At 30.8% G+C, this 72,089-nt stretch overlaps 1 protein-coding gene and 1 long non-coding RNA gene across 2 annotated transcripts; one reads left to right on the forward strand and one right to left on the reverse strand.

Annotated features, from left to right (window-relative positions):
- Positions 1-13,589: 13,589 nt before the first annotated feature.
- LOC139906007 (piggyBac transposable element-derived protein 4-like) lies at positions 13,590-17,035 on the forward strand. Its single transcript, XM_071890093.1, has 2 exons — positions 13,590-13,757; positions 16,337-17,035. Exons 1-2 carry the CDS (start codon positions 13,590-13,592, stop codon positions 17,033-17,035), a joined length of 867 nt encoding a protein of 288 aa, XP_071746194.1.
- Positions 17,036-26,551: 9,516 nt separating this feature from the next.
- LOC121122082 (uncharacterized) lies at positions 26,552-28,209 on the reverse strand. The gene is made up of 2 exons (XR_005865685.2): positions 28,070-28,209; positions 26,552-27,984 (listed from the first exon to the last, which is right to left on the reverse strand). It is a non-coding gene; the product is annotated as an uncharacterized lncRNA (long non-coding RNA).
- Between the last annotated feature and the right edge of the window lie 43,880 nt (positions 28,210-72,089).

Consider the following 72,089-nt stretch of genomic DNA (forward strand, 5'->3'; position numbering starts at 1 on the left):
GAGTTTCAATTTGAAAAATTAAGCAACAAAGATAATTATAAAAATATGAACAAATATTTGTTTTTGTTTTTGATGAGTTTATGGACATTCGTTTATTAGTATAGCTTCGTAGTTTCTTGCTATAAATTATGTAATTATGCAAAGGAATTAAAAAATATCAATATGTCCTACTATTTTTATATCTATCTATCAGTGCTTATCAAAATATGTATTTAATTTTACATGCAATCAACTTATTTTTATTTGTGGTATCAAAATTTCATCAATTACAATTGAGTAACTTTTCAAAATATTTTATTTATTTTAATGTGATCACTGGTTCTGAAGATATGAAGGTTTGAAACATGATAATTTGAAGGATGTTTTGGAATAGGAAAAATTAGCTACCATGACGTGTGATATTATAATGGCTCCAAACAGCTGCGAGAGAAATGGAATAAACACAAATCCCACTCTGTATCTAGAAAGGACATTACTTCAATGTTGATATTCAACTCCACTCTGAGTGCAAAAAGGACTTGCCCATATAGATCCCAATAACTCCTGAACATTACTCTTTGCCATTCATAAGCACACATACTCGTAGTTCAACTTTATACTTAGATCTCCTCTCCTTGCTCCAGAATGAAAGAATAATCAGTGTAAAAAAATACTTAAAATTTACAACTCAAAAAGGAATTGGTCATTACTACTAGCTCCGTATGGAGTGGTGTAGTAGTTTTTAATCCTCCGTTAATGAACTAGAAAATTATACACCCCGAGATTTGTAAAAATGCTTCTTATTTCTTTGAATCTACATTTTATCGCAAATACTTTTCTGTAAGTTCCTTCTCATAGGTCACTCTTTATTTGTTTTGATTATGCCTTGTTTAAAATGTACTCGTATATTTAGCAATTTTTAATCGACTTTAGTGAATTCCATGAGATATTTTGCATACATCGGTAGCTACAAAATTATAAAACTTATGCTATTATTTTATACAATAATGCAACCTCATTAAAAACTAGCAAAATTTTATCAAAAAAAAGTTTAATGTTTTCACTATAAGAAAAACAAATTATATCTTGTTGAAACTTGAAACTCATGCTGTTAAATTTATTGAATAAATATAGAATTTTGTTTTACCTATATTGGCTTTGGGTCTTAAAAAATAAACTTTATTGTAAACAAAATTAAGAATTACGAGAATACTCCACTGTATCCTTGTTTCTTAAGTCTTATATTTAATTTGATAGAATAGATTCTATAATTATGTTAAAATATAGTTGTATAAAAAAATATAGATTTATTTTTTTCTCGAAAAGGATGATTACATATGAAGGATTAATACAATGTTATTTTTCCACAATGACACACGCCTTGTACTTCAAATAGGGAATTACATGGTCAGCAGAGCCAACCACTTGGACTATGTTGACTATTACTGTACTTTAAACAAAAATTCTACTAGAAATTACAAAACTACACTGTATCTTTTTCAGTTGGAGTATCTCTTGTTACAAAAGATCTAACATGTTTAATCTTTTTTTTTTTTTTACTTTCTTTTATTTGAATTATTCATTTTGAAAAGAAAATTATAAATTTTTTACGACTACGTATGTCTATGTAGATCTAGCACAATTTCAGGTTTTTTTTTTTTTTCTTCATCATAACAATATGCAAATACGTATTTAAATACTTCATTAATTTCGTAGTTATACATACTTACATAATATACTAAGTGCTTTATATGAAATAAATCTTTAAAAGACAAGAGGATTTGAATGAAATAATAATAAAAAAGATATCCTAAGTGATGAATGACCTGAAAAAGAATTAGATGTACAATATCAAATAATCTCCAAAGAAGGACAAATAATTTAGAAAATAATATATATTATATATGAATACATAATTGTAGTGATGTGTCACGGTAAAACTCGCTAATTGGAAATCGAGCTTTATAAAGTATTAAGTATTTAAGTAACCAAAAATATCTACAAAAAAAACTCGGCTTATGAGCATACAGGCCGAATATTTCTTCGAACTCGCCAATTACTTGAGATCATATCTCTTTTCTACGCTTGCATTTTTTGTTACATAAGTACAGTTCCAAAAGAAGAAAAAATGGGTTGAGTACTGATAATTAAAAATGTGTTTAGATCTGTTTAGATGCTTAAGATATATCCCACAGGAATGTATAAAGAGTAAAAGAGAAAATGAACGTGGTGACCCCAAAAATTAGAAAGATTTTTGGGAGGAGAGCAGCTTATCTGTCATGACGTTTTATTGGACAAGTTTCAAGTAGCCGAAAAAGAAAAGAAATAGACACAATTCCCACTCCCTATATAAAACGAAAGCATATAGATTTGAATTACTTCCATCTCGAAATTCCTATCCCCCAATTATTTATTCATACACTACTATGCTTCATACAATAATAAATAGAAATTAATATTTGGTAGTTATGAACTAGCTCACTAAAATAAAATCAACATAGTATTTTTATAATTTTTGGGCGGGCATTTAACAATATTTAAGTATAAGCACCAATTTTTAAAACTTTAATTTTAATAGATGTTTTAAAAGTGTGTATTTAACTAGGCCAATTCCAACACACTTATATATATATATATGCACTCACCATATCTATCATATCACAAACCCTTCTCCGTTACTCCCCGTCCCAGCTATTGTGGGAGAGAAGAAGAAAGAACAATAGTCCTCCATATTGGAGGATATTATATTGGTGACTACCCTGCAGGCGAGCTGTGGGACTCTGAGTCCAGTGTGTTCGAAAGTAAAATGCCGTGCCCTAGACAAGCTCTAAGTCAAAGCTGCCTATGTAGGCTACTTTGGAAAATATTAACCAATTGCTGAAAAACCGAGAAACTGGAAGAATGCTAACTGGGACCCTTTCAGACGCCACACGGATAACGATAGTTCCCAACGCAAGTGGGATGGACCAATGTAAGGAATCACTCAATGAAATTATAATCAAGGCACTTGAATTTTCCTGTCCAATGTGAAAAACAACAAGAATAAGATAAAAACCATGGTAGACAAAAAATCTTGTCAGCTTGAGAAGCAAGCTTGAGCCGAAGCTAAACCACAGCTCACATAGGGAAGAGTACTTAACCACAAAAAGGGCATATCGTACAGAACTCAGAAGAGAGAAGAAAGATTCATGGAGATATTTCTGCAGTAAGGTGAAAGTCCTAAAGATATTGCAAAATTAATAAGAATCCAGAAACCAATTCCTGACTCAATTGGTATCCTAAAAACAGATAATGGATACGCAAAATCATATGCAGAATCCTTACAAGTACTCATGGAAATTCACATCCCGTACTGTAGATAAAGTTCTACTCCAATAATACCGTTGCAATCCACCAATATTGACAAAAACTGTGTGAACCGCAGGAAGGTTGGAAAATCTCTCAAATCTTTTGCCTCTCTTAAAAGTTCAGGATCAGATGGATTTAAACCAGCTTTTCTACAATAACTTGGAGAGAACTTAATCTCATCCATTTCAAAACTTTATAATGTTGTTCTAATTATTTAATACTCACCAAGGAGTTGGCGAAAAATGAAAAAGTGAGTTTTCTGCCAAAACCTGGCAAAGTGGATTACAGCACGGCAAATTCCTAAAGGCTATTCACTCTCTCAAATTTTATAATTAAAGGACTTGAGAGAATCTTATTATGAAAAACGGATGAAGTTATTCTCACACTTCACTTTCAACATGCCTACACAAAGGATCTATCAACTTACAACAATGCAGCAAATAATTAACACAGTTCTATAATGGGCGAAAACAAATAGTCTCACCTTTAACCTAGTCAAATCAAACACCATATTCTTTTTTAAAGGCCTACAAACTCAGATCTAAATAATTTCTTCGATTGGGAAAGAGTTGAATAGAAATGGAATATGACACACGGGCGGAGTATCTAGGTGTCATTTTTGATTGAGGACTCAAATAGACAGAACACCTGAAAGAAAAAGCTGCCAGATGTAGTTGTCTTTGGAAGATGGCTAAAACAATTACAGGATCAAAGAAATGGGTTAACAGCAGATAAAGATCTCTAGTTGTATGAGGCAATGATCAGACCTATCATTACCAATGGGTGTGTTATATGGGGTTATGCCATTAGAATTTGGATTAAAATACTAAATAATATCCAAAGAAAGACACTCCTTAGAATTACCCACACTCTATTATAAACGCCGACAGCAGGAATGGAGGCTGTGTTGGGCATAACTCCCCTTGATATATACATCAAAGAAAGTCAAGATGGAGAACAAAACATTCTCTAAGGTACACCAAGGATGGCATTGGTAGTCTTCCAAGGCGTCTTAATCACTTTTTTCAAAAATTACTCAGTTTGCCCAAAAAAAATTAACAAATATAGTTACTACATTAGAAATAATCGTATTTGGATTGATAATAACTCTGTTGAAAACCTAGATAAAATCATTGTTGCCAATGGATCCGAAGATAAGGCCGGTAACACCCATGCTGGACAGGCTATCACTCAAAGTGACATAAATCTACCACTCGTCGATGTCATTGAACAATGAAGCGTCGGTGTTCCAAACAGATGTTTTTGCAATCGCAAAGTCAATGGAGACTCTCATCAAGCCAGAAAACCCATCCAAAAATGTGATAATTCGATCAGATTCTCAATTAGCAATTGCTGCTATCCTTAACCCGCTTACTACCAGCGTGGAAGCCAGAAAGTGTAAAGAAATCTTGAACTAAGAGATGAATGAGAAAAATATATATCTTGATTGCTGCAAATGTCATTCTGATATTACAGGCAATGAATTTGCAGACTACTATGCAAAGAGTGATTTCTGAGAGTAAAAATCATAAGTGTGTCAGGGTGCCACCAACCAACACAAGGAAGAAAATACATGAGACATACACATCCCATAATAAAAGAACGGAAATCGATGGGTATCAAACTTGGGAGTGAAAGAATGAAAATAATGGTTCAAGGTTACTCTGGTCGCAGGATTTTTTGGCCCATCTCAGCCAATGGAAAAAGATAAGTATAGTGTGCAATGTGTGTTTCGAAGTGCCAATAAGTGCAGACCACCTCATCAATAGATGTTCCGCTCTTTCATATGAAATCTTCGTATTTTAAAATTTGTGAAATGTACAATTATGAAAAAAAAATTACTTTAAGGTCAAATAGGTTAAGGAACTGCTGTAGTAGGACATATAATCCATTTTGTGGTCGTGTTCATTGCCTAATGTTTGTATTTTTTTATTATAGTGCATGTATATGGTAAACCGCAATAAATTATTTAACTAATTATTTAGGTTCCTAATCGCTTGAATTGGGCATATTTCTTTTATAATCCAATTGAAATAAATACAGCATCGTATTAAATCTTAAGAAATTATATAGAACTTTATTTAAAATATATTTTGCAAAAATAGTGACATATCTGAAGACAAAATCAATAATGTAATGATAAATTAATATGCATTCATATTAATAAGCTTCAGTGCCACTAAAAATGTGTGGTTTATAAAAAAATAAAAAAAATATTCATGAATTGGTTGTATTAACTATTGAATTACACATATGACCACAGTTTAAATATGTTAAACTAATTTTTAACTTAATCTACGGAACATATTTACGAAAACAGTTTTTAAATGACAAATTTTCAATATTTTTTTTTAATATGAATTTTGACTGACGATTTTGTTAAAGAGTGAAAAATGTGTTGGACCGAGTATTGAGTATAACTTGTAATGACTCAAGGTTTTTTCCCCATAAAACTTTGTAATACTGAAGGAGCAAAGTTTAGTTCACGGCACATCGTTAATAACTAGCAAAAAAATAATTACTTCCTGTCTACGATGATCAATGAAAATAGTATATACGATAGTTTTAATAAAGAATATTAAAGGATAATAACTTTTTTACAACCTCATATGTCTGATTCATTTTTGGATGAGTAAAATGGTAATTTCGAAGTAACATAAGCAAAAAAAATCCCCATAAAATGATATTAAATTTATGTGATTAGCTTATATAATATATATGGTTTTGGATATACATTCAGATATGATAATTATTTTAATACAAACCTAAGAATCTCATGAAGCAAATTATAATGTATATATTTAAACCCTTCAAAAATCTGAATTAGTTGTAAAACAGTCATCAGATAGAATTAATCTAAACAATGCACTAGCTTCTTTACAAGAGGGTTCGTACAAGTCTTGTATCAATTTTACCTCTTGAAATATTCAACACACGAAGAAAAATAAGATATTGGATTTACCTTCTGGTTCTGTTCTCTACAATCTATCTATGTATAAGAGATCCATGACTCATGTTCTCTATCACACTCCTGAGCAGAGATTTTAATAATATAAATGTTGTTATGTTCAAAAAAACATAAAACTAACATGGTAACCCTGATCATTTGAAGAATGTTTGGAGAAGAACAGCTGCAATTATCTATGAGATGAAGGAAATAAACACAATCCCACTCCATATCTAGAAATGATATATGTAGGTAGGAAATACAATAATGTCGATCCTCAATTCCACTCCAATTCCAGCAAGGGCTTTCACTTAACTCTACAAAAAATTATCAGATTGACTCCTTTTCTTTCATGAACTAGTGATTACTTTATATTTATTTTATTCTCTTGACGAATAAAAGAAAAATTATGCCAGCTTTGGTTAGTAATTTTTTCTTAAATTAGTATTTACACCTGAGGCATAGTAATGTATTATATATTTATAAAAAAAATTGATAAATGTACCACATAAAAAAAACGAAAGTCTCCCAGAATATTCGTACAGGCCAGTATTTTTTTATGAATCTTACAAATAAAAAATAAATTTTATTTCGAGGCCCTAAAATATAAAAAAAAAAATAACGCACTATTATATTAAAATAATATTTTTATTGTTAATATATTTAAAATGGTCTATGCGTGACTATTTTTAATTGTTATCAAATAAAGGTGATTTGTGCATTTTTAGGGAACAGTTAAACATCTGAGTATACAATATACACGCAACTTCCATATGATCACTATGCAAGTATATCATAATAAATAAATAAAAATTCGTCCAAATAATTAAAAAGGGTAATAAAAAACAATTTTTGATTATAATCAAGTGGTCTATTTGATTAAAAAAAATTCGAATTCGAATATTAGATTACATTGTATTACTTTCGGATAAATTATTTAATCTCAAATGTCCTATATTATTGAGTATGAAGTAAATCCTTTTTATTAAACCTCGTAGAAGAAAAGTTTTTATGAAGAAACAGAAAGTATTTTATTAACTATCTTTACCATATCTTTCTGTGTTTTTAAGATGTCAGTTTTTTCTTATGTTTATTTTCATTGGTGTTAGAAAAAAGTGTCTTTTGATGAGCTTATTATCTTTAGAAAAACTTTTTAAATTATCAGATCAGTCTCTATTTATAATGTATCGGAGTAATAAAAAAATTATGTTTCTGATTGGACTTTCAAAATGGGTTAATTTTGAATGCTTTCCTGCTTATGAATTATGAATTTATTATGAGTAAAGAAATTTAAACTTGAACTATGTATTAAAAACCCAAGTTTAGTTAGTACATCCTATATCTAATTTAATGCAGGAAGACACGATTATTTTCAAACCTTAATATGAAGGTATAGTACAATTTGAAATCTGTTTCATATTTCATTTATTCAAATTGAGTTTAATGATATAAGTAGTGTGAGAGTGACGGTCGACTTTAAGAAGATACGAAATATTAGGTCGACTGAAGAGTATGAAGACTGGCACACATAATTAAATTATATGACTTTTAGTTAGAATTAACGTTCAAACAATACGTGTAAATATTTGTCACTGTTGTACTATTGGTTCGTGAGATAAAACATTGTGAGTGAATGAACATATGATATTGTTAAAAAATATATTTTTTAAAAAATCATGTTTATTCAGTCCATGTGCTATATTTAGATATTATTAAAAATAATTAATGAAATATATTATTGTCTTGATTAAATCCAAATATATATATAAGAGATGGATTCGATACCGAGTACAGAGATGGAAAAAGCAACAGCAGTATTCTTTACATTACTATATCCCAATGAGTTTTTCATCCTTGTGAGCAGCAATAAACAGACCCAGAGGACCCCTTTCATGCATTACTGACATGCTATAATCATCCGGCTTCAAACAACAACAAGAAGTCTGTTACACCCCCATATAGCCAAGAAGAATCAAAAATTCTGGAGCAACAATACCGCGGACTTCTCGCCTGACTTCAAATAGGTCTCCTCTAGCACTAAACTCAACTCCCTGGACTTATACTTTAGGGTGTCTTGGAGAAAAATGTCTACCACCGGACATCTAATCTAAATTTTGATTCGTTCGAGCTGCCATCATAACTGCGATGTATACCATGAATACGGCTTTAATCGTCAAGACCTGACAATCTCTTCGCTGGCGTGAAGGAGGGCATATAGTTAATTTTTAGTATTTAAACATTTCACAAATTGTCTTTGAGTTGTCTTTACTTGATTCCATAAAAATCCCATTATTCGTAATTTAGTATGCTACTGCATGTTTTGTGCCATTACTCTGTATACCTACATAAAACCAAGTTAAAAATAAAATCAGCTTTTTATAACTACTCATCTCTAGATATATCTTAAATACTTAATTTGCTTAAAGTACCATTATTACATCTAGTTATCACCAATAACGAGATTATGTTATATAGATTTACTTATATGTCTAACTAAGTCTTTTAATCTGCCATTCGTTACCATTACTGATACTAGAAGAATATAATTGTAGTACTTTTGATTCGTTAAAGAATTAAGCATAAAATTTACAAATATGTATTCGTTTATATTCAATGTTAAACATGTTTTTGCAAACCGGTGAAGTATTTAAAACAAATATGAGTATTCAGTTTTAAAAAAATAATACTATATTATATCTGAATATGAAGTAGTCCCACGGATTACTTTACTTATATTAACAGGACTTCAACACCAGTTCTGATAAAAAGGCTCATAGCTCATATATCTTAAGCTTCTTTTTTTTTTTAGATTTATATTGATAAGGAATTCGACCTAGTAATCTTTGGTTACTTATATTAGATTGTAAATAAAGCGGCATAGAGTGGTGCCGTTTTGCGGAAAAATAATACAAATCCCAGAAAGATAATATTATTTAATAAAAACAATAGGTATGTTACTCACATAGAGAAAGCTGTGAAACATTAATGTTGCGCTTCCAAGCTATAGACTAGTGGATCACCTTGCAGATATTTATTTAGTTTGTTCATGTTCTATTGATGCTAAATCATAATTAGAATTTTTCCTTCTCAACAGTCAATTACAAGGTCATTTAAACAGTTTTTACAAAGACTTAACAAAAATCATGACATCTTCAAACAAAATCTTTAAGACAACGATAACAAGTGCCAACGAGAGCGTTATGTCAATTAGATGACTTGATCTTAGGGTGCACCGGGAAATTTATATTCAAATGAAGATTAGATAAAAAATACATGTCATAAATGTTTTTTAACTCATTTGATTATTATTAAATAGATGAATGCCTGATGTGTAAAGCTTTGATCTGTCTAAATTGAAGTATCTGTAAGTAATTCAATAAAACGTGTTTCAAATTTTCCCGGTCCATCCTATTATTTATCAAGTAATAATGTTGAATTTATCTTTCAGAATTGATATTTTGTATTCATCATAATAGTATTCCAATACGTCTTAGTATAGTTTGAAAACAGTGAGGTTTTACATATTACATTTTAAATTTCAAATAGGAAAAAAATTGTGTTCTTGTTTGAGTTTAACTCTAAAGGAAATTATAGCCTAGGAGCTCCAAGATAATATAAAATCTCTTTAAATTTTTTACTTGATTTATATGATCAAGTTCAAACTAATTTCATGTAAATTGGAGTACGGTAACTTGCATTTAAACATGGGATAACTTGTTTAATTTTTTAAAAACTCTACAATGCATGATGTATTAATATTTATCATTTGGATTGTGCTCAAATTTAAATGTGTTCCTCGTTATCAACAAATATGGATGTACAATTACATAGTTTGAAAAAAAGTTTTTATTTAATTAGTGATATAAAACATTAAATAATGTGATCGAAACTTTTTTGTAATTGACAAGTTCTTAAAGTTTTATTTCATAACATTCGTTAAGTGAATGGGTTGGTGAATCAAAGCACTAATATAACTATTTGTGAGTCTATTATTTTCTGGGAAAAGTAAAAATACCCACAAAATATTTCTTCAATTCTGCCAACTAACTTGTTGAGTTTTATCAATCTGGGAGATTCTTACAAAAAAATTCTAAGAAATTAAAGGACATATTTGATCAGTGTCGGGCTACTTCATTAATAATTTGCATAATTTATTTGAAATAGGACATATCAATGCATACCAATTAATAAAAATTGAACAAGATAAGATGTCCTTGCAACACGTGAGAAAACCAGGTCGACCAGGTCACTTGGTTGGAGTAAATAAAAAACTGGCAGAAAAAGAAGAAAAATCAAAAGAACGCATAGTATATGATCAAAAAGATTAATGAAATATACTTCGTCATCTAATTCATCACATTTGAACAAATATTTTTCTAATGATTTTAATCTTGATTCTTCTTAATTTGAAAGTTCCAATGATCTATAGAAAATGATATAGAAAGATTTTATTACTCCAAAGTTAGTAGTTACATTAGATAGGTATCAACTAAGTATGAGAGATACAGTCTTTATTCTTGAAGCAACTATTGATTCATTAATGTTGAATATTCATGAATTTCCTATTAGTATCCAAAGGATACGGAGTGATCAAAGAAAAAATCGGGTGAACGCCATAAAAAGTAATTTTAGGGACCAAGTACCAGATAGCTTTACATTATGATAGAAAATTACCTTTTCATTTGAATATCTGGAAGATAAAAAAAGAAAGTTTGACAATTGCAATTACATATGAAAATAAATAAAAGTTATTGATGTTCCAAGGTTGATAATTAAACAGGAAAACAAAATACACGAGCTGTTTAGAAAGTAATTATAGACAGAGAACTGAAAAAAATGTGCAAGTTCACTGCTGTGATATCAAAGCTTTAAATACTGGTCGTATTAATGTACTGTTATGCTGATGGAGCAATAATTCGAAAGAAAATCGCTTTCATTTGCTAGGCGTCATCATCTTCAGGAATTGATTTTAAAAAAGTGTTTTTGATAATATCTTTCAAAAATTTAAAGAATATGAAAAAATATAGATTTCTTCAAAATTAGAGTTGTAATGATACGGCTGAGAGAGAAATTAAGTAAACGAAATATTTTCATGGTTTCATAACAGTAGCTGAGGAACAAAAGAAATTTCTGGAACGTTGTGTTCATGAACACAAGAACTGTCTATAAAATATAAACACTTTAAAGAAAATATATATAATAACATTAATTTATTGTGTTATTAAGTAAAAATAAGGAAGGGAGAAACAAACATAGGATACATAAGATATTAGAAAAAGAAACGTCTCTTACCTTTTTGCCGTAAAAATATATTTATATTTTTCATATCCATGTTTACGATTTTAAATTATTTCTCATTGATTCGAAAATTTAAGATTTCATTTTTTATTGTCTTGGTTATAGGTTTTTTAATCAATTAATTTAATATTATAATATACAATTCATTTATGAATTAATTTGAATTCTAAAGTAATTAATTATTTCGAATAAATTATAATTCGCCTTGATTGAGTAATAAACCATTGGGAGAGGTGGATCATAATAATGGAAAAAAATTATGTCGTTTCCTCATATCGTTCCCTCAATAAAATGTGTTCATCCAAATGATTTCAAGGTTCAGCTCCAAACATTAACATTGCTTTAAGTGGAATCGTTGAGTTGATCCAGTTAGAGCTAATATTATAGATAGGAGAATCTGTTAGGGGATCCAAAGCAATTATTCATGGTTGATTACGAAATGCTGATAATTTCCCATGGTGATGACTTGAAGTGAAGCAACTCGAAATATGAGGGACTCCATACGATACATGGCTAGAGTTATGATTCGGAGATAAATTTAACCGTCAATCTAATATAGGAGGGATCCATGGAATAAATGACATTATCGTGCCGAATTGAATCCGTCATATTCTTTCCCGAGACGGAGTTGGATGATTGGATAAAAATATTGGCCCTATTATTATTTATCAATATGATAGAGGGCGAGAGAGTTTTTTCTTTCTATTTTATGTACCGTAACGTCTGTTTTCATCTACAGCTATTTGAATGAGTTTATCCTCGGTATGTATCTATTTGTTATTTTATTAACTTTCAAACACTGTCGGATAATATGAATTTGTCAATTATTTAATTCATATTATCAGACAGCGATTATTTTGCAAATAATATGAATAAATGCAGCAAATAAACAAATTACTTATGTCAAAACTCATATTGCACTCGAACATGGCAATTTTGTTCTAATATAACTAAATGGAGAAGAAATATCTTCATATTATCAAATACCAGAAAATATAGAAGTGTTGAATTTTTGCTGCAAATTTTATGTGAGCCTCGAACTTTAAAGTTTGTTACTCAAAAAGTACAGCTCCAATTGATTTGAAATTTTAAAGGATTATTTAAAAATGTGTAAAGATTAAATGATAATCTCTTTTGATATCCTAGGTTGAAGAACAAATGCATTATTGCGACGTAACTCTTACGTGTCCGACAATTTGAAGCGTCCAATGATGCATAACATTTTTCTATAGAATAAAAAAGAATTTTTTTTTAGGATTTACTATTTAATTTCATCCTTTGGTATACTTACAGCCATCAAACCTCCTAGTTTGTTGAACTACCAGCGGTTTTAATATTTAAGGAACGAAGTATCAAGTATAACCACGATTGTATTTAATCTTGACTAGCAGAAAGTAACACTGAGGAGCTGTTGGTAAGTTATAAGTCCCTTTTGGACTCTGATGACAATTGAAGATCGAAAATGGATTAATTCTTGCCTATGTCCTTGTTTATTTCATTCTCTCTCCCCATCCCCGTCATTTTACCATTTTTTTTCTTTTTTTTTTTTACATACTCGAAATATAAACGATTTTCATCAATAAAAATTGGCTTATACACGTTAAAACTTGTACAGAGTGGGGTTTAACGGGGGTATTTTTGCGTTTGGAAGCTTTTCTCAAAAAATTGATTAAAGTTTCAATATGTTTCAAGTATCTGTGATAGAATTACAGCTCTTAACTATCAATTTTACCTAGGCAGTATTAATTGAAAAAGTAATTTAGAAAATTCCAACAAAAAAAAAAAGGTGAGATACACACATGTTATCTAACTCATGTGGTTAAAAGGGTGTACTTGAATTTTTTGTTCATAAACTAAAAAGAACTTGAAGGTAAACTACATTTAAATACTCTTACCTAAATTTTGATCCAAAAGTTAAATATGTTTAAGTTTACCATTATGGAAAAGGAGGAGATTGTCTTCATCTTTGTATTCTGAAGTGAACGGAGTCGTACACGAAGTGTTATCTATAGCAGATATGGAACCCAAAGTCCTTCCTCTGGAAGGACAAGTTCTGAAGAGACGAGGGGCACCCGTCATCATCAAAGAAGCAGTCGTAGAAGATCAAGACATCGACAGTAGATTAGAAGGAGCAGGGGATCAAATAGTACATAGTACTAGAGAGCAAAACCATCGGCGGAGAAGGGTAATTCAGAAAACGATGTTGATCATCTAGATCTTCTCGATACTCCATCAGTTCAAGATCAAGGTCAAGAGGAAGAAGGTCCCTGCGTGCCAAAAAATATCATTTTATAATTATTTTAATAAAAAAAATAGTATGTGAATGTGATATAATATTACATCTTCCGAAATTATTATGATTAATATTATGAAAAATATATATTTTTTAGCGTCGTTTACTAACCATATTTGACAACGATAGTAAGTTCATTGTAATAGAAAAAATAAAAAAAGTTAATTGGAAGGAGTAAAGGACTTGAAACAATTTTTGAGGCACATTTATTGTTGACATAGACATGTGTTAATTTTATTTTACGTATATTAGCCCCTTTTGACCTCAAGCAAAGAATAATTAATTTATATGTAAACTAATTTAGATGGAAAAGAAGTCTTCATACCGTATGAAACTTCAGAATTTAATTTATTTAACGAGCTTGTATAAAAACTTATATCTAGCTTTTTCCTTTGAGTTTCACAAACTTTTGTTGGGGGATTTTTTTGTGAATATTTTTGCAAGAATATAGGACCCAAAACAAACAAAATGTTTGATAAAAACTTATACAGTATGATATTTAATAGTATGGGCTACATTTAACCATTTAAAAATAAGTTATTTAATATTTGAAACTGCTGAGTTAAGAACCGAAAACTAAAATACACCCATTTGACCCCGCCCGATCCGTATGTCTGACTATGTTCTAACTAAAACGGAATGCCCCTTGGTTTTAGTTCCTTGGTTTCAGCTAATCTAATACAACATCATGACATCTAAGCTACTTTTCTCCCAAAAATTCTTCAAATTGTCAGGGTTACCATGTTGATTTTTGTATATTTCATTTATATGCCTATAATATATACTATTTACAAACCCTATCTTATATATATTGTACAAGCAAATAACACAAGTTGCAAGCACAAAATGATGTGAATAATTATAATTGATAGACTTTGCACAGGATAATACAATAATAGTTCCATTTATAAATTTAGTATTTTCTGACTATTTCAATCAAAAAATACTAAAATATAAGTATTATTTGTCACATTATTAAGTTCAATTGCCAAAAGTTTTATGTACCAAAGATACATAATAATCATGTATTTTTAATACATCAAAATTAAATGTATTTAAAAAAATTTTTTTATCAAATTTGAAACTAAAAAGATATCAACCAAAAATTAAAGTACACACATTTAACCCTACTTAATCTTATCTTCATGATTATTGATTAATCATTGATACGTATGTGTATCTATAAATAATGTTTCTCAATAAATTATGGTAATGATATCAAGTACCTCGATGCATCTTGCCCAATATTCATAATAATTTTAATAATTTCTTATTTTCCAACTAAATTTAAGAATAAATTATATTTAACTCTAATTCTCTCTTTTTACTTTCAAAGCAGCATAGTTATACGTATGATTGTGTTTTAAACTAATTATTTTCGTTTCAAATATCCTCCCCCCCCTCCTCGAGCATTAGCATCATAATATTTGCAAATATAATCAAGGTTATTTCGATTTTCAATAAATTGCTAAACATACTTATTATTGGTTATCCATTAAAACAAAGAAACATATTTTAAGTAGAAACGTAGATATTTTTTTTGTTAATTTGAAATTATTTATATTTTGGGTGTTTAAGATAGATTAAGAGTTGTATGAAAGTTGTGAATGTGAACTTATTTAATCTATAATATAAATACACTTGTTTCAATTAAAGGATTGATCATTTTAGTTAAATGTTTGTAAGTGCATTAGGAGTAAATTCTTGTTGAGATGGACTAGATTGTCAGTTTTCTATTTTTTAAAGAAAATCAACAATAATTCAATTTAAATAACTAAATTTAATCTTTGAGATCGTGCTAAAATGCATGCAAGATGCTGAGAAAATTTTTCTTGTAAGTTTAACTGCATTTTAATGCATTTTTTGATTGAGAGTTTGCATGATTCTTGATCAATTGAACTATGTTTTAGTTTTTCTTTTGAGTCGACTGCCAAATGAGTTAACAGGAGGCAAAAAGGTATCGTGTATCGTATTTGCTTGACCCCCAAAAAGACGTCACTTCCATTGTCATGGCCAATCTGAGGACCGTCCACAATATCAGCATGCTAAAAACGTTGGTAAAGGAACGTTCAGAGCTCCAGAAAGTGGAGTTATAAACCTAAAACTGATTTCAGACCGAAGTAAATGTGCTTTTCTTCATCTTCAACTTGACCCCTCTTGATTAGTGTTGGTGGGGTGTCCTCCAGGAGATGCATATGCAACCCTAGACAGAAATGTTGATGACTTGAGGTCTAACATCTCCAAGGTCAGCTATCAAATCCTATACAAGCTTCAAGCACCGTACTGAGGTTTTCATTGATTATAATGGTGGTCATATCGAATAAAACACAATTTGGCACAAACAAATAGGAAATGGAGAAATTTCTGCCCGTTTTAGCCAAGAAAACATTTTGAAGGAAGTCTCAGGCCCATCATCATTTGCAAAACGTAACCTCATTACAGATAAAACATTATCAGCTTTTGAATTCTAGATCGATAACTATTTTATTGATCACATTGTAAAATGTACAATAGTTGAGGCTCGTTCAAAACTTAAGAATGATGTATGGACAACCAGCAAACGAGAAATACTCCAACTGATTGCAATAATGTATGCGAGAGGAATCTTAGCCAAAGGGCAGCCGACAGAAGTCATTTGGTCAAGAAAATTGGGGATCAATCTCTTTAGGAATACTATCCCTCGCGACAGATATAAGGAATTATTGAGATATATCCGCTTTGATATTCGTTCCACAAGATCACAAAAACTTCAAAACGACAAGTTCGCCTTGATTTCAATGATATGGGATCGATTTGTCGAAAATTGTAAGTCATCATACAAGCCAGGTGAAAATATTACCATTGATGAGCAACTATTCCTAACAAAAGCTACATATCCATTTACCCAATATATGGTTAAAAAGCCTGATAAATTTGGTATAAAATTTTGGTTAGCAGTTGATGCATCGTCCAAATACTTGGTAAATGGATTTCCTTACTTGGGAAAAGATTCTCAAAGACCAGCAAATAAATCTTTATCAGAATATGTCGTAATGAAGCTAATGGAAGCATATTTGGGTAAAGGGAGGAATGTTACAACAGACAATTTCTTTACGTCATTGCCTCTTACAAATGAACTTCAAAAAAATAGGACGATTATTTTAGGAACTATGAATCGTGCTCGTAAATAAATACCTCCTGAACTAAAAGCTACCAAACAAGCACTATTTCAAGCTTAATCTTTGTAAATAGTGGCAAAACATTGACTTCTTATCAAGGAAAAAAAACAAAAATGTTTTAATTTTGAGCTCTGTTCACAAAAGTGTTAAAGTTTTAGATGTACAAAAAGGTTACCGGAATCAATCCAGTATTATAATGAAATTAAGTATGGAGTTGATATTCTAGATCAAATGGCAAGACTTTATTCCACCAAAATGTCCTCTCGCCGATGGTCTTTACAAGTTTTTTATAATATTTTGAATTTTGCTAGTATAAATGCTGTTATCTTGTACAGAGAAGTGACTGGTAAAAAAATAACTCGTCGCCACTTTTTGAATAATTTGATTACCGAACTTATTGGTGAAGATGATGAATCAAAGGAGGATATAGAATAAAATAATCAATTATTTCAATCACAATCAAACTATTCAACTAAAAATAGAAGCTGGTGTAAAGTCAATTGTACAAGAAAATCACGGGCTTAGCAAGCAAAACCTGTTGTAAATGTAAAAGATTCGTATGCAAGCCTTGTATTGGTACTGAAAAAACAATTGTAACATGTAAAAAATGCTAATATAATAATATGCTAAATAAATGGCTATCATTTTTGATATCCACCGTCGTTTAAGGGGGGTCGTTACTATCCGTCGTTCTAGTGTTAAAGGAAAACTATTTCATAACTAATGAAAAACCGTTTACCCACCTAAAATAGTTATTGATTATAAATTTTTCTATTATAATTTATGTTGAATAGTTTCATTCTAAGGAAATATTAAATAAAGCTTTCAATGACAATGCTAAAGATAATTGTTTACTTATTCGTGGCACATCTATATCTATAGTAAATAAATAATAGCTACCGATGATTTTTTTCAATATTATTGGTTTTTCTAATATTCGATTGATACTGCTCATTATCTTCTCTCTCTGATTTTGTAATGACATTTTCCAAATTTTGCTATATCTTCAAATACATTTATGATAAATGAAAAGCTACAAATACTTTTTCATGAACTTTTCCGTCTCTCTATTTGATGTATATTGAGGGGTATACACAAGATATTAAAGATATATATCAATGTAAACATTTAATCATTAAACATATTTCATAATTTGTTTTCAAAATTTAAAAAAAACAACGCTAAGTGATTTGATATACAATGGAATCATAATGAAAAAAGTTTATTTTGTACTTGCATAAATTTTCAAATTCCTTTCAAATAAAAAAATAAATAATTATAGGAAAGTTTTTTTGTTTTTTTTATATAAAAAAATATATTATTACTATTAGTAGTGTTCGACCTTTTTTCATATTTAATTAAACTGTATAAGATTAAAGGATATATTGTTTTAAAAAAATTAAAAAATATTTTTGTATAGTCTGGAGAGGAGTGATATTTGAATACAAATAAGTGTTATTTCTACATTCACTTTTTTTAATTATTTGTATAGTTATTAAAAGGAATTATAGTTCATCGATAATTTTAGAAAAGTTTTATAAAAAGTACATTTTTTTGTGTATAAAAAGTACTTGTAGAAAATCAATAATTCACGGGTATCTATATTTAAATGGGCAAACAGAGGGCATAGTTTTTTATAGAAAAAATTTCTATTAATTTGCAGGCTGTATGTACTGGCAAGTATGAAGGGCTAAATTATATAATATTGACGTCATCAGGGACGTCTGCATGATTTTTCTTTGGAGGACGGTATTGGGCTTTTCTGACATAATATTTTTGTTTTTAATACATGTGAATATCACAAATTACTTTTTTTTTTAAAAGAGACAAAAAGGTTTTATGCAAATTTTTATTTTTAATTAAGCTAGTGGGGGGGGGGGTCAGTTTTCTAGGGGTTTCCTTCGAATTTGATAGAAGTTATAGAGCATTTATTCAATGTTTGGACTCTTTTTGATTGAAGTTTTATAAAAAAAAACAATGTATTGTAATTGTCTTGAATTTTTAAAAAAGGAGGAGAAATTCTCTTTGGGTTTATCAAATTTACCTTTCTTATTTACATAAAAAATTTATACTATCAAGTGTTTTCATGTGACGTCAGACATTATTAGGGGCCAAAACAGTCGAAGTTGTATAACAATTATAAACCTCTTTTCTTTAATATTAAGGAAAGTAGTGAACTGTTGGATTTCAAAATGGTACCAACTAATAAATAGACTAAGACTTACTGGCAATCAAAAATCTATATATCTATTCCATAGTTTTAATATTTATATTACCTCAAAATATGTCATTATGTTATTATAGAGTCTTAGTTCGATATAGTATATATCAATTAACTATTGCAATTTAGAGAAAAATATTTTTTTCTCTAATTATCCTACTTTTCCCGTCCCTAATCGATTAAAAAAAGTACAAATCTAATCATTTTTAGGAATATTCACAACGTATCAATTTGATTTAATTCATATATTATTGAAATCAAGTAGAATTCAATTCAGTTTTTCAGTTTTTTTAAATTTCTTAAATCAATTTAATTTATTTACATCAAGATTTGCATGGAAATTTGTCGATTTTATGTAGTAAAAATAATAATAATGAGCCTGCAAGATGTCGTCTCCTTTATATATAATGCACTTTTTGACACCAATATTTTATAGCTTAAACATTATCTATTTATTTAATAAGAAATACGAAAAAATATCCGATTCAAGGTCATTGCAAATATGATGTCAATAATTACTCGGCATTAAATATATATAAGAGAAACATTTAATCTAAAAATATTTGAGATACAAATTTGAAAAATGTTTACCAATATACATACAAATGAAATATCTTTTAAATGTACCGAAGGATTCTTTAAAACATGAACACTTTAAATTTTAAACTTCAATAAGATATACTTTATAAATAAACAAAATTAATACAATAAATAGATGTGTATCTATTGCTTAGCGGCAATGATGGCTTCTAGGCGGTAACCACTGGGGGAGAAGGTCTTGCTGTTTAGATAACGGACACTGCAGGACTTCCCCTGACATGCACCAGAACGGTTTAACCGAGGGGGTTGGTATCAGCTCTGAAGCGGGGGGTAAAAGTGTCAAAAAGAGTTCAAAAGAGTATTGTATCGGAAGATATATGTTTCTTCCATTGCTGGTGTCAAAAGTGGACTCTCCTTCCTTACAACGATCTTTCCACCCATTTTTTATAGCTCTTTGGAGAGTCTAGTGTGGGGATTAGCCTTAGAGGTTGACTTTCACTCCTCCACATCCAGTTTGACCTTTTTGATAGAATCTTTCATACTTTCCATCGTTTCAGACTTGCTGAAGCGTAGATGGTGATCCTGGAGACTGATTAGATTGTGCGAATGGAAATTCGTCAATCACGTTCAACTATTATTTTTTCTACTTGTACGTAAGATGGGAAGCACAGGTTGATTTTGTTTTGGAACTAATTATTTATGCTTTAATATGTAGAAATATGAAAACTTTTTAATCACTCAACCTTCATTAATTATTGAATTAGTAAGTGTCACATTTCAATGACCACCCTGTAATCAAAATCGTTTTATTCCAAGTTGTCTTCTATTTTAGATTAGATTAGATTAGAGTTGTAGATATTGTATTTCAATCATAGGAGCATCAAATGGCGTTAAAATGGGAAAAAATGAATAATTGTTTTTAGCAGTAAGATCCTTTTTATTCATATAAAATTTGGATGATGTCAAGTGAAAATTATCTACTATTATATAATATACTTTATCAATTAATACACTATTTATTACAAATTTTTATATGAACTATACATTAAGTAGTTTATAAAATGATGCATAACATTACAAACTACATCAAAGGATCTCAAACTGTGTACTTAAGAACATCAGATGCATCCGGAGCTATCCTCAAATATATATATTTTTATTTATAAAATATTAGTCCTATTCTATATACATTGGGCAAGCACGTATTTATAGTCTTTTAATTACGGTTAGACTGTTGGTATTTGAGAGCCACTGCTCTACATACAAAAACATAGTCTAAATCAAAATCTGTGCATCAATAATTTTACTTTTTTTGGAAGATGCATAAGTTCAATATTTGATTATAAAAGTCCTTGACACGTTTATCAAGAAATTACAATTATTTTTTTGTTTGTTTCAGATATTTATAAATTAGATTTGTTTTCGTTTTTTTTGGGTTTTGTTTTTACTTTTCTGAAAGTTTTGACACAAACTTGAACAATTAAAATGCATATTGAAAAAACGTGAATAAATAACTTCAATGCAAAATTTAATATTAACTGTAATTATGCAAATATACTTCATATGAGATCCCCCAGTCACAAAAAAATTGATAATGTAAAGGTCAAAAATCATCATACATATTTTATAGTTGTATTAGGAAATGAAAATGCCTTGGTGTTTCGTATTTTTTATTAATAATAATTCGTTATAATTTCTACAATACATATGAATAATTAGCGAAATTAATTTACAAGGTTGTGATATTTATATATGCTATGATATTATCATGAGAAACTAAATGATATATATAGTTTAAAAGGTTCTAATTTTTTATTTTACCTGTGTTTTTTGTACATTCCTATTTGTATTGTATTTTCGCTTCTACATGTGAGTTGTATTATATTTGTTGAAATTATGTCGCTAATAAATAAATTATATCTTGTTGAAGTATAATATTCAAAGTGTTTTTATTTTAATGGACCACTCTGTAGATGTATCGTAGTGTAAAGTATCAGTAAATATTTAACAAAATTTGTTGAACAATAGTGCACATTTTATAATTTATTCGATATATCCGCCTCGCTTATTAATTACTTTCCTGAAGTGGAATTGAAATGTCTCACACGCTGCACTTCAAATATCATGAGGAAGTTTGATGGGGTTACTGTAAATTTTTGTTTTAACCTTCCGGACGTTCCAGTTCCGTAACTGTTCTTGGGCGTCCATTTCTTGGTTTGTAATCAATATTTCAAGTCTCTTGAATCTTCTTTATGTTATATTGTACAAAACTGAGTCTAATTTAAGATGTCAAAATCCCCAATATTTGTTGTGGTGGTTTACCGGCACGATAGAGATGTTAAACTCTTTTTCTTATATGATGCATCGCGACTAATAAAAATAACTTCAATTGCATTTTCTTGATGGCAAAAGAGAAGGATTGACAAAAAATTGCGCTACAACCAATCAAATTGCAGACTTCTTTGCCAAATTTTACGAACTAAATCTGTCTTTTGGACAAGCCCGCATTTGTTCATAACAATATCTGTAGAAGGTATAGTCTAACACCAATATTGATAAGCTTTCAATCATTTTTATGTAAAATCACTCAATGTTCCATAAATTAAAAGGCAGTTCCTTACACCATTAGATTTTTTATCTTCTCTCAACCTCGACTTTCAAAAGAGAAATGATTAAACAAAGGTCCTTAATTGATGTAAATTAATTTAAAATCTAAATCCTATGTGGTACGAATTATGTCTTCATAACTTGAAGAGATAGCTGCTAAATACACTAAATCTTTTTTTTTTATTTGAAGAACAAGCCGTGTTAGTTTAGCCAAGGAACAGTATATATGTATATAGTGCTCACTGGTGTAGCCCAAAGAATATATATATAAAGAACTAGAAGGGCTACGTGATTACCAAATGAAAGGGGAGAGCAACAGAAAAGAAGAAAAAAATATCTACTTTAATGCAGTAGTAAATTGTTGAAATTTATGCATTAAACTTTTTTTTATTTCGTTATAAGTTTTGGAATAGTGCACCTATAATCATTTTTATTAAATATTGTTTAGTAATCTATGATATTATTATTGAAGGTTAATGTAATAAGTACTACTTTTAATTTATAATATTTGTTTTACTCAAATAAAATTTAAGTTTTTAATGTGTTTAATGAAATTGTTATTATTATTATTGTCCTCGGAAGACAATGTGGGTTTTAGAAGAATAACATTGATGTACTAATTATTTTTATTTGTTCTATTAATACTCAAACAATTGTATTATTATTTTGATACATTTTAACTATTGTTTTCAATCAAACAACTTATAATTAGTTTGTATTTCACAGATTTAGTAACTTATATATTTTGGTAAAGATTGTAGATCTTCGAGAGAGTAACATTCTAATATGTTTACAAGCAATTTAGCTGTTCAGAAGAAGATTCTTAGCCAATACGAAATCTATTAAAATTAAGAAGTAACATATATTTTTTAAAGTATATAGTACATAACAGTTCCTAATAACTATTTATATGTAATAGCATAATAGAATAATGCATTGTAGACCAAAATATGGAAAAAAAGAGGACCAATTTATATTTGAGAGTTTAAAATAATCTTCTACTTGTTTTCCAAAGGCAAAATAGTCTTACAAGTACTAAAGAAATTGGGAGTGAGGCTAGAATTGTTCAAAATATATAATTGTCCATATTTGTATTACAGCATCAATTCAAACTTATAATTAGAATTGATATTTGTGATGGACTATTTAGTAGTGATTCGTGCGTTATAGGCATTAAGGACACAAAATGGCTCTTATCAAGAAAGAGTTTACTTAAAGTAGGAGTTGAAGCAGATTTGAATTTAAGAGGATGGACGACAAGAATTTCAATAAAAGATTTGTGGGTGGAGAATTTATAATTTATTTTTTCCTCACTGTATCTTCCATATTAATTTTGTTTGTGTAACTCTTCATTTCAATAATATAAGATACAAATACTATCTTGTATGGAATAGCAGAAAAAAATATGCATTGCAGACAAAACTATCAAGAAAAGAGAGGCGAGTCAAAAATCATCTTCTTCTTTTTTTCTAATCACAAAAAAGACTCACAACTAATAAAGAAATCACTATTCAGGGATGACACTTAAAGCGTCCAGGTTATATAATTATCCATATAGACCAAACATGTCAAACTTCACCATATTGATATCAATATGATTGAGATGAGTTATTTCTGCATTATATACATCAAGCACACACATATCATTGAAATAGTTTTCATAGAGTATGAGAAGAAACAGAGTTGGCTTAAGGAGAAAAAGACTCAAGAATTTCAATGAAGAAGCAGTGGACTCTCTCGGTTTCTCACTGGATCTTCCAGTCGATTATTTTGTTGTTTTTTAGAACTCAACACTTCAAATGTGTAGATTTATAAAATGATTCCATTGAAGATCAGGAGGAATTTAAGTATTCTTAAGCGTCAAAGCAATTAATCACGAGGTCAGCAACAAGTCATTTCGATCTATTAGATAAAGATAAATACATATAAAAAAATATTATATTGCTTAACTAATTAGAAATAATTATTAGGTAATAAAATAATAAGTATGATAAACACAAGACGGAAGTTGATATTCTTAATACAGATATTCAGTTGTTTACCTGGGATTAAGTTGTTTAACGCACCACAGAAGAAGTTTGCCCGTATTGCTTTTCTAGTTCTTTTAAATATTCTTTGGTTTAACCCGGTTGAGGTATGAAACTCTCAAATAGGGCACGAGCAAACTAAAAAATATATATTATCCGCCAGGGGGTTGACTCAGAGTCTCTTATAAGTATGGATTGGTTAAGGGCGCTAGTATCGCTTAAGGTTATGTCAACTGTTGTGTGAAGCCGGTATATTGTTAAGTTATTTTATTTTTTAATAATATCTCATCTTTACAAATTGCAATATTGGCATTGCAGTGTTTCATATTTTTAAATTGTAAGATAGTTATTATTATACATAATTTATACAAATGACATCGTCTTGTATTGTCTCTGGATGCTCGAGAAGAGGATCATTTCAATTCCCTTCAAATGAAGGTACTTTTATTAACTGGCGGATTGCTCTGAGCCGAAAATACTATAATGGTTCACTCTGGAGGCCATCAACATACTCGGTATTATGTGAAAAACACTTCAAGCCAAAAGATTTCCGAGTGCCAAGAAAAACTCTAGCTTCCGTGGGAGGAAAAGCATATCGGTATTTGAAACGAGATGTAGTCCCATCTCTTCTTCCTTGGTTACAAGTAAGTAAAAATGCAGTTGATAATTTTTTTGTTTTGATCAACATTGAAAATGAGGCAAGTTTAAGGTTATTCAATCTTCCTATGAAATTTTAAGTTGCATTTTAAATTAGCATCTGTGGTTTTGTAAAAGAAAAATTGTAATACGCATTTTTTCTTATATAACTTTATTTATATATTTTAAGAGGAATATTTATCCATCTGTAAAATATTCATGACCTATCTTATAGACTTATGTTAATTTGACTGTAAACAATTCAATTTATTTCAGCGATCGCCTACTACACAGGAATGAGTAACTACAGTTACTTCAAATGTTTGTATTTTTCAGTTGGACCGGCTGTTGATCATCTTAACTATAAAAATGAGTCCTTAACTCAACTCGAGAGGACGAGTTATTCCTCCCATTGATGAAGTTACGCAAAAACAAGGATGATATTGGGATTGACATTATCTTTAAAATGCACCGTACATCTGTGGGGAAAGTCTTTAGAACATGGTTGAACTTTAAGTACTATCAATTTAAAGAAATTGATCTATTCTTGAACAATGACATCAAAGACCTGCACATGCCAGAGGACTTTAAGTCGAAATTCCTAAATACGAGAATGATCTTGGATGTCACTTGAGGTAAAAATCAACAAACCAAGTAACGTTGCAGATCAAAGAGCTACCTGGAGTTCCTACAAACACATTAATAAGGTAAAAGTTGTGGTAGGAATTAGTCCGAGAGGTGTGGTCACCTACATATCATATGCGTATGGTGGCTCCTGATGTGATCCCCAAATAATCGAAATATCAGACCTATTATACAAAAAGCGACTGACTTCAGGAGATGCAATCATGGCAGATAGAGGGATTATGGTGCAGGACTTATTTGCCAATCAAAATGTTAAAGTGAATATTCCAACCCCTATGAGAGGGATTCATTAACTTCCGGGGGCAACTGTCGTTAATGACGGGAAAATAGCTTCGAAAAGAATACATGTTGATAGGATCATTGGACATCCAAGACCTATAAAATCCTTCAAGGGGAACTCGACCGCCATAAAACTTCCTTGGCAGGACGGATTATTTATGTGTGTTTCATTTGTTGTAACTTTAGAAAAAGCATTGTATCTCGAAGTGTATGAAATTTATTTTAATGCTGAAAGTTCAACCTGGGTAAAGTTAATTATTTAAAACTTTAATAAAATTTAGAACTTAATCTAACGATATTTTTGGACAAAATAATTGTTATTAGTTAATAATAGAACCAATATTAAATTAGGGAATATATAATTTAAAAATATATTAATTAAGTAATGTCTCCAAAAAAATTTACAAATTAAGGTCTCTTCATGGTATCATTTATCATAAAAAACATTCCTCATAGTGAAGTTAGTATTGTAAAGTGTCTGTAAGTAAAATTCCCTGTAATCAAGTTTATCAAACTTACTGAAATAAAATAAGTTAGTAAAATAATAATTTCAATAAGACGCAGTGTGGTATAAAAATATTTATATATTTATTCATAGGGACTATAAACATATGGCAGCAGAAAATAATGTATAAGAATATGTAAACATAACAAAAAGGACCAGGTATCTCCTTTTTGATTACCTCTTCCGATGAAATTGTGAAATAATACTCAACCTTTGAGATGAAATGACCCTACTTAGAAAATGATACAACTATTACCACATACACCAAATGTTTAGTCATAGCTGATTTGATATGTATTTTACATAATAATCATTATAAAATTTGATGAGAGGAGTCAGTATATCCTCATTAAAGAATTCATTACTTAATATAATTTCCTCAATATATGTATCTTCAAATGTGAAGCCTACAAAAAAACATTTTGAATTCCTTCTTGCTCGTAGCTGACCCTGAATTTGGTAGTAATAATTGTGATTTATTTTTAACTTAATATCGCCGCCAAGAATCTCCTAGAATGGAAATTTAGATCCTAGAGCAATTTTATCATAACATCCTGAATAAGGACATTTCACCTCGATGATTGAGTCTTCTTCCACAAGGGCATCGGAAGATTGAAGCCAAAAAGGGTTACTCTGCATCAATGAAAAGCCCACATTTGTTAACAATTTTTTTAATTACATGGTTAAACTTTTTTATACCAGAAAACGCATGCGCCTTCCCATGACAAATAGCAGCAGACACAATTTTGTTGAGCTGATATATTGACTCTGCCAGAATGGTAAATTCTCTCCCATGACATCAGTATTCTTCTCAATTTTTATGATATCCTGATCAGATACTTTGATACAGTCCTTCACCTAATAATGGGTAAAGGGATATTCCAAATAATCGTCAACAAGGATGGCTATTTTCAGACTTGCTGAGCCAAAGCTATATTTCCATATTATATTTAATTGAGAATTCTACATGGTCATTTAGAACTCATCAACTAATTCATGTCTATTGAGGAAACGCTCAGGTTGAGGATCATCGTCATTGTTGACAGCTGAAATTTAGTTTTTGTACAGTTAAAGGGGGATATTCTAACATTTTTCAACAATCCTCTGCACAGTTTTTTTTTAGCCACTCCGGGTTCTCTACCATATAATTTTCCGGGACATTTAAAAGTATGTAGTGTCTCTGTAGAGGACTTTGATAAATATAAAATGTCATTAGAAACACCATTTTCCATTATCAGGAGGGCAGAAACTACATGTTTACAGGTCCTATGTGGGCCTATTCCTGCCGCACATTCACAATATCTATTAACGACCTCTCCTGATTTTTCAATGACGAACTTTACATTATAATTAATTTTTTTCATTTCAGCTTCAACTATACCAGAAAATAGTGTTTTATGTATGTCTTCTTTTGATTCCACGAAGCTCAAGGCCAATACTGATTCTTTCATTTTTTCCCCTTTGCGCATTGACGCAATATCCAAATTTTGAATATCGCCCCCTGCTTGCCGATGCATAACATAATGCTCAATGTGAGCCTTTCTTATAGGAGGAATAGACGTCCTATCGGACTAAACAATACTTACAATTCTTGAAATTAACTTCTTGGGTTGTTCAACTCGTCTTTGGAAGCCCACATAGAGTCTAGAATACTTGAAATTTCATTATCACTTAATAAAAATTAAAATCACATCCATAAAGTCTCAAATAAGTTATAACAATGAGTAATAAAATTTAAGGACTTATGTCAACAGGTGACTCAACTTCTTCTGAAGTCTTTCTCTAGCTAGTAGCTAGTATTCTTTGGCCGAATAATCATAATTATTATTCAGGGAAGTTGATTATTTTTCCACAATGTGGAGCTACTCACTGGTGGTGTGTTTACATACAAATTTAAGTAAACAACGCACTTGCTCCATTGAAATCAAACAACCTCTTTTTTTCTGTGGGGAAAACTATAATAAATTAATATTTGACATATATTTGATAATTAGTATAATTTGGAGACACACCGAAGAAAAAAAATGAAGTAAAATAATTAAGGTTATGTTCTTGATATAAGTATACGACTTCAATAAAACAACATCTAAAAAGTAGAAGCTAAACTTTCATGCTGCAACATGGCAAAAGACGAAGATAGGAAGTGCACATCCTATGGTATGGCCTTGTAGACCTCACGGCACCTTTTTATGACTGTTGTATGGTAGATGATATAGTAAAGTTAGTTAGAGAGAGGATTGAAGTTTCCGTGTCCATAGTGGAGCGACATGTGATGCCATCTCCCCTATGATTGGACTATTTTAAAATAAATTATATTATTAGCTAAGTGAAACTACTGCCCGCTTAAATAGCTCTAAAATCTCCCTGGGTCTTGAAAGGTTCGTCGTAAAACTTTGGACCTCTTGTCGGTATTCGACAAAAATGGAGCAGAACTAAGAATATGCTACTGATATTGTTTATAATCAATCCATGGGATTAACTGGAATTTTTAAAGGGGCTTAATTAGGGCTCACTTGTCCACTATATCTTTTTTTTTTTTTTTTTTATTAGTACTATTTTCCTTTCAGAACAACTCATACTCAATTGACATATCAATAATTTAATCAATAATTTGATAATTTATGTAAACTTCAGTTTATGGGAGCGACAAAGGAAAATAAATAGGTTTGAAAAAAAATGTTTTGAACATTTTCTCCTCTATAGCAAAATACTTGTACGTGTTACATTGAGAGCACTAATGTCTCCCATTTATAGTAATTGGTTATTAATTATTATCCAGATTCACACAAACTGCTACATCTCTATGAACAATGTTATGTTCTTTGAGGACACCTGCGTAACTCTTCCACAAATCTTCGATAACTTCAAGATATTATCCGTAAATAGGTTTGTTGGGAGATTTGTTAAACAAATTCTTGTAAAAAGTTCCGATTATTTCTTTATAATTATATAAGACAGTATTATATTGTTAAAAAAACTGTTAAAAACTAAGGAAAAGAACGAACAAAATAAACAACTAGCTTTATCCTAGATATCTTAGGAGTACAATTTCGCGCAGAAAAAGACTTACTTCCAGTACACTGCAGTATAACGTCAAAGAGGGGAACTTTTATCTCTTAAATAACTTTTTACACATATCAAATACACATGGAACCTAGAACACCCCAATTAAATTCATACTACACAAAAAAAAAAGGATCCACAACTTGCACACAACATATATAGGTATACAAAGATAGGGTAACCAACCCTTTCATGGTTTAGCCATGAAAAACAAAAAATTAACATGGCACCTGTGCTGACACAACGTTTTATGCGATTCGCAACAAGCAGCTGTCGTGAGGAGAATGAAGGGAATAAACAAGGACATAGAAAAAAATTACTCTAATGTCGATCTTCAATTCTACGTAATCAACAAGGACTTCCACGTATAACTCCCCATCAAATCCTCAATATTACTTTCCATCATTCATGAGCAGATACCCTTGTGGTTTCACTTAATATTTAGATGCTCTCTCCTTGAGAATGATAACAGCTTTGGAAAATAAAACCCCTATCAGATTGGTAATTAGAAAATACTCCAAATTTACAATTAAACAAGGCATTTGACATTGGTACTAGTTAACAAGTTTTTTAAAAAATGTAAACTCATAGCAATGGTACACAGCTTGTCTCTCATATAGGCTAGTATATTGTGAGCAGAATCTACCACTCAGACTATTTGTAGCAATTTCCTTAAGGACTTAAATACAGTGCATTAGGGTTTTTGTCATTCCCGAAAATCAAGGTGTGATTTTTCTAATTTTATCCTTATTGCTTAATTACTATTACTAAGAGTTTTACAGACTTTACATAGTAATATGAAAACATAACTAAATCAAAACTGATATTGGATATAAGATCTATGCAAATTTGATTATTAAAATCAGAGATATCGGCTTCTTTGCAGGGGTGTTGAAAGTGTATATTTTAGAATAACTCTAAATCGAATGAGCACATCCACAGATATAACACCATTTAATAATTTAAAAGGTGTTACCAAGAATTGGAGAGTGTAAAATGTCATTTTATCAAAATTAGATTTAAAATACCCACCCAGTATCTATCAATCAAAGTATAAGCATTTGTTTTTAGAAAAAACTAAAAAAGATGTTTCATGCAAATGATAACTTAATGTTGATTTTTCAAATTGCTCTAAATAAATTAGTTTTTTTAACAAATTCTAATTAAATTTTCTTAAAACATCAAATTGTTCTTTTCCGAATTTGAAGATCATTAAAGTAAAAAAAAAAAAATAACAGTGCTCTCTTTTTGTACAAGTTTTTTTTTTTTTTTTCTTAATTAATTGTATACTATTTTTATTACTCTTTGACAATTTCTTTGATGTGTCATTATCACTATTTTTCACACATTTCCAACTTTATTTTTCATCCATTGCATTGGATTGGATTTGAAGCAATTTTATTTTATATAAACTTTTTAACTTCAATTTTAAAGGAATGGTCGGAAAAATTCAAGAAAATAGTGTGCAGTAAGGGAGAAACGTTTTAACAAAAGGAATTTGTTACTTGTCAGTAAATAAAATTGTAAATTAGAAAGTAACCGAGAGAAAAAAACTGAATAAAATGTATCCAATATATCGAAGAAAAGTTGACATAAGTTATTTATTTTTGCCCCAGAATAATTTGCATTAGTGGGTTGGTAGCAAAACGTGGACTCGAGAGGTTGCTTTAGAAATACTTCAATATTTAAAAATATATATATATTTTTACAAAACTTGTAAACTTATTCTATTAATATGCTTACCTTCAGCGTCAATCACAGCCTTTACACGTCGGGGTGGAAGATATTTCAGTAGTTGATAACAAACTCTTCAACCAAGTTGTCCCACGCAACAACTAAGCTGGCCTTCAGTTAGTCGCCATATGGGTTTGCAGTTTTGTTGCATTCCTTCTCCAAAGTGCCCCTCACACTAAAGTCAAGTGAGTTCAAATCTGACTATGAAGGGGCCACATCTCTTTGTTTTTTTTTAATTCTTTAGTCTTCTATCCTTCATTACCTCTGTCTAAAGGTGGTGTGGGATCCTCACCTATGAGGACAATCCCAAGTATCCCTTCACAGCCTTCCTGATGGCCCTAAGAGCAACGTAGAAGTCGTTGGTGAGCCGATTAATTGATTTGGTGGGGTTTTCCTTAATCTTATTATCGTAGCTCGACTGGAACTTAGAATCCCTATATAAAATGTTCTCTCCACTTCTTGCTTTCCTGGAGAGGTCTTCTCCATCCGTTTTCCATCTGGACCACATTGAAAACTAGGCTCCTGGAACACTTCACAACGACCATAACCCTCGTCACCTGAACTTAATCATCTCATGAGATGCGCTGCCTTTTGGGCACTTGCTCGCGCATCATGACGAGATGACAAAATGAGTATATAGATTGTGTAAGCACAAAGGATGGCTGAACCAGTATGTCAATAAATAATCACTAAACCTTGCTATATTAATGATCATTCCTCGTTTTGCTTCCTAACCCTATATACTTTAACAATTTGTAAAACTTAATTCTTAGTTAAGGATTTTCAAGAAATAGAGCATGTTTTAACTTGCCCATATGGAAACCGTTCCATTTCCGTCCAACATATTTTTATGCTTTTATATCTAACTGAGTATAATCTTATCTCTATGCATTTTATGGAACAAATACTTTGAATGTATTTTACCCTCTGTTACTTGCCTAGGTAGTGTATACTTCCAGTATCTTATTACTTAATAAATAATTGAGATTTCATGCATTATATTTTATGCCTCCTTACTAACTATTAAAAAAAAAGGATAAATTTCTTTGGAGAAGTTTTTAATAAAAAAAATGAGTTTACTGCAAATGAGATTTTTGAAAGAGAAAGAGTGTTCAATTAAGTTGATTTTAAGAGAAGAGAAATTGATCATAGGGATAGATATTCTTCTTTTTTTTTTTTAGCTTGATAAATATTTTAGAGAGTAGAGCAAAGATAAATCAATTTTAAGATCGAGGATATCGTCAGAGGATGTTAAACTATTCTTTATTTTCATTTAAGTATGTAAAGAGTAAAGAATGGTTAAAACATTCTATCCTTAGTTAGAGCATTGAAAACAATCACTGGAGACTTCCAAACATTTTTGTTTAAGTGCACTCATATAGTAATACAAGGAACCAATTAATTGAAATATTTTTTCCTAGTTTAAATTTAGCATTCGCCTTAACGATTTTTATTATTTTTATATCGTCTCATATAAAAAGGAAATTAGCTACATTACTAAAAGAGGAACTCAACTTTTACAGCGACAATATGGCTGACTTCTGGCCTGCCTACATGTGACCCTCCTCCAGGTCTGACTTCAACTCCATGGACACTTCAGTTTATTGGTTTCTTAGAGGAAAATGTCTGCCACACCTATCATCCAAATTTGGATTCTCTCTGAGCTGGCATCATGACAGTGTGGTAAGCCATGGACTCACCCTTCATAGTCCAGAGCTGTTAATGTGTTTGCGAGCATCTTGAGGCCGTTATTGCTTGTGAAGGAGGATTTTAAAACGGTTTTGATATTTTTTTTTTCAATACAAATACTATTTGAAAACTTTTTCGATTGTATACTCAATATAAAACGGATCCTTGTGAAATTGAGCCCATTCTTTTAAAATGATAAATCATTATAAGTATCTGCTTAGATATGAAACAATATTCTTAGGAGAAGATTATCATGTTTTACTGTTGGATTAAGTATTATGTATTTTAAATATAGTAAAATTTATATAAATAAATATTTTAAAGATCTAAGAACAACTTTGTTATAATCATTATAGAACCTCTTAGATGTAAAGCTATTCACAAACAGAATTTAAGATAAATTTCAGTGAAAGATATAATTTCATTAAAAAAAAGATTCACTTTATATCGTAGAAAGCAATTCCCTTATATATGTACAAGCATTGATTTACAATATATTTTCATCAACAAAATGAATAAAATCGTGTAATCTTTTGATTTATCTAATGCATTGATGGGCGTGACATTACAGCTTCTAAAGAAAACGTTTTTCACTACTATGAAACCTCACACACAATTAGGAATGAAAAATGTGGTAGTATTCTAATTAAATAGTCTGAGCAGTGTGATAACATATCTTTGTTTGTTCAAGACAGAACTATTCTTTAGAGGGTTACTTTATTGTTTTAAAAGTTCATATCTTTTATTCCTTCGAATTACTTACTAAATTGGAAAGGTTTTTAAAGTTTATAAATCAAAATTACTGACAACTTTTAAACTTTTTTAAGTTTTCCATTTTGAAAATGTTGACTATTGAAGTTTTTCATAATTTTCAAATGCCAACCCCCTCCACTACACATTTTGAGTGCATGACAAAACGAGGGCCTGCAGTGTCTGTCATCCAAAAACTGAGGTCCTCAAAGTCACTTTCCATCAGCACTAGTACGCCATGAACGAGGACTACATCTGCAACGGATATCAGGCCTTCCACCACCACCTAGAAGCCATCCTTCCCACTAAGAGTGGCTACATTAATGAGTCCAACACACACCTGTTTAAAGTATTAATATTGTTAATTAATAAATTTTATCTTCTTGAATTTTAAAATTAAAAATGTTCATATTTTAATGGACCACTCGGTACATGTTAACCTTGAAATGCTAATCAAAAAACAAGTAACTGGACCAGGTGTTGCATGGAAATTAAGACACTCTTCAATTTTAATTTCAATAACATACTTTTTTTTTTTTAAATAAGTGAAATTAAAGATTTATTTTTTCAATTTTCTTCACATATTCCTTGAGAACAATTTCTTTTCAATGCAGTCGCACTTGGAGGCGATGATGGCCTTTAGGTGGCATTTAAATAATGAGCAGTCGTTGCAGATATTATCTTTGCTCCTACCCACCCAGTACTCATTGACGGAGGATGGTGCAGTCCCTTGACTCCACGTGTGGCCAGATCCTAGAGTCAAGTGATTTCTGGCCAGTTCTGTAGGGGAACACATTCACTTGCTCAGGAGTCTCTTTCCTGACATCAACTGCTGATTTTGTATCAAAGAACTTTATCTTCATTTCTCATTCATCACTTAAACTGCTGTTTGACAACCTTCTAGAAACTAGAAACCTTGAGGTGTTCAGAAATATATGTGGGAGTTATTGCCGCCCAGAGTAGTGTAGAGATCTCGGACGTCTCTTTCTTAAATAATTTTTTGTTGGAAGTGATGTATCAAAACAAACATCAAACCAAAAGTTTCTGACACAATTTCAAACACTGAAATTGGTTAACATAGCTTCCAGTTAACAAGAGTGTCCTAATTCCCACAGAACACCCGGTATATGCTTGTGTTGAAATGTAATAACTAACTTTTTGATCATTTGGGGATATGTCAAAAATTATGTCTTATTATTATTCCAAGTGCTTATTTGTTAAACAAGTATCAAATCTGGCGAATATCCCTACAATAATAAATAATTGTGATGAATGGCAATTTTTGTAAATGATAGAAACTTTTTTTAGAGTCCATCTTTTTTCTCTTTTTGGAGAGATAGAAGGAATGATTAAAGGCTACATTGGGATAAATAAATCACTAACAAAGAATTTATACTCTTGTTAGCCTATATTATTATGGGGCATATGCAGATATGTATAAAATATGTCCTAGAAATAGAGAGCAGCTTTTTAGAGTTAGCAATCTGAAGAGAGTGTTTTTGTTTCTTTTCCAATACAATTATCATTATTATTTCATTCTTGAGGACTGAACATATATGTATATAGTAATAACTGCTCATTAAAGACGGAGCTTAACAATGAGAGTTTGCTTTGGAGTAATATGTACAAGTCCTTGTTGAACTCGGTGAAGAAATGAGGATCGACCTCGAAGTAATTTCACCCTATAAGTCCTTAAAATATATGGAGTGGGATTTCTGTTTATTTCCATCTTCTCACAGCACTTCATGACGACTAAGCTGTTCTACTCCAAATCTTGCTTCAAATTGTCAGGGTGACCATGTTAATATTCGATATCTGTTATTTTTTTAAAGCGGCAGGGAACTATTTATGCATCAATAGGCATGAACATTATTTACTTATATTAGTTTGTAAGCAAAGCTGCGATAAATTACTCAAACAATTGGAAAGCCAACTGTTTGTATTTGTTGAGATTTCTTCTCAACGATGATATCTGCAAAAGATGGATTCAGAATTATCGTCGAGCCAATTTAAGAGGAAGGTCGAGTGTATCATGCAAAATTAGTCTTAGGTTTTGTGCTAGGCATATTGAGAATGCTGCTTCAAAAAAAAAAATGACATATACCTAATGTCATTCGCACTATGTTGGATGTACGAAATCCTCCCCTCCAATGTAACTCCTCAACGTCGTCTTTTTCTACAACATATTCAAGATCAGAGCCCGATTTATTTTAACTTTACTTGAAAGACATTTAAATTCCAGACTTTTGTTGCCAGTGCGTGCTACAAAAGTTCATTGTGCTACAGATTTATCTACCTGCTATTTCATCCATACAGGCCTGAATATCAAAGTTTCACGTGAATGAGGGGTTCTGTCTTAATTTTCTAAGGCTATTGTCATTGAGATGTAACACTTTGGACAAAAAGGATCGAGTGTGCAACTTAATTGTAGATGAGAGATCATGGGGCAAATTTGTAGATTTTGACCGCATCCTTAATGTGTTGCAGAACATTAAGCATTGTAATATTTTGCTGGATATTGTTTAAGAAATCTGAACAAGTTACATGTTGCTTCTAAAGAGACATTCAGTTACCTAGACAAAAAGTTAACTGTGTTTACAACTGAGATTGAAACCAATAAAATGTGATTGTGGCTGAAAATATACGATACAGACTCATCAACACTTTTCCGTGCAGAACCTGAGATGACAGAATATGTTAAGAACATTTTGCTTGAGAGCTACTTATACTCCTTCCGTCACTTATCATGTAAAAGGATTCTTAAGCTCCTAAAAATCACTATTCTTAAGTATATATATGTGCTCCAACATTTTGTGAAGACTACGTTTGTGAAAAATTAGCTCTACTTATTGTCCGTACATTGCTGTACTATAAAGTCAAATGGATAAATAATGAGCTTAAGAACACTATCAAAAAGAGCCAAAAGAAACTAAAAGCTATAAAGCATTCGATACTTTTGTCACATATTAACATCATGTCATAGAAATTTGCAATAAATATTTTTTTAGGTAATTCTTCATAATGTCATTTTGATTGTTCATAAGAATAGTTATACATACTGGGTGCACAAGGGAGCCACTATTAACATTAGTCACAATAGCGTCATACTAGACCTCTATATGTATATGTTACGTTTGCTCATGCCGTATTATACATGAATGAAATTATGTACTTTACAGGGATATGAAAACACATTATTCAAAAGGAATATGCAAAAAATGACACATATATTTTATGGAACATATTACATTACAAAAAAAACTTCTTACAGGTTTAAGAGTTCTTGTATTTATTGGTAAATCATTAAAGTAAATACTAAGTTATATATATAGTTGTTCGATAATATTTTTTGTTTGTTTATAATTTCTTGTGTGCTCAAATACAGCGCTACATAGGGTCTTTGAAAAAAAATACAATAGTAACCTACATACTTTGTTTATATAAACACACTTGGAGAATGTATATTTTAAATAAAAGGTAAAATAAATTCATTATAATCCATGATTTATGTATAGATTCTAAACAAGCAAACGTCATTTTATATAAATATTTTTATTCATAATGATCAATAGTTTCAATGGATATACTATAATTTTTTTTTAAGATTTCATATTATTGAAATTCAGCTTTATGAAATGTTTCAATGTTATTTATTTCTTAAAACATTTTTAGACGAGTAAACATTCGATCCCTTTTTGCAAAATATTTATGTTGAATTTAGCTCATATAATATATTTGTTTTTTGAAATTTATGGATGAAACTACTTGTTGGTTATAATAAACTTTTATTCTTTAATAGTATTATATCTCTTTCTATTCTTGATTCCTTCTTTTTGGAAGATTCAAAGATATTCAATATATGATATTAAACATATTTCAGTTTGAAATAGTAAAATTAATAATCCATATGTCTTATACTTTGATAATATAATAATTTGAATCAAAATTTAATAACTTTTAGAGATTTTATGATAGTTAAAATTGTCGAAAAAAATGAGCATTTTTCTATGATGACAGATACATCAGTTTGGGATTTTTAGAATTAAACATAGGTTTCTTGACAAGAAATCATTTCATTTCAGTTCATGTCTCTTTTGAGTTTTATATACTTCTTCCAACGTTTCTCTCAAATATTAGTAGCCCGAACAAAAAAAAAGATTTATAGAGGTGCTCAAAATAGGCATTCCATTGTCAGATGGTTTTATCACTAGAATCAAATCTCTTTTTGTCGGCATATTTCTTTAGGTTTAAAAATAAGAAATAGTTACTTAAGGCTATATCCAGAGAATAGGTTGGATGAGGGAGTAATTTGTAGTTAATTTCGTCATGGAGACTGGACATGTATACACCTTTGCATTTTTTTTGGTGAAAAATAACGTTTTTCTTGGACAGATACAGTCGTTTTTTCTTTTTATCGTCATTAAATTGGTACGATAAACGGCTATAATATTTGCCATTGATTGTTCTCCCCTTTTCCAGGTAATCCACACTTTATGATGTCAGACTATTTGAAAAAAGTTCTTATCTTAAACATAAAGTTATAACCATTAGGAGGTAAATATTTTTGTATTTAGTCACAAACTGAGTACATAATTTGGCTTATATTTTTGATATCGATAAAGCAAAGAAAATAGGTTTTTATAATCCAAGTCTGTTCTCATTATCCTAATTGAAAACGAACTGTTGTAGTCCAAATTATTTTTAATCTATGGTGTAATGTACATATGTATTATCGTTTTTTTAGTCACTAATCGATAAAATTTCAAGTTTGTTCCCTTGGATTGAGATTACATCTTATTGCCTCTACCTCAAAAAACAAGAAAATGATCTTGTTAATCTGTAATTTTTGCACCTACAGTCGACGGAGTGCAATCTTTTCAAAACTCATAAGCAGAGTTTTCAGATTAAATAGGCAGTTTTTGCGTTTATTGAGGTAAAAGCAATTTAGGGGCAGACCATCTCAATCTGAAGAAAATTTATGACTAATGGTATAATTCGACATCATTAAGATAGCTTATTAAAGATCACTTTATCTTTTTTTTAAGACACTTGCATTTCGCTCTAAAAACGCTGTGGAAACATGCTTATACATTGCTCTACTCTACAGATGCATATAACTAGCTATATGCCAACGAAATGTTAGCAGAACATTAGTAGTATCTTAATCCTTTCTCCAGGGTCTCTTTTTCAAAAACTACTGCTTTGAGTCTGTTAAGCAAGACATCACAGTAGATGGATGCCATTTCTATGGGAATCTGGCCCATTCTCTTACAAAGGAGGCTTTAAGTGTATCCAAATAAGGATAAGGCTTCTAGTAGACACTGTCCGCCAAATTGAAACATATTCTAAAAATATAAGGAATTCAAATTCAGACTGGACTGAGTCTAAAAGTTGCTGCTCCTGAAGTCGGAATTAGCACACGACTGGATGCTTTTCTCCAAGATAGTACCCCTTTACTCAATGATATTAATACTGGAACGGTTGATAGCCGATAGCTATACTATCACTAACACTAGAGCTTCCATCCAATGGATCCTACAGGGTGAATCAGACCTTTTATTGAACAAAATCTGATCACTTTGTGAGGTTGAATAGAAAAAACTTGAGCATCACTATAAGAACGTTATAAGACGTACCGGACTTCAACAAAACTGATAAATTTATTTCATCTTTTTCACTTTCTTTTCTCTCGTGCTTAAAAAATGACCAACAAATGTTATAAGAAAACTATGTTGACAATTAATCAATAATTTATCCCGCAATTGTTTAATATGAAATCTCTGAATTTCTATGATTTGTATAAGTTTAATTTTCTTTTAATTTTTTTACAGTATTTAGGATCCACCATATTTAAAATAAACTCATTTATACATAATTAATCATACCTATAACAGTGTTCATGAAAGCATGAAACATTAAAATATGAAATGAAATTCAATAATTATTTTTCGATCACCTGTCGATTTTTCGAAAATAATCCTTATTATTGTCCTGATCGTTGATTTGTTGAACATGAATCAAATCTTCTAAAGTTAAAAATATCCCTACTATGTTATCAAATAAATAATTTGCCAACAGTTCAAGTGAAGGAAAGTGTGTTCTACGATTTGAGAATCAAATATTTATACAAAAATTGTAATCAAATGAAAACACTCTAAAGATATGTTTACCACTTATATGAAATTAGTATCCTCATATATTTTATCACATGAATGATAAACTGTATGATTAAAGCAATTGGGATGTTTTTCATTTTTTATTACAATTTATTAGTCTCATAGAAAAGATCAATTTAAGTATAAAGAATGGTCATTTTTTTCTTTGAAAGAAATACTTATTAACCTAGTACCTTGGCATGAACTATGTATTTTCCATAATGGTTACGGTGTATCAGATAATATCAAAATTTACGAAGCATATATTATTCAACTATCAATATGTCTAGTTTTATCTCATATTGGTGTTATAAGAGTTATCAAAACATACAAAAACAACAGACCATATGAGATAATATATATATATATATAAATACTCTAGCCTATAAGTTAATATATGTTTCAATTTAAAGTTCCAATTAATTCAAATCGGTTCCATTTTCCAACTAACTTTAAATCAGTGTGTATTTTTCAGTAATATTTTTTTAACATTCACATCTTCTGAAACTGCAAAGATTTAAAAAATATTTGAATATTTAATTGATTAAATCTAACTATATTACTACAATTTGCCCAATTGTATGGTTCTTAATTAAATCTTTACATACAATTTTAAACGTGATAACGTGAGGTCAGACATTTTCTTTGACTGTGAATCATTTTTTCCGCAAACCTGTCGTTCATAAGACTCAAAGTTCAGTCTTTTATGTACCAATTCATCAAGAACTTCAAAGTAATTAAGCCATCATACCAAAAGAGTGACAAAATATATAAGTGGAGTAGGCTATTTTTTGGCAATTGGCATTTGTTTGGTCTGTTCTGCGGGATTTTTTTTTTTTTTTTTGTGGAGCCGTAACGTTAATTTATTGAGCTTGTATTAACTATTATATGTTATGAAAATATCGATACTATTAAATGAGAAATAGTTCAACAGTTGAGAAAAATTAGGCCATTGGTCAATTTTCTTTTTGATGGACAGGTCGAAAGATACAATGAAAATTAGATCTGTAGAAAGTGCAATTTAAGAAAGGGAGGAATACTTTTTTGCATTTTCAACATTTATAGTATTTTGCAATGTTTTTATAATTATTTGTTGATTTAGCTCTAAGGGTTTCACTGTTTTTCTTTTATACATTTTTTAAATTGTTATGATTATGATACTTTTTATTGATTTATTTTATTTTTATATAGGGACAATTCATATTTGATACAACTCTAATAAAGATCCCATCATGTGATGTACATAATTAAATATCTATGGATAGTGCTACTTCCATTTCTAGGCCCTATTTCTCGAAGAATAACTAAGCTAATCCATAGATCCAATCTTCTAATGAGAAAGATAAAACAAACATATACCTTTCTCCATTTCCCCTTTGATTTTTTGGCATAGCAATTTGTCATTAAATCAGATATCCTCATGCAATCATTTTCATAATAACAACAACAATCATGACTAAAATATTACTACCCTTTTTACCTGTACATAATTTATCAAATAATAATAATAAACTTATGATATATTAGTTAATGATTGATGAACAGATAATATTATTATAAATAATAAATACGAAGGACTCCAGGCAGATATATCTTCTATGTTCATACAATACATTGCTTAACCAATAGAAATAAAGTCACTCGGCACGATTATTTTTGTGACAAATAACTTATCCTAATCATTTCTATAAAGACTCCTCTTGAACTTCATTGCACTTCCTAAGAGCAAAATAATTATTATTAATTATAATCACGCTATTATACAAATAGATTTGCAATACGCACTTGAAACAAAAAAATTTTTAAGTACATAGAAAAATAAATAAATAGCACGGAGTCATTCTATTTCAATGTTTACATTAACTAAAGCAAAAAACAAACAAACAATTATTTGCAACTATCATATAAGGTTTTATTTTCATTTAATTTAAAAAAACCGAGTTATTAAAATATGGCCTTAGCATTAAAATATGTTAATTTACACTTATATATAATCTGTGTTTAGCCTAATACTTAGATCTATATGAATAATTGTTGCAATGTTTTGAATATTAGTCTCTTTAATAAATGTATATGTCACAGTAGAGATTAAAATCAGTAGAATCATTGATTTTCCTATTAAAGATCAAGATTATATTCTCTCCTAGGACAAATTAAAATTTTACTGAGGGGATAGTAGTATTGAACATTTGAAGAAGTTGTGTGTTTTAGAAAATATGCCACAAAGGCAAGCCTTTTATGGTACCGTGAACCGGTAATTTCATTCCCAGTAAATTCCTTCCCTGTCTTTTCATTCCTAGTTATTTCATTCCCCTTAAAATTCATTCCCATACATTTTATTTCCCCTTTGAAGAGGGATATTTAGTGACGTAATACGGTTTATGTTTCTACACTAGTTAGTAGTTTTTACGTAGGACTGTAGAGAAAGGGCTTGGCAATGGGCAGTCGGCACTGGAGATGAGTGATGAATGATGATTAGTGATGGGTGGGAGACGGATACGAATGATTTATGGTGTTTATGGATTATAAATTACGTCCTGATAAATATTTAATATTGAGCAGAAATGGAATCCCAATCTGTTGATATTATTTATACTTTGTGAAATACAAGTAAATGCCGTCATTGCTCTTCTTCATCGTCTATACTACTCACTCCAACTACTTCTCATCCATCGACAATCATCAATTTCATCATCCTCTTTTCTCTTCGTTTTCTCTTTTTAATTCAAATCTACGTAAACAATAACATTAAGCAAATTGCTCAGGCCCCTAATTCCCTTCTCCATGATCACTTACTCAACCCTGCTTCAAGCTCAACTCTGGATTAAATCCTACAAGTTTACAACAATTATCATCATTCATAGGATCATGCTGGGTCTCGTAATAGATTTCTAGAATATATTATTCATCACCTTCACATACAATCACAACTGTTCAAAGTTCAATACGTAGGTTTAAAAATATTTTGAAGGAGACACAGAATACTACTACTAATATGATCCGTTGCAAAGAATCCTTGACATTCATATGTATTCAATTTTTTCAGCTAAAGGCCATGGAGAGGATTGTACTAGGTGTATAGAACTTGATCAAGATGTGGACCTTGATCGTTTATTATGAAAATCTGCTTGCATTTCCGAATATGATATATAATAATAAATATATCTAGGTATTTTATTAACTTATCACCATCATGGATTGTACTGTGCTCACTTAAACCCTTCACTTATACTTCCCTCACTATGGTTTGGGGATACAACTTTGTTCTTTGTTTCTATTAACCATCTTCTTATTACTGGGAGGATTTTTGATCCTAACGAATGGAAATAAAAAAATTGTTTAAAGACCCTTCTGAAATAAAAAATGATTTTAAATGCTTAATATATACAAGAAGCCGATTGATCTGTTGAGTTGACAATTGAATCGGATAAGGAGATCTTTACATTTTGAGTTTTAATGTTGAAATATCATTTACTAATATAGTAATAAATATAATTTTTATTTCACTGTCAAATTCAAACTCAAAAAGTCCATGCCTAGGATGGACATTGGATATTGTTAATTATGAAATTATAAGGAACTCTCAATGCTTCTTTTAATTTCCTATGTGATCTCTCAATTTGTCCATTAGCCTGGGGATAATAAGGCATGGTATATTTACAATTGACCTCGAGATTACAACCCAGTAACTTCCACAATTCTGAGATAAACTGTCTTCCCCGATTGGAAGTAATAACAGATGGAACTCCCAACCTGGACATCCAATTAATCTGTAAAGCTTCGGCAATGACACGTGCCGTAGCGTGCCTGAGAGGTATTGCTTCTAATCATCTTGTACGTCTATCAATTATTGTAAGCAAATATATTAGGTCATCGACTGGTGTGAATGGACTAACTTCATCTATATGAAGGTGATCGAACATTTTTTTCGGGTACATCCACTACAGCAGGATTCTTATTTATGTACGTTGTTATTTTAGTTTTCTAAAATGTATCACAACATCGAATGCATTCCTTTACACCACCCTTGAGACCATCCCAGAAATAACAACCAGCAATCTTTCTAATAGTAGTCTGTATTCCCCCAAGACTTTCTGTGTATATACGCCTGATTTTTCCTCCTACCAAAGGTGGTATAGGATTACGGACGTGACATACCACACTTTATACCCGTTTATCTCAAGGACTTTGCAGTTTTCATCTAGAACAACGGACTCACGCTCTGGCAGAGAAGCAATCTCCTCACAATCCACCATATACGAAATAATAAACCACCAATGGGCTTGTCTGAGACGTCTACGGTGAGGAAAATATATCCGCCTGGGGAATAATGCCCAAGACTAGCAACACTCTAGAGAGTATCTCGTTATTGCAGAAAAGCAATGTTTCCCTCCTCAGTCCATTCAACAAATGAACCCGGCAGTATGTCTTCGGCAGTATCTTGTAAAATGGGGCCAATATTTTTTCCCAATTGGGAATAAACCTTCTATAATAATTTACCACTCAGATGAGCTTATGAAAGTCTTTGCCTTTTTCTGGACGATTGTCAATTCCAATTCCTATAACTTTGATTCGACTAGGCGGGCTCCGTTTTCGCTGATAGCATGCCCCAAGAATTCGATAGTTGATTAACAAAATTCCCTCTTTTCGAAACTATAAGCCAGGTCATTATCTTTCAGCACTTAAAGAACTTGCTTTACATGGTTATTGTATCCCTTCTCTGTGGTTGAAACTATCATAATATCGTCGATATAGGCGAAAACAAAACTCATTTGGCTGAAAAGAGAATCAATTAGTCTTTGAAACGTATTTGACGCATTACGTAGACCAAAGAGCATCCTGACAAATTAATAAAATCAATTGCATGTAGTAATTGCCGTTTTCTTGGTATCATCATTGGATATTGGTACTTGCTAATAGGCCCGTTTGAGATCTAACTTGGAGAAAAATTTGTTTCCTTCAATTCTCCTAAAGAAATCGTGGATATGAGGCATTGGATAACGATCCGGGAGTATCACAATATTCAATGGTATTTAATCCCCATCATACACCAGGAGCCATCCTTCTTCTCAACGAGATGAATAGGTGACGACCAATTGGACGTTGATCTCTGGATGATTCCTGCTGAGAGTAACTTCGATATCTCCTTTCCAATAATATATCCCTTCTCAGGAGTAAGACGACGCGTACGGGTGAAGCAAGGTGCTCCTGCAGTACATATCTCATGGTTGACTCCAAGACGGGATCATTGGCAAAAATTCATCCTTTTGCTGAGGAGCAGGGAACTGTTAAACTATCTCCTTAACAATGTCACAACTCATTCCCTTTGAAGGTTATAGTGATGCACTCATCTCTAACGAATCGAGCACCATATTCACACAGAGTTTAAAATGACTTAGAAAATCTGCTCCAACGATACCATAACTAACATCGGTGACGATAAACTCCCCAATGTACCTCTTCTACAATTTCGAACCTAACGCAGAGATTTCTCACTCCATACGTTTCTACTGAAGCGCCATTGGCTGCCATTAGTTGAGGGAACACTTATTTATTAGGATCTGGAGCAAATAATTTTGGAAGTATAGATCGCTGTGATCCCGTATCAATGAGAAATTTGATTATGTTACTAGTCACAAAGAGGAGTTTGCTGTGAGAATTATAGAGATTTAACGTCGGGACGAATGCCCGGCGCCATATCAGTTTTTTGAACGAGGAGTTTGGGACACTTATGTAGGTTTTCACACTTCAATCCCTTCTTTCTCCACTTTTTATTCCTTTTTGTCGGTTCCGCGATGCATGAGCTTCTGGTTATCCTTGATTGTATTTAACAGACTGGAGGTATCTTTCATAGTTGAATGGAATTTTACAATCCTTATAAATTCGTTTAAGCCCATATCCGCTAACTCTACTGAGACTCCACTCCTGAAAGACTCCTCACAAGAATTTGTTTCATTATAAATTCCCTCGGTTGTGTTATGTTCGAGAGATAGTTTCTCGCATAATTAACAATCTCAGTCACAGAGTAAGCACCAGGATTCTTAATTAGTTTATCTTATCCTGAGTTGATATTTCGTATTCTTTGATAATTTTGTACATTAATTCGGATTAAGGAGTATCACCTAAACTCTCCTCCTCATCGTCGAAGACATCCAGAACTTTGCCGTCTACAGCCGACAGCAAATCGTAATATTTTTCAGTCTCTTCTGAGACCATACGCAATTCGAATTAAGCCTCAAGTCGGCGAAACCAGGACTTCGGTTTGTCGAGCCAAAAGGGAATAATTTTAACTTGCCCTTCCATTTGAGGCACTTCTGCAACTAGGCCGCTTCAAGCCATCACGTCGGGGTCACCAGTTTGGCTGTTTCAATAAGAGGTCTTACTCCCTTATACTCATAAAACATAATTACTTTATTATAGTAAAATCTATATACATTATTATTCAACGATAAACTCCTTAGGGGAGAACCGTTCATACTTACAGGTGTAGCTAATCGCTACATATATTAAAATCTTATTTGCAGTATTACACATTTGATATTTCAAGTCTCATTGAATTATTAATTAAATATCATAAATGGGAAACCTAAAAGGAATTAAAACTAGTTATCAATCATTAATCAAATAAAATATAGTTATTAACTAAAAATAATAATTAATTATCTTCTCAAAAAGAGAGTTAATTTCACTAATTTTTTGTGCTGTGCAAAATACCTTAATCTGATTTTGTTTTGTATAGATATTGAACTTCATCTCTCATTTAATCTACTCTTATTTTGTAGCCACACAATTGCAATCTAATTTTTGTTTGAGCTCCAACAAATTTTAAATATCCTCTTCTCTTCAAAACTTTTGCACTTAATTCTATTTCATCACTTTTCCAATTACACCACAGCTCAAACATAGACATTATACTGGTCCTTTGTTTAACTGTCGCTTTTTTAAAATCCTAAAGATGGTATAGCACTTTTTCTTAAGATACGTCTTAATTCCTCCATTTTTTCGTTTAGTTTAGTTTCAAAATCTTCATGTTTAAAATGAAAAAAAAAAAACTTCTGTAGAACTATCAATGGATTTTCCATAAACAGTAATAATTCTATATTAACACTCATGAAATAGCATTAAAATAAAGATATAGTATTTTTCAACAGGTACTTAATTTATTGGTATAACTGATTTCCATTGTTTAAGAATTTCCATATTTGATGTTTGAACTTTATGCAAAGAAGTTCTAATTTTATTATCATTGAGCTTTCGAACAGATGTTTTACCAGTGTGGGAACAAGGAACAACACAATTTGAAAGAATATTTCACGTCTAGGAAAAATAATCAATTTCTATGGAATATAATATATATTTATAACTGATTGACAATAAAGGAATATATTTATATACCTTATTGAATCGAAACAGAAATACTTCCAATAAAGAGGTTGCGTGATTTTAAAAGCGAATGGTTTATCCAGGTGTTAAGTAATCCACAATTTATCTTGAATACAGTTCCTACAAAATGGGTCCAATATTTCATAAATGTAATAAAATGAAAGGTGTTATTTAGAAGCTAATAGTTTTCCAATTTTTTTAATTGCATTATATCATAGGTAAAATTAAGATTACACCTTATATTACAACTTAAAAAGATTGGCAGTAAAAAAAAGGTCGATTTTTTTAATTTTTTTTCAGATTAACTTTTGGTTTTCTTACGAAATATTTAATCAATCACTGTCATTTTCTCGACTTGTAATTAATTTAGAGAACTCAGGTTTGTTAATTATGTCACTAATTGTTTATGCTTTAATATATCGAAATATGAATTAATTTCTATCATTCAACCTATATTAATTATTGAATTAGTAAGTGCATAGATTTCAATGTACCACCTGGTACATTTAATCAATAATTACTAATCAAATACATTGAGTATGAAACATATGTAAATTGTGGTTAATCTCCATGGCTCTAAAATATCAATTACTTATTACAATTAGTAAAATAATCGACATAGTGATATTTAATTTTAAAACTTTTTCAAGTTTGTTGAAAACCTTAAATAAAATAGTGCATTCTTAGTGTTTTTTACTAAAACAAATTATAACAAAGCTCTTAACAGTTATGCTTAATTGAATACAATAATAACTAACATTGTAACTTTTAATCACTGTTGGTCTGTAAAAAAAAATATGAATAATAAACAAGACAATTTGAAGGAGTACAGGATACTTAGGCGATAATTTCTTTGCCAAAAGTGACTTTGCCGAACGGATACATTTCCAAATTACATATGTAATTATTAGTTATTTGCTACGAATTTCAATTATTAAATAATCATCGTCTCTATAATACTCAAGATGGGGTTCTCATTGGACAAGAAACTTACACTACACAAATACCTTTGATAAACAATAAGAAAAATATTCATTCAAGATACACGAACATTGATAATATGGATATAAAATATACTAGTTATATGTCGTTCCTTAACTTTAATCATTGTCCAACAAGGATTCAACATTTATTACTACTAAACTAATCATTAATGTTACTCTTCATGAGTAGATGCACTTTATACTTAGATTTTCTCTCCTGAGGAAATAAAAAATAATCATAACAGCTTTGCAAAATTAAAGTACAGTCCAATCGCCAACTACAAGGAATTTCATACGCGAGTATATCCTAAGAATTTACAGCTCTACTTATTAAATTCATGGATTGCCCATCCAAGTTCTTAATTTGACAAACAAAATCCTATTTTATTTACGCCATAAGTAAATATTATGAGTTAATATAAATATATAATATAAAAATAAATTATTATTATACTATTAATTAAATAAATATATTAAACATTAGTCTAATTAAAACTACTAATTAACTCGAAACATATTATTTATGATCAGTGATAATACGATATATTCTAATATCCTATGATCACTGATCATGAATGACTCTTCTTTTCTCTATTTAAAAAACACACGTTCTCCTTCTTCTTTTCTCATCAGGTTACAACAGGGATACCTCAAATTAAGAGTATCATATTTCTTCAATAAGTACTATAATTTTTTAACTATCCATTCGATATTTTACATACATTTATTTTTTTTGTACAAAGTTACAACTTTGTAAAAATTATTTAATTTATATTGATACACACATCCTACTAGAATAAAATAATGTCAAAATAAAGTAATGCAAAATTTATAAAAAATTAAACAGAGTATTTTTAAAGTAAAATTAACAGATTGAATAAAAACAATGATAAGTTTGTATAGACATTCCCGGGCTTGATCTAATTAGTTTGTCAACCAATTGCATCATGTTTTCTTGGAGCTTTATAAGATAACTAAATGTATCACAATGAATACATTAGTGCTACTTTTGTATTGAACCAAATGATTACAGGGAAAATGGCCAGCATTTGTGTAAGTTTGCTTAACAATTGATAATAGCTATAATAATTGAATTGTTACACAAAAAATGATATGGCCTTCCATTAATACTTTTGTGACTATTTAAGATATATCTTATTTATGTTAGTTTTAAACACTATCCCCTTTGATGACTTTTAGAAGGATTCAAAAATGTTTAATATTTCGTATGCAAGTGCAATTCATCGAGAGAAAAAAATTTACTGTAACTATATAAGAAAACCTATAAATGAATTATAATTTTGATTAAATGAATTATTAGTAATCCAGGTTTATGTAACCAGAATACTAAATAAATAGAAAATAAACAATTTGGATAATTACTATCAAATATATAGAGGGGGGCCCAAAACTTGCAGTATCATTTAATTATAAATTAATCCCCGTTATTTTTAATTATGAGGTTTCATTACGCAACCAAACAACAGCTGAAACAACATTAAACATGTTTTGTTTCACCCCTGTCTCTTAGCGTTAAAATTTTCGTAGACACAAAATAGAGAGTTTTTAAAAGTATTTTGCTAAGTAAAATCATCAAAATAATAAAAATGAGGCTATATATTTATAATAGAAGTGGTATTTTATTACTACTTTAATCAAAATAAATAATTCTGTTTGATTCCCTTCTTCTTTTACTCCCAGAAAGGAAGACAAATTAAAGGCTTGAATAACAATGTCGACCTTGCCTTCTGAGGTGATGTGTGACACTGTCTTTTTGTCAATCAACACACCAGAGTGGTACATTTTGAATGACATATTTATCTCAAACTGGATGCTGGCTACTAATTGGGGGCCCAATTTCTGATAATGAGATAGTTTCAGAAGGGCAACACATGATTTTGTGATGAAGTTGAAGTCTGATGGGAGTGTCTCCTTGGCCAATTTGTCACCAAGTTCTTCCACAAAGAGGACTGACTCCTCATTCAAGAGTTCAAATTCCAGATGCTGTTGTAGGTCATTGAAGTGTTGAGCCCTACGTGACGTGGTCGCTGCTTGAGTTGACCTTGATGACGCTTGATTTCGTTATACTCTCAAAAATCATAATAAAGCAGGCAGCTGATAATCACATCAGTATTTTAAACAATGATACCATAAGTCTTTCTCCCCCCCCCCTTCTCTTTGCACGCGTTTTTCTCTACAGAATTATCAACTTTAGACTTGTTAGTTATTACTTATAAATTATTATCCTACAAAACACGTTCTATTGTTGGTTTGTTTTTTTCAATAGCCCATGTTGCATGCGTATTTGAAGTCATGCTTTCCCGTGCCCGGTCCTTTTTTCAGGAGTCCTTGGCTACAGAGACCTTTGGTATCTCCAATCAGACGGTATACTATATCAAGCAGTATTTTACAGAAGGATGTATTTTTGGATATAAAATGGGATTTGTAATGCACAGAAGCGGCTGTGGAAGAATTTTTTCATTCAATAGTTAGAGTAGACTCAAGTGAACTACTACCTGAATGTACGAAATGAACAAATGAGAGTGCCCTCAAAGTAGCAAGCTAATGAAGTACCATGCAATACACCAAATATATGCTTCTTCCCTTGAATATATTCATAATAACTTAACAAAATTGTGGATAGAAATATTTGATTGAGGTTGAGTGATATATTCTATATATATGGGAAACTTACGGTACGGTATAAACGAACGAATCATTTAAGCAAATGAGTACGTTCACGAAAAAGAGTCGTTCAAAAGAACGAATCGTTATCGAACGACAAAGCACTAGTCAAGGACTACAAGAAGACATACAATTGTACAAAAACTCAAAGAGACAAATATGATGTAAATGATGTTGGTAACTATTACTAAAAAGAATACGCTATCTTAAAGAGGAAAAATGAAAAAAGATTTTATTTACATTTAGCTTATTTATGTTAAAATTCTGACCCTAAACGATATTATTAACTATAATTATATAATAGGTAAATTACAGGGTATGACTTGTCGTCATATTATCGAAAAAACGCAACCTCTTTTTATATTCAATGCTACTATCTTCCTTTGTAAAATTGTAATTTGTCCTAGGAGAGAATAGGAATGTAATTTCTACTAGAAAAATCGACGATTCTACTGGATTTCAATCTCTACTGTGACATATACATACAATATGATAAATATAACTAACTAATGGAACATTAACTACGATAATAACGTAACACATTTAGAATGAAACAGCATATTAACATCAAATTCCGAATTCCGAACAGTAACCTTTTAAATATTCGCAAATACCACCAAATAGGACATCCTATCTTGGTGAGAGCCCCTCCGGAAGATAAAACAACTTCAGTTGATAAAAAAATAGCCAACTCGACTTACATATATAATAGTTTAGGAAAAAAGTAATTTCGTATTTTTCGTTTCATTTCAATTCTTTATAAGAACAGTTAAAATCATCCAATTTAAGCCAAATATTTCCCGTTCTGTTGATAACTTGTTGCCAACGAGAATCCAACTTCATAATGACCTTCTGGTAGAAACCCTTGTCTCTATTGGCAAAAAATCGGACAACCAATTTTCATAGGCATCTATTGAGGCTAAATTTGAATCTCCAAGCGTGTTTACATCATAGTTCCTATTTCATAAGAACTCTAAGTTCAAGTTCTAGACTTCTATTCTATTTATAATGTCTGCAATCGAATAAAACCTGATAAAATACAAAATATACTATTACATCAAATATTGGTCATTAAATTTCTATGTTTAGTTTTGATTAATAAAAAAAATGTTTTTACTATTTACTTTTAGTGTTTAATGACATAATTGACCATTCATTTCAGCGGGAAAAATGATTAAGTATGACTAATTACGTCGATAGGTCTATTTAACTTTTTTTTAAATAAACATTGAAAGATTCTATGGTTGTTTTTTTCAAATAAATAATTGGTGTATTAAAAATTATCCTGCATGGCTTTCAGAGTTTCTATTAGAATACAATGAAATAATTAATTCCACGTCAATTGTAATACGTGGAAGAAATGTACAAGGGACTCACCAGTGATATATCAGTCCCTATATATTTATGCATAATTCCAAATCTTTACGTTACGTCCAAATTAGACATTAGGGTCCCAATTCAATCACTTTTTGTGAAAAAGTAAGAAAATGAGGGTACAAATGCGTTCCTTTTGATAAAAAATACGATTAACAAAGATTGAACATTTTAGAGGGGGTTCAACGGCCCTAAAGTTTACAAATTTTTGGAAAAAAACATGATTTTGTTTAAATATTACCCGTATACCACCACATTACAGCTTGTTAATATAATTAACAAATTTAATTAAGTTAAACTCCTATCAAAGTCTCCTATAACTGTTTATCATAAATCATTTTTACGTGTCTTAAAAAACAATAAAAATATTTAAATGAAATGTAGCTTTTTTGCCTATCTGTCAGTTCACCTGCGTATCACATCCTAGCTTCCTTCAGGGACCTCCCCTGTCCCATTTGTTTTAAAGTGATGAAAGAATCGGGAATTAAAATAACAAAAGAATAATTTTTGACACTACAAGTTCAGAACTGGTAGGAATATTTGAGGTTTTGTATTGCTTGAAAAATTATTTGGAAGAAACTCTTTCCATTTGCATATAAACACCATATCTGTTTTCCAAGATTGTTTGAGTATGAATATGGAATTGCAGATCTAGAGGTAATTAGACTTGATGAAGACTTATGACAATGCACCATTGAATTTACTAAATAATATCTCGAAAATAAATTTCCAAGGCACGATAATAGGGAGTTCTTAGAGCTATTCATAATGGTGCTGCTTCTAAACGAGCAGTTAAATTTATCATACCCAGTACTAAACACCATGCCGTTGGCTATCAAAATATAGAGTCTGAATTTAAATTAACTCCTAGAGAAGAACATGGATTGCGAATTTTATGGGTTATTACAGTACGAATATCTATAAAACTTTGGATCAATGCATCTAAAACATCAGACGTTACTTACAACTACCTTAATTTAATGATGTCATTAATAAAATAATCAAATAGGAATAGTCAAATTTCCAGATCAAAATCATGCAAACTTTCCAGGTATTCATGGTACTTGTCGGAGGAACTTGTAGGACTCCATTTTTTTATGGTCGAGTAAGTTTGTTATTCAAAAGGGAGATTCTAAGCTCTTTAAAAGTTAATAATAAAGAGCAACAACAGTTCTATGAAAAAAGATGTACATAAAAATTTAGAAGACTTTGTTACAAATAAGACAATAAGAATTATGAAAATTATGGAGTTTCCTTTAGGATTTTTAGATGATGATCTTGCAATATGCAATGATAAGGATGATTTCAAGGAAGCATCAGAAATAATTGGGACTCTCAATGTTAATAAGTAATTAAAAACCATAGAAGATTGTATCCTGACTCAAAGAAGAAAGCTTTAAAAAAATATACATTAGCTTTTTTTTAAATATTATGTAGTTAAAAAAAATGAAATATGAAAGAATTATGAAAATATAAATATTCTATTACTCGAAAAAAAAAATTACAAATGAATACAGTTGATTTGTTATTAAATCATAAAACATAAGACAATGTGCTATATTGCAATATTAATTATTAACTTAAAAATATATATTTCTATTGTTAACCTGTCCTTGTTCTCGGCCTCAAATGGCCTTGGAGGTCATTTGCTCCTACTAAATTTTTATTTCAATATTTTTTTAATTTTCCCAATTTTTTTATTTATTTTATAAAACTTGTAGATATAGACGTTTTTCCTCAAAATAGATCGTAAAAAAGGTCATCAAGGTTAAGCTTATCAAAATTAGTGCTCTCCTTTTTTTCTTTTTGTTAATCTTAGTAAAAAAGTATTTGCAATTCGAAATATTAGTAGCCCCTCATTGGCTGTGATACGCAGATGAACTAACAGATAGGCAAACAAGCTACATTTCATTTAAATATTTTTATTTTTATTCGAGAGGCGTAAAAATAATTTATTATAAACACTTACAAAAAACTTTTGATAGAAGTTTAACTTAATTAAATTTCTTAATTTTATTAACAAGCTGTAATGTGTAGTATACGGGGGATATTGAAACAAAATCAATCACGTTTTTTTCCAAGAATATGTAGAAAAAATTGAGGTTCCATTTAAAAGTTTATAGAAATTGTTCAAACTTTGTGAATCGTATTTTTTTTTATTAAAAGGAATGCATTTAAACACTCATGTTTTTTTTTACTTTTTCACAAAAAGTGATTTAATTGGCACCCTTCTACCCATCAAACAAATTTCCTTCAATAAGTTATAATAGGTGAAGTAAAAAGAAATCCATAACTATTCCATAATCCATGTATTATTTTTTAAATCCATTAATGTTAACCTCCTTGGCAATCAAAACAGTGCTTACATGAAAGTCGGACTAGACAATTTCCATGATTTCATCCACATTTTTTGACAAAATAAGCTTCCAGAGTGTGGTGAATCCTTGGCATACAAATTATCGGAACAAAATCCATGAAACCAAAATAGTGTTTAATTGGCTGTTACGGTATCAGAACTGTAAAAAGCACTTACATTTCTGGCCACTTTGCTGACTTTTTCGCCTTTATTGAAGAAAAACTGTAAAATATGGCGTACTTTCTCTTTTCATGTGTCCATATTTGGCACGTCATCATACAATACTCCGTCAAACAATCACGAAATAGTCTGAGAGGTTTTTTAGTAAAAATCTTATCCTTCTGACACCATCTAGTGCAACTCAATTGAATATATAAAACGCGAGATTCACATTACTAAAGGCATCAATTGGAAAAATAATTGTTTTTTACTACTCACTTTTTACTGTTTTTTAATCGTTACTATCATATACTAACCGTTTCTAAAATTAAAATATAAAATAATAGGACAACACACCCCACGGTTTTTTAAAAGACTGAGAGAATATGTCATAAAATTTTGTCCCGAGCTTACAAATATTAAAATAATGCATATGTATGGTCCAAATACTCCACTAAATTGGTAAAAGTAATTATAATTGCATTTTTTTAAATAAAAAATTGGCCATTTGATGAACTGAACATACTTTTCCATCAAATTATTTATATAAATATTTTTTATTTTAGTTTGATATTGAAAAATTGGTTTAACTTGTCAACTTTTGTCTTGTAGGAATGGTTATACATATTATGTGTATAGAAAAAGGATTTATCATACACCAAAATTTGTATGTATTAACATATTTATGAAAATATTACATACACGCATATATTAATATTCAATTTAAGATTTCCTTCCCAATATGTATTCATAAAGATTCAGATTGTAAATAAGCAATTCAATAAGAAAAATGAATGAAGTTAAGCTTTTTTATCAAATGATATGGCTAATGACATAACTTTAATGGTTTAGGTAGTTCTACATAGATTACAAATTTATACAATATGATATTAGCCAGCAACTAACATACATGAGCTATATGTCAATTTTTATTATGCTTCTGGTTGGTCATTGAAAACAAAACAAAAATAAGATCAAAAAGTATTTATATATAAGGAGGATTAAATATGTTTGGGAAGCTTACAAATAAGATATATTAAAATATTTTAACATTTTGAGTAGAATATCCTCTGGAATAATCTATATATCAAATTAATGAAAATTTTGTATTATATTGCCATATGTAAAGTATATCAATAGAAAATCTGTTGTAGATAAACTAAAGCGGAAAAGTACTAATTACGCCTCAGTGAGGATACATATTCAAGATATTTAAAATGAAATAGAGTGATTAGACATTTATAATGACTCTACCAGTTGAGATGACATACACAAAAGTGTATAAGGTTCTAAAAGGCTGCAGATTTCCGAACTTTGATCTAAAAACATGAAAGCTAGCATGATCTAATATTACCTCGGTAAAATTTGTTAACTATTCTAATTCGAAATTAGAATAGTCAAATCAAAAATGAGAAAAGTCAAATTCAAAATGGATTAGTCGAACTAAAAATCGAAAAGGCATTGCAGTAAATGGAATAGTCCAATTTAAATTAAGTGTTGTCCAATTCAAAATTAGAATATTGAAACTTATTAAGGTTAGTCAGAAAAATATAAATATAAAATTGAATGTTATAAGATATTGATATACCGGGTGCTCCATTGAAATCTGAAAACTTACTATTTCGATATTAATTAAGGTTGAGCGATTGAAATTAATTCATATTTAAAATTAAATATAAGCAATAAGCTACAAAACAAAAAAATTGAGCTCTCTTGCCTACGTATAAGTCGAGAAAATGACTCTTGAACGTAGAATCTTGAAGAATTTCTATTCTTACACTACATGCAGTTGGGCGTCTCCAGCACCACCTTCTACCCCGTCAGCAAATCTGAAATGTTGGAGAGGAAGAAGGTAGCTGTCAAAACAGACAAACTGGTTGGGGAAAAATTTATTTTTGTATTTTTATTTGTAGGGTCTTTTTGCAAAAAAGTGTATCTTGTTCATTATTGATCCCATCGGATCATACGATAATACATTGTAAATGTGTGAGTGTATAAAAAAAACTTGTGACAATATTGCACTTGGTCGGTTTGATCGTAATTTATGGTGCGACGAGTATGCAGGTCTCAAAGTAATAAATTTTTCATATTTTACATTTTTACTACCTGAAAGTGAAAAACTCGTTATTTCTGAAGCAGATTGTGACTAGTAATGAACAATAGATTACTTACTTCAATGTTAAGTGACAGAGACTGTAGTATAAAGCCATCGAAGTTACCAAGACCTTGGTCAAGCCAGGATTGACTGCCAAGAAGGTGTTATTGTGCGTTTGGTGAGATTGGTAGGGAATAATCTACTTATAAGCTGATCCCATATGGCGAAATGCTCAATTCTACCGTCTAATGTGAACAACTGGCCATTTGAAGTTGGAGATCGAACACAAGTGGTCAGCATTATTAAAAAGGAGATGAATCGAGTTTTATCAGGACATCGCCAGCCCTTACACATATTTGATGATACGACAGAAGCTCTGGGAGACCGGTGGGGAAGTCCTTATGCATCCACCCGACAGTCCAAACCTGCCACTAAGTGACTACCACCTGTTCCTGTTTATGGCCATCGCACTTAGGATACAAATTTGGTCTCAATAGAGGTTTGTGAAAATTTGCCGTCCAATTATGTTGTCAATAGGGGCAAGGACTTCTACGAGAAGGGCATTATGAAGTTGGATTCTCGTTAGCAACAAGCTATCAAACAAAACAGGGCATACTTGGCTTAAATTGAATTATTGTGACACTAATTATAAACCATTGAAATAAACTTAATGATACAAAATTAATTTTTCCTAAACCTATTATTTAAAATCAGTGCCACGTTTTGGCATTAAAGACCTATATATATGAAAATCAAAGTAAATAATAAATTGATAGAAACATCAGCATTTGAAAAATGAATTATTTACAAATTTATCTTGATTACAATGAATAAAAATTTTGTTTTAATATTTATTCAGGAATTTTTATAAAATAAGCTATTTATGTTGGGTGACAACATATTACAATATTTTTCCGGATAGGAAAATTGAATCGATAACATATCTGTCAATTACTCAATGATTTTGAATATTAATAATCTATAAACTTGTTAGTATATATACGTAGGCTGTTATATATATCTCTGCCCTAATGAAAATGAAAATATTTATCATCAAAAATGATTTTATTGTTTCTCAATGTATTCTCCAGCATGATTCACACCATTTTCTATGAGCTCAAACCAATTGTCGAAGCTCTTTTTCCACTCCTTTTGAGACACCTCCAAAACATGAGTTTTAAACTCTTCAACAGCATCTTCTGGGAACGAAAACCGTTGACCCCACATTTTTCCTTGATGCGCAGGAATAAAAAGAAGTAATTGTGTGCCAAGTAAGGGCTGTACGGCGGATGACCCATCAATTAGACGTTTTTGCAGGTCAAAAAGGCGCTGGTTTGAGCCGATGTGTGAGAGCTTGCATTGTCATAGTGAACAATGTTTCGTCTTCTCTTATTCGTTTTTCAAATTTATCCGAAAACTTCAGGCCAACAAGTTATGATTTACCACTCAGAATTGACCGTCCTACGATGCTCGAAGTGCTTCTTCCACGAACAACTTTCGTTGTATTTGGCTCGTCTTCGAAGACTCACATGGTCGATTCTTGTTTTGTTTCGGACTCATATGCATAGATCCATGATTCTTCACCTGTGACGATCTTATAAACGTCTTTAGAAGCACTGCGAGCATATTTGTTCAAAATTTCTTTGTAACAATCGACACGAGTCTTCTTTTGAGCGATTGTCAAATTGTACAGGATCCAAGGCGAACACACCTTTTTTATGGCCAGGTGTACATGTAATATCGAATGTATGCTGGTGGAAGAAATGTCCAAGGATGTTTTTATCTCACGGTATATCACATGAAGATCATGCATTATCACTGCACGCACGGCATCAATGTTCTCTGGCACAACGGCTGTTTTTGGACGACCTTCACGTAATTCGTCTTTGAGCGAGCGTCGGCCACGATTGAATTCATTAAACTATTTTTTCACAGTGCCATAGAATGGTGCTTCATCGCCATACAAAGATTTAAGTTCATCAATGCACTCTTAACGTGATAATCCACGTCGAAAGTTATGAAAAATGATCGCACGAGAATGTTCACAACTTAATTTTATTTTTCTTGCCAAATTAATTTTTTCAAGTCACTGTAAACGACACAAATGATGGTCGTACGTCAAAACATTCTGAGTACGATTATGCGACAAAAATGTCAAACTTAGAAAGGAAATGTCAAATTGCGCCTGTCAACTTAGTGTAGCCTAGTTCAGAAATATATATAACAGCCCACGTATTCGCAAAAAACACTTGAAGAGTTTAATTTTTTTAAATATTATCACAATAGATATGCAACGCAACCTAACCTGCTTTTTTTATACAAAATTCCTTAGTAAATATTAAAACAAAGAGACCACAAATCCATCAAAATCGACCTTTTTAAATGCAACTTTTTTTTAAATTACAATGTAAGGTTTATTCTAAAACTTCAGCTAGGTTATAAAGTACTTGAAAAAAAAAAATAAAAAAAATATTCGCTTCTATGTAAGGTTCTTCGTTTTACTCGATTTTGTAATGGTTATATACATTTTTTATTAATTGTAATCAAGTGATATTAAAAAATATTTCATTTTTAAATGCTGAATATTTGGATCAATATGTTGTTTAATTTGATTTTCATCTGTATAGGTATTTCATGTCAAAATATGGCATTGAATCATAGCTCTACTCTGAAAACTTGATTTTTTTAAAAGGCATTAAAGGCCAAACCTATATTTTTCCAAACTTTTAATGATCATATTCGTGTTTTATGGGTTAAATAATAATAATGAATGTGTGTCACGATGGATTGAAGATGACGCATTTGGCTGATATCTATATTGACATCATTTAACAAAGATTGCTCTATAAATCGTTTTGTCATCCGACTCGTAGTAATTCTTCAGATTTAGGACGGGACCGGACGTCCTATCAAAATTTTGGAAAATCATTAAAAAGTTATTAACTTTTTTATACATCTGAGTCAAAAACAATAGTGTATCTAAAATGTGGTCATACCTCTGATACAATAGTCAACCCCCTCTTTGTGACAATAATATTTTTAAGATGTTAATTGCATATAAAGATTGCATTCCAATAAAAAGAAAGTATCAAATATTTTATAATAAATACATGGATATAGTAAATTGATTGCAAGAGGCATTGCTTGGGAATCTAATAGTCTATGCATAAATCTATATACATACATTGGTAAGTAAATTTATTTTTGCTAGGTATTAAAATCAAAATAATGCTGTTCAAGCATAGTAATTATTTTAATTGTTATTTATAGTGAAAAATAAAGTGTACATAACTATGTAGAGTCAATTTGATTGACAGTTAATGTGTTTTAACATAAATGCCTATATGTATATAGGATCATAATTAGTAATTGTAAAGTATTACCTACTTCAGGATTCACATAAAAGGTATGTTCCATTGGATCAATAAGAACCATATACAACAACAATTACGCTTTCACATAATTTTTAAAAATTTACCCGACTATGTATATATAATAATAATTATTATTTAAGGGAAGTCCAAATATTTAGCATATTATTTACTCTGTATAAATAAAACTGCATAATTGTTTAATGATATTTGGCAACTAGGAATGATATAATCATTTATTCAATTGTTGTATAAAAATTATCTTAATTATAGATCTATGAAGGTGGAAGAAAACGGTAATTCAAGTTGATTAATTAAAACTTTTTGTTGGCGACTTATCTATATCATACTTAAATTAAGGAACTATTTTACTCATAGAGAGAATATGGAGGTATATAACGAAGTTTTTTAGGATAAATTTGTATTTAAAAAGTGGACTTTGCTTGTGTAAGAAAGGAACATATTACTCAAAACAAATAAGAGAAGGATCTCAAAAACTATTAAGTATTATGTATGTAGACAGAGAGGGGAGTTACTTGACCCAAGGGGCAAGTTGGCGTCGTTCAATTTCTAGCAAATTTTACGAATTGAACTGAAGCACTTTTTTTTGTAATAACGACTTATTATTTTTTGCATTATCTATGATTTTTTGGGTGTGGTAAGCAAGGGTGTTGTTAGCTTTCATCGATTGGGGGCAAACCCCAAAAAATTATCATCACCGTAATATAATTATTTCATGTACTAACTAGCAGTAGTGCTTGGCATTACTCGGAGTAATTAGGCGTTGCCTTAAAATAACTCCCCCAGAAATCATCCATGTCATTCTCCATTTTTCATGAGCACACTCACATGTAAGTACTCAATACACACAATCATTTATATGTGTTCTGTCCTCAGGAACGAAAAAATAATAATAAGAGTTTAAGAAAAAATAATTTATGTATTGGGATGACGGATGAGTCCTTTAGTCTTTAGAGCGTACATTAATAAAAACAAAGCAAATTCATATTAACATACCAGAGTTTATATTTTATTCAAATCTTAACAATGAATGCATATATACTATGATATACACAAGGGACCAATAACAAAAAAAAACAGTCCTCCTTGTATACATGCACACACCTGTAGTATTTCATGCAGGCATTTTCATTCTTACTTCTTATATCAAAAGACATTATATTACTTACAGAAGGGAGTACTATATACAATGCATCCTATATATGTGCACGTTAAATGCTATGTGCACACGCCTGTAATATTTCATTAATACGACTACATTGTTATTTCTTAGAACAAAATATGTTTATGATTTACATCATGGAATACTATATATACATAGTGCACTCAGTGAAACATTTTCATATATACAAATACATAGACTTTGCTCAATTATTATTGAAGATAAGATAAATTTTTTGTCCCTATCGACTAAGTACACCAAATCCTAAGATGTGACTCATTTTCTGAATTTACTCCCTCGGAATTTTTTTCCCATTTTCATTAATTTTTTTCTGAAACTCAATTTAAATTCTTATTGGAACTATTTCTATGAAAATCCAATATTTTTCTATTTAATAAACATATAATTATTTGTGGTTAATTTAAGAGTTAAATACAGTTAATAAATGAAGTATTCTGTGAGATATTACTGAAAAAGACCAAAGAGTAGCGAGATGGCAATTTGGTTCATATTAGCTGAGGCAACAAAAAAACTAAAAAGGCTATATTCTTATATTTTTTAATGTTCCTTTAATTGGTCAGATGGAGTACAAGTATAAGTAAACATTATAGTATTATATTTACTCCATCAGACCTATAAATTTTTTTGAAGCCCAGATACATAATTTAAAATACCTTCTGTAGGAATGAATGGGGCGCAAACCAACGTACATTGAGTTCAAAAGAATCATATCCCCCGAGTGCGTTGTACATTGAGCTACACCGTTCCATCCATAATCACCACTACAACAACTTGTCCCATCTATGGCACAAGTTGGGTAATAAAATTGGTTCCCAAAGTTGCAAATATTCTTTATAACTTTGGGGGAAAAAAATCAGATTTCAACCTCACTTCTACAAGATGAGTAATATGCTGAAAAGTGTAAAGTGCACCAACTAGCCTTGCTCTATCTTAGATGAAGTTATAGAGTCTAAGAATTTATATATTATTATTGTACACTTATTCCGTGGTGAAAAACAAGACAAGGTTTGTGGCTTTAGAAATAATAAAACATAGCTTTCTATGCAGTCGTTTGTAGCTACAAAAAACTCAGTTAATTAGCTAAAATATTTCTTATATTTAATCAATTATACATAGAGTATTTTGATAACTTCAAAGTTATAAATAACAAAAACACAGCAGTGTAATTTTTCTGTTTTTGAGGCTATGAGTCTTTAATAATTTTTGGTATGTACATATATCAATAGTTATGCCTCTACATAAAAATTGGTTGCATTTTTTAGCTTGCCCGTTTTTTTTTGGAAAAGGCAAACTGAAGAGCTTTTATTTTTTTTAAATTTGAAACACAATTTAAAAATTAATTGGAAATTGTATCTTTACAAATTCACATTTCATCCATAATTGTTTATACATACAGGTATATGTAGTTATAATCAATTAATTACTTTTTTATTTCATTATATTTAAATTGTATTAATAAAATGCAATCAATTAGTTAAACTTGTGCATAAATGTCCATACTATTTTGATCACACATACCTTTGTATATGTATACATTCATATCATTCATTAATTTAATCAGTAAAAATGCAAAATTATATTTGTTTTTGATAAAAGTTTATTTTGAAGATTTTGACACATAACCATAACTTGTACATTTAGGTGATAAAGTTATTCAATATATATTTTTATGTTAAAAGTGCTATGTTTTGTTCAATTCCTGTGCAAAAATAAAATACGGTGGAATAAGTAAAGTGCATCTTTATATTTTAAAACATATTAATATCGTTAGCATCTGGTGAAACTAAATGTATGGTATAATTGTCGAATGGAACAACTGCGGTCTAAAACAGTGGTCCAAACAATTTGACAATTTTACTCCAGACTTGGGGGTACGGTCGCATGGAACTTTATTATTCACAGTCCAATATACACGTATATTGGACTGATCCACACATAGTAGTCCTGGGGGTTCAAAGGGGGCGAGCTTGGAGGCCACATGTCCATTCATTTAAATCTTGTATTCTATTATCAGTTAATAGTCAAAAATGATAATGAGTATTCCTTGCATGTGTTCCCGATTCATCAGACTCATTGAAAGCCTTAGCAATATTGTAAATTGTTAATTTTGGTGCTTGTTAACTGAATAAAATCCTTGGTGTACTCGCTCGGCACATAATAATGACCTGCGCGTCGTTATTATTCGGAGAAAATATCATGGGTTTTTTTATTTTTTCATATATGTACAGTTTTGTCAGCTGAGTTTGATCACAACACTTTCATAAACATAGATCTTAGGGCTGCCAATATATTAATGTATAAACTTGTTCCTGATATAAAATCCTCGACCCAATAGATATATACACAGTGATGTATAAAATCTGTACCTCTGTATGTAAAAAATAAAACCAACCAAAAATTTGTCATGGTTTTCCTTACAATTAGGAGCATACAGCAGTTGATATCAACTAACAAGATAAGCTGAAGCGGAGCACTCCGGAGAGACTTAATATTATCCCTTGACTAAGATTAAAAATCTAGAGAGAAAAAGGAACAAAGGATTCAGATATTGGATATTTATAAATAAAAGAATGGATTGAGGATATGGCACTCTATTTCTTCTGGAGACAGAGTGAGGGATGAATATGACTCACTTAACATCGTTTTCTTCTTCAAGTCAAGGAGCATCTGCATAGATCGATCCTTCCATTAAAGGAAACTAGATCCACCGAGTGAGTCAAAAAGAAGCGAGATCTCTTAAACATGAAGTTGAAGTGGATCAGAAGGTGTGTGGATTCCATATACGATAGCCAAATGTGAATTACTAGGAAACGGAAAGGATTGGTAGATGCGAATCTATATATTGGGATGATTCGTACAAAAGATCCATCACAATCAATCCACGTAGTTCCAACTCTTTTCTTCTTTTCTCTCACCTCCCTTTGTTCCGTATATCAATGAGAAAACATCAACAGTATCCTCAGTCTAGCTAAGTGAGTGACGCACAAAAATGACACAATCGGGGAAAAAGGGAATAGAACAATAGAGAAGAGGAAAAGTGGAACAATGATTTCATAGACCATAGTTCACCTTTGCCCCTTTGTCTGATGTTCCACCAAAAATCGACCTTCTCTATTGCGCTCATATAATTTTCATTAATGCATATAAAATATTTTTTTGGAAAAGAACAATTATTAATTAATTTACTTATTTGAGGAACTAATTATTATGAACTGTACCTATTTAGCATAATATCATTTTAAGTAATATTAAAATATCCCAATCGAATATATCGAAAAGTTAAATACCTTTTTTTGCCAAATGTCCTGTATGGTCCTTCAGCGAAATTTCTGTTCGGCAAATTGTCCTCACGCAAAATATCCGTACGTGAAATTGTCTATCTGCGAAATATCCGTTTGGCAAAATGTCATTCAGCAAATTATCCTTTGTTAAATAAATATTACCGAAAAGTTCGCTCACGGACAAAATAGGCCCATAAATTGAAAAAAAAAAAAAATATTTATATTGATTCCGGAAAAATTAGTTGACGATTTGAAAACGATTCAATTTTGTTTTACAGTTAACATAGATATGAAAAAAAATCACGTGAGATATATTATATCGTGATTTGATGTTTAGCTTTCATATACTAATGTAGAAAAAATTGCAGAGTAATTCTTTGAATAAATAGAAGTTGTAAAAAGATAATCATTTTCAGCAAAAACATTAAATACTCTATCATTCCTTACACCCTAATGCACAATGTAAAATTACATCACTTCTAAAAAGTTATCCGGAGGAAAAATAATAATAATGAGAAATAATAATAGCAAAAACAAAACCGTAATTACATACATTAATACAATTTTTCACCATTAAATACAATAATGAGAGTTGCAGGAGAAGCTTGATCACATCTCTTTTTCGAAGGATATATTATACATTGTACAAACACTTAACGCCTACTCCGAACTACAACCATCAAAATCATTTTCTTAACTAACTTCACCCCCCCCCCGTCCTCCTTCACTCATTATTTTAATGAATCTTAGAGTTTCAGTACATGAGCAAAGATATTATCTATGCTTCTACGTTATATACCTAGTGATCTAATGAAAATTGTGTGTATAATATGACAGTTTGAAGAATGTTTAGGCGGAGAACAGCTTAGCTTTCATGATGTTTGAATCAGATACAAGCTGATCTATAAAGAATGAAATAAACAAAAATCCCAAAGGATCCACAAGAATTTTGCAGATTGAAAGCTTAGATGGCTAAGGTAGGAGATCAAATATGTCATAAAGTTGTCTGTGTCAACGTCAAGGAATTTTGTTTTCGTTGGACAGGAACAGTGAAACCTGGAAGTGGCCATATTGATTAAAATTTATACATGTTCATAAAATTTCATCAAAAATATATGCACGAAATTGAAATGTCGTAATTCGTAAGGATATGATGGTTGGAAGGGCGTTAGGAAGTAATCCCTAAATCCATATTGATGGCCCTGGAAATGGTAAAGACGATCACATTCCTTGTCTTGGCCAACGTTGACATTGATGTCCTAGGAAATGTCTCCACTGACTTCTTTAGGCCTGTCACGAACCTCATGTTCCTCTTTTGATTACTTTTATTACTTTGGGCCTTAATCTGGACCTAGCCATCCTCTTTCCAGCCCTTTTACAGCCGGTAAACAGTAGACTTAGGGTAGCCAGTCTCAATCAAAAGATGATAACATAACCTCTCAAATGGTACATTAAAATATAGATGAGCTCTGTATTAATGTGGATGCAGTTACAAGCTCAAGGTGTGCATTTCCCTATCTGCTTTTGGTACGACAATCTCCTGAAAGGGAGAATTGTAAGCACCACTCTTCGAGGAACTACAAAGATAGTCCGCCCAATCAGGGGTAATCCACATGGAGGAGTGCGGGCATCTCTTAGAGAGAAGGTGTCTGTCCATTATATAAACAAATGGCAGACGCGTTAGCCGAACCTTGACTATTGCCGTCTAAGCCGTGCAATGCCCCAAGAGTTAGACTTGGGAGGGGGAGCATCTCTTGGATTTTTCGAAAGGAAAACTGAACTCCTTGGTCCATTTTATCACTGGGTATAACCTGCTAAGCTGACACTATCACCTCATGCACCATGAAGTTAGCCCACTATGTCGTGGGTTTGGTTTAAGAGATGAAGTACCACTTCATCTGGTTTATGAATGTCCTAAATTTATGATTGGGAGAAAAAAGCTTTTAGACAATATTAAAACTTTTCAAGGACATTCCGTCTCCAGCCTCTTCGACTTTTTAATGAATTCTGTTATTGGGGGCTGGCTGAACAATGCACCATTCCTAAAACACGTTCAGACGGACTGCAGTAGGATACCTCATCCGGCAAATTATTGCGAGGGCACCAAAAGTGAAAGTTATTTTACATCTGTCCGTACTGATTGTATGTTTTATTTGAAGTGTTGCAATAATTGTTGTATTATTATTATATGGATGCAGTTGAACTCAGAACCAATTTATCTGTAAGACCTTGTACTTGCTATTAATGTTTTTCTGGATTGCCCTAATTTCTCTTTGCCCTTATATCTAAGCAATACATACAATTTCATGGATGATTCTCTTGTGCAATATGAAGGTGAACTTAATTATGTTTTTGTTTTTTGAAATATAAACCTACGTGTCATGTTAAATTGTGATGCATTACGAAACATTTATTGATATATAATTTGCCAGCAGATATTTTAATATCATTGCCTTATTTGATCTTTACTACCTTATGGAGAAATTACATTTTTTATACTTTGCTAATAAAATTATTTTTTAATGCAATTAAAAGGTTGTATATATAATATAATAACTATCATTATATGTCAATTTTTGGTGGAGCAATAGGTAAAGTAGAACGATGCCTTATCGCCATATGGGCCCTTCCTTCCCTATTGTCTATCTTGTTGTTGGTGGATTATGATTTTAATAGTTTTAATTGATCTCTATGCCTGATACCCCACCAAAATTTTACTTAAAGACTCAACTACAAACAATTCAGACACTTAGGAAGGTTCCATAAGGCAATGAGGCATAGTTTTATTGTGCATGTTGTCCCACCAAAAAACGACCTAATATTTCAATGTATGCAGTTAACTTTACACAAACGATTTAAAATATAGACCAAAATTATTTATGGCGCTGCTCTTTATGCTCTCCTAGATATTCTGTCTAGTAAAAAGAAGTTAATTATTTTTTCTCTAATTTTAATATTTTATTTATCGTAAGAATGATATGATTTTGGTAAAATATACATTGTTTTGTTCTATAACTTGTTAACATTTTGAATGTAATTTTATAATGCCTCTTTTATAGAAACACTCGTCCATAAAAAAAACTGGGAAAGTCGATTTTCACAAATTTGTTTTGAAGCAATTTTTTCATCAACAAAATATTTCGCCATAGAGAGAAACAGGTGGTTATGACTTGGTGCCAGGTCCAGAATGGATGTATAAGAACCTCTAAAATCTTAGCTTCTGGCGAGTCAATGTCGATATGTATGGGCTGGCATTTTCTTGATGGAACACAACTCCTCTGATATTGGCCAAAGATTGCGCTTTTGGGAAATGACTTCCTTCAGACGGTCCAATCGTTGACAGTACAACTCCGAATTAAGAGTTTAGAAAAAGGGGATCAGCTAATAGTAGATGATTCCCTTAAGATTTGAAAAACCATCTGTTAGAAAAATAATGCATTTCTTTTTACTAGACCAGTTATTATCTACATTTCATCTTTACAAACACATCAACAATAATAAACGACTAGTGCTGTACCGCTTCAGGTACCAAGATTAGTTGATATATTTCTGTCCTTTTTTTTACAAAAAAGATAATAGGGGTAGTAAAAGTAAATCCAGTATTTTTCCAATGGCTTCGGTAACCTTTGTATAAGTGCGATCGGTTTATATGGTGTTAGAAAGATAAGATTTTGTACTAAAAAAACTTTTGTGACAGTTTTGTGATTGTATGGTTCCGTATGTTATTCAGAATTGTCAAATAGTTGTCAATTGTCAATGCCTGCAAAGAGTACATACACCCTATTTTATAGTTTTTCTTCGAATAATACGAAAACGCAAGCCAGGGGCTGAAAAGGGGAGTAACGGTTTTAATCCTGATACTAGGTATAACAGACAATCACTTGCAATTTGGTTTTGTCAATTTTGTGGTGATAATTTTGATTTCAAAGATTCATCACGCTCTGGGATGCTAATTATCGAAAATGTGAATAAAATAATGAAAATCGTCGAGTCTGATTGTGGTTTTGATTGCCAAAGTGAAAAAACATTAATGGAAAAAAATCCGTTCAAAATATTGTATTCCATTTTAATGACTCTGCATTTACCAGTTTCAATACCCATATTGTAGAATACAGTTTTAAATGCATTCGTACCCTGGTACTGCTATACCGAACAACATTCAAAAATGTTATAAATCTGTTATTCAAGTTACAGGAGACAATTTAAATTACTCGAATATAAAACTTTGATTCGACTGGCACACTTTACCTCCATTCCAAGAATTGATTAAGGTGATTCCTCTCGAGCCACACTCGTGAGAGATTTTTTCCATAAGTCTTCAAGGTGATTTGAGAAGGCCATAAGAACGATTTGTTTATGTAACATGAGTCACCTTAATCAAGTTATCGGACTCACGTACACAATTCTCTCTCGAATTCACAAAATTTAGTTAAGATAATTGTTGAGTTATCAACTTACAACGTTTCTATTGATAGACGATTCTATTGATAATAATACATACATATTATATACAAAGGTACATTCTTACATAATATATATACAGGTTTCCTTTCCATCAAGAAGACAAATACCATAATATATTAATATCATAACACAACAATATAGTAATGTCTAAATAATATCAATACACCTTTTAATATATAAAATATTAATATACAATACCAACGGATAATTATGTAATATTAATATTAATAACAATATTAAAAATAATAATCGTTTTAAGGAGATTCAGGTTGATCGTTTTCAGGAGGCATCTATTAAGTATAATTATATTTCCTTCTATATCAGCAAAGTAGGATCTTCCATCTTCCCCGGTGTTAATAATTACTACATGTGTGTCCCACATCTTCGTCTTTGTATTTTGGATTCTAACGTAGGTTTGTCGATTGGTTCAATTACATGTGATGAAATTATGAATTTGTGTTCTTTCTCTGACGCATCTCGGAACGCAAAGGGAATGTTTCGTGCTGTAGTAACGTGCATCAGGCGAATATCTACATTGGCCTTCAAGTACATATATTTGCGTAGGAGGACCCTCCATTGCCTTAAGATTTTCTGAAGATTGATTGCACTTATCTTTTTACTTTTTGGAAAGATTTATCCTCCGTATTCAATACTCCCTTACGCATGATAAATTCATTAGGAGAGACTTTAATGAGCGGAGGAAAAGATTCAGACATAATCCTCAGTTTCGTAGACCATGCAATGAAACAATTAATTCATCTTGCAGATCTGGAGTAATGTATGCCGTGATTTCTGTTTCGGAGACTTCTCCATTTTTGATACAAAACAGACGGCGCCAATGCATCTCAAGCTTGAATTGTTCGCTCCTGTGATGGAAATTATTTAATTGATTATATTTTGTTGTTGTATTCGAATACCAAGTCCTGAGAAATAGGATATTCAGTAGCTCTTGTATCAGGCAGAGCTATCATGGTAAAAGGTTGGCCTTACCTTTGATAAAATTCAGCCTCGAGATAAGGAGTGACGTGATCGACAGATAAAGATTTCATTCGGATTGTCAACGTTTTATTTGGCTGTGTCTTGCTCTGCACAGGAGCTTTAGCATCATGGAAGTATATTTTCTCTAAATAGTCCTTCTTTATGCATTTCTTACACATCTCATTTTCAGCAGGACATTCAAAAGGTTGATGTGATGTATTTGACATGCCACATCTGTAACATTTAAGTTTAAGTTCCGGTGGACGATGAAGCTTCTTGTTTGTAGTCTGATTTTGTTGTTGTCATTTTCGATCTTTGTAAGTAGACAGAGCTGCAATATCTGCTTGTTTTTCTTTTCATTTTTTCCCTCTATAGATGTACCCGACTTCCAGGTCCTGGCTATCTGGATAAGCTTTTCATATTTTGGCTCACTTTGATGGACTCTTAACGTAGACGTGTATTATTTGTAACTTTGATCTAGCATAGGCTTTATAAATAGACTTCCTCGAGACTGATGAGCTGTGCTTCTTTCCTCCCTAAGACGGAGATGCCAGTCTGAGAACTTTTCTCCCTGCTGTTGATATTGAAAGAAGCAATATCATCTAGTTAGGAGGGGAACTGCCAGAAGAATTTTTTGTATATTTCATCTAATATCTTCCGATGCCCATAATTGGAGTGTCAGAAGTTGTTGTGAATGATAGTATACTCTGTAATTTTAAATCTATACAACGTTTTATAATTCCATGTTGCTCCATTTGCTCATTTGTCCCATTTTATTTGTGGAACAGTAGAGCTTAAAACTTGTCGCCCATGATCTGAATTATGCCAGTGTCGAGTATTTCGTGCGTCTCTTTGGCTTCAAATCATTATTTATTTTGAAGTTTTCACTTCTTGGGCCGGAGAAGGGTTTCTTTCGTTTGGTTTATGGAAGTTTTGAGAGTTTTAGGATCGATAGCCTTAATTTTTCGACTGTTTTATTGACCTCTTTAAGAATAATCTCCTCAGTCTTGCTCTCCTCTTCTTCCCATTGAACTCAGAGTTGAACGTCTCCTCCATTTCTTCGACTTTGGACATGATGAATTGAACTTTCTTCATCATATCCTTAGTTCCTTCCTCCAATGTCAAGTACTCCACTCTTTCCATAAAGTTCCTAAGTTCTCTAATTTAACGAGCTACATTTGGATTAATTTGTGGATAAGGCACTTTATTTCTCAACGACACCATGTTGTGTTATCAACTTACGACGTTTCTATTTATACAAATACAAATATATTCTATACAAAGGTACATTCTTACATTATATATAGAGAGAGATTTCATTTAGATTAATCTTCTTATGAGATGACCTAACAATCAATCTTATAAGCAAATCATATATCCAGTAATGCAAAATATTTTAAAAATTACTTCTGCTAATACCATTCTAGAATGGATACAAGTATTTTCAAGACCTTGCGTAAATGTGATACATAAGTATTCATATAATTACCATAAAAGAACATTTATCTTTGAAAACCATTCGTTGTGTACATATTTGCATCGCTACCCTAATTTCGTAACTTAAAAAAACTTCTATTAGTAAATTAATCTTTCATAAAAACGTCAAAGAATTATATGTATTATAAAATATTAAAGACCTGAACTATTAGCCTCAATTTCTTATATGGTATATTTCACAATATTATTCGAGTAATTAAGGGCAAATGTTAACAGAGAAGGAGTCTAAGTATCAAAAGAGAAAAAGTTTAAAGGTCAAGGTAACATAAATACTTTCTAATTAGTCTATGATTTTCCCTCTTAAAAGTAATAAATGTTCTTTATTTTTATTTTGATCCTCTTAATCATTCAACAAATAAGAATTTTCATTTATTAATTTATGTCT

This window comes from Lepeophtheirus salmonis, chromosome 7, assembly GCF_016086655.4.
Source record: "Lepeophtheirus salmonis chromosome 7, UVic_Lsal_1.4, whole genome shotgun sequence".
Taxonomy (NCBI): Eukaryota; Metazoa; Arthropoda; class Copepoda; order Siphonostomatoida; family Caligidae; genus Lepeophtheirus; species Lepeophtheirus salmonis.

Excerpts from the sequence above, each read along its gene's own strand:
- LOC139906007 (XM_071890093.1), top strand. The coding sequence starts at position 13,590 with ATGGAACCCAAAGTCCTTCCTCTGGAAGGACAAGTTCTGAAGAGACGA. Across the intron at positions 13,758-16,336 it reads AAAACCATCGGCGGAGAAGG|ATCGATAACTATTTTATTGA; the intron begins GTAATTCAGAAA and ends TTTGAATTCTAG.